Source organism: Erpetoichthys calabaricus, chromosome 16, assembly GCF_900747795.2.
Source record: "Erpetoichthys calabaricus chromosome 16, fErpCal1.3, whole genome shotgun sequence".
Lineage (NCBI taxonomy): Eukaryota > Metazoa > Chordata > Cladistia > Polypteriformes > Polypteridae > Erpetoichthys > Erpetoichthys calabaricus.
This window is the reverse complement of record NC_041409.2, coordinates 86,827,115-86,899,203: the sequence shown is the minus strand read 5'-3', so window position 1 is coordinate 86,899,203 and position 72,089 is coordinate 86,827,115. Positions and strand designations below refer to the sequence as shown.

The 72,089-nt window shown below is 41.9% G+C and overlaps 1 protein-coding gene across 1 annotated transcript; it reads right to left on the bottom strand.

The window, feature by feature from the left end:
• Positions 1-37,217: 37,217 nt before the first annotated feature.
• Positions 37,218-42,434, bottom strand: zfp36l1a (zinc finger protein 36, C3H type-like 1a). The gene is made up of 2 exons (XM_028822378.2): positions 42,090-42,434; positions 37,218-40,248 (listed from the first exon to the last, which is right to left on the bottom strand). The coding sequence occupies exons 1-2, from the start codon at positions 42,141-42,143 to the stop codon at positions 39,238-39,240; spliced, it is 1,065 nt and encodes a 354-aa protein (XP_028678211.1). The 5' UTR covers positions 42,144-42,434; the 3' UTR covers positions 37,218-39,237.
• Between the last annotated feature and the right edge of the window lie 29,655 nt (positions 42,435-72,089).

Genomic DNA, 72,089 nt, shown 5'->3' with positions numbered 1-72,089 from the left:
CATCACTTTTTCCAGGCCCGCCCTGATGACGTCATTTCCGGTTATGGCCCCCCAAGAACGTCACTTCCGGTTCCTGTTCCAGATGACATCACTTCCACCGACCAGCCACAAAAGAAACCCCACCACCTCTTCACAATCAGTTCTGTTGTGGACTCAATCTCTACACTTCTGTGCAACAGAAAACCTCATTTTGCAGCCTGAATCAAGTATACGGGTGGCTGCCCCAAACCTCTGTTATTGTCAAGCTCTATTTATTTCACAATTCTATAGAGGTAAAGTTAAAGGAACAGTGTCCGGTTATGAAAAATGCTTTATGAATTAAAAGCTGAAACACTGTAGGCACTGCAGCCACTAAACACAAACCCGAAGAGCACCGTCATGCAAGAAATAAAAAGGTGTAACTCACTCGCACACCTCATTGAAGGAACCACTCAGCTATCTGCCTGTCTTAGCGCTAATGCAGTCCAATCTATCCGTTCATTTTATAGACTGGCATACTCCACAACGGGGCTGGAGGGGTCCAACAACATGTGAAGCAGACCCCCCCTCACACAGCCCACTTACATAAAACAGGGCCCAATCAGAAGCACAGAATGACCTCACCTGTATGTGCCAACCCCACGCCTCACAGGCATTGACCAGACTGCAATCTGAACCTTTGTTCTTGGAGCTGTTAGGTGGCAGCAGCAGCCCGCATTATTAGCCAGGGTGCCACCAATCCACATGCCCTCGGTCCTCCCAGTCTATGTCTTGTTTTTGAAGGCCTCATTCAAACCCTGTTCTGATACCTGAGGTTGTCTCTTATGACAAATAGGATTCGTGCCATTGCTCCACATTGCATTAGCATCAAGTCACCTCATTTCTTAATCAAGCAGACCATAAATACATGAAATGAGGTGGCAGGATAAAATGATACCAAACATGGCAGCACGAGGTTTTTGGTTCAATCGTCTCTTCTGGCGCATCGTGTGATCCTCGGCAAGCCATTGGAATTATTCTAAAAAGGTAAAGTTACAGAAACTGTGATTGTCTGGGTGATTGCCTGGGCTGCTCAGTCCGCTGGGAGGGTTTTGCTTCCTCCTCTGGTTGGCTTTACAGGTGACTTGGACCCCTAACCTTAAGCCTAAGTCCTTTGAGTGACGACCTCCCCCCCCCCCCCACCCTTTATTCATTGTCCTCCTCCTCCTCGTCTTCCACAACCCCGCTCAATGGAGTCAACAGCAGTCAAGGCTGAAGCTGGTGTTGTCTGGGTGCTCTGAGCAGGTCGTCAAGGCCACCGAGGCAAGTCGAGGACGCGCTCTCTTGTTGCTGTTTTTCTCGTTGCTCTTTTTCTATTTTTTTCTCCACTTGCCTTTTCATGGGAGAAGTCAAAATAAGCAGCTCATCCTATGCAGCAGCTTTGGCCCTCGCATTAGGCAATCATAGAAAACTGTTGGAAACATACTCTACAATGGTGGTGGGCTTAGCACATTTAAAAGAATAAATAAAATAAATCGAGACACGCTGGAGTTCTATAATGGGAGCAGTGCACCACGTCATCCAGCCAGGTCTTCACAAAGAAAATGCTTTTGGATGATGGGTGGGTGAAAAATCCTGACATGTGGCGAGTAAGGCACTGAATTAGGGGTGGCACAGCAGGAGGCATCTTGGTGGCATGAGCATGGTCTCTCTCTGTCCAGAACTTCATCTTTCTTTTAACACTCCAAACACATGAAGGCTGTTGGTTTGGCTGTTCTTATAAGGATATCCAGTCCTGTGATGGACCACCACCTCATCTATGGAGTGCCTATAGAGAATCCTCTAAATTAAGCGTCCCGTATGAATACAACACTCACCCCAGAACTGAAAACGGGTGACCCCATTCAGGTTGTAAACCCCATCAATCTGCAGAGCCATGTCAAGATCGTCTAGAGCAGTGTTTCCCAAACTCGGTCCTGGGGACCCCCTGTGGCTGCAGGTTTTTGTTCCAAACGAGATTCCTAATCAGTGACAACACCTGATAGCACTGAGCTCATTTGATTAGCTGGGATTATTTTTCTTTTATTCTACATTCAGAAAAGCACAGCATCCTCCATCCATCCATCCATTATCCAACCCGCTGAATCCGAACACAGGGTCACGGGGGTCTGCTGGAGTCAATCCCAGCCAACACAGGGCACAAGGCAGGAACCAATCCCGGGCAGGGTGACAACCCACCGCAGGACACACACAAACACACACACACACCAAGCACACACTAGGGCCAATTTTAGAATCGCCAATCCACCTAACCTGCATGTCTTTGGACTGTGGGAGGAAACCCACACAGACACGGGGAGAACATGCAAACTCCACACAGGGAGGACACAGGAAGCAAACCTGGGTCTCCTTACTGCGAGGCAGCAGCACTACCACTGTGCCACAGTGCCGCCCTAATTTATATATATAAACCAATAATAATATTAAAGCTATTAACATCTAAAATATAGAGCCGTTCAAACACTACCCACCTCCCTAGTAAAGTGTCTTTCCATCCATCCATCCAGTTTCCAACCCGCTATATCCGAACACAGGGTCACGGGTGTCTGCTGGAGCCAATCCCAGCCAACACAGGGCACAAGGCAGGGAACCAATACCGGGCAGGGTGCCAACCCACCGCAGGACACACACAAACACACACCAAGCACACACTAGGGCCAATTTTAGAATCGCCAATCCACCTAACCTGCATGTCTTTGGACTGTGGGAGGAAACCGGAGCGCCCGGAGGAAACCCACGCAGACACGGGGAGAACATGCAAACTTCACGCAGGGAGGACCCGGGAAGCGAACCCAGGTCTCCAGGTCTCCTAACTGCGAGGCAGCAGCGCTACCCACTGCGCCACCGTGCTGCCCCACAGCATCCTGATTTTTACATTTATAAGATATTTAGAAATATGTCTGCGTTTGCTAGAGATTTAAATGCTTAACTCTCTTTTGTTGATTTCATTCTATTTTGCCCTTTCTCTGTGCAGTTTTTCCCCTTCGTTGTATCTTATTAATGACAGTTAAAAATGAGCAGAGCAGACACGCTGGCAAACAACACCGAATAATCAATGGCTGCAACTACTTTAGCGTCAGACCCACTAATTAGTAAATAATGGATTAATTAAACAATTAGAACACCTGGAAAAGTAGAATGAAAATCAAAATGAAAATACTGATAAAAAGAAAAAAATATATTATTCCCATATAACTGCTTGGTACATTTTAATATATATATATATATATATATATATATATATATATATATATATATTGTAGCTGTGTTTTTCCAAAGTTACCAAAGTTCAGCAGCTCTAACTCAAAAAATGGGATTCAACAAAAGCCTGAAGCGTAGAAATGATTCCACAGACAAAATATCTTAGTTTTTAAAAGTTTAGTTAAAATTAAAAGTAAGACAGTTCACACAAAAAAGAAAATTAAAATAATGAAAAAAAGGAAAATTCTTATTAAGGAAAGTTCTGTTCAAAGCTTAAATCTTGTTACATCTCAAATCGTTACTGTTTGCTTAACATTTCTAAACCATTTCAAAACGGTCAGAAAACTGTCTGCTTATCCCATCTCTGAGTAGAAAATGGGTCTTTTAAGTCCCTATGTATTGGGACCCGTTCTAAACACAACTGAAGTCTATTATCACACTGTTTCTCAGTTATAACAAGTAAGCCCGCGATTCTCTAGAATCCAAGAATGGCAATCAGTTTCTGTTCCGTCCGATATTTGGATGGATGACATATCATGGAGGGTGGGTGTGTCTGGGGAAATGTCATTTAATTAAATAAGCATATCTGTACTAAGGCGGTTTCGTTTTGTGGAGACGTGATTCCGTTGCCTTTGCTGACACCGGCTGCTGGCAGAGTGGAGCACAGCAAGTTTAGGTGTGGACGGCTGTAGAACCTGGTGTGCACGTTTTACCTCATGTTTAGTTCGCAGGTCGTGAAGTGGGCGCCACCTACCGACTCTGGGAAGCCGCTGCGTTTGACTCTGGGGCAGCACGGCGCATTTGTACTACAGCGGATTCTTGGTGTGGGCGCCTTCGTTCATTGTTGTTGCGTTCGTTCATTGTGTCTATCCATACGGGCTCGTTTTGTATTTCCGTTAGTTGAGCTCTTTCATTGTGGAGCCGTGACGTGTTTGCTTCTGGTGTGTCTGAAGTGGGCGCCACCTACTGACTGTGGGAAGCCGCTGCGTTTGAGCGCAGTGCGCATGCGTTTCGGTGCGTCCGTGCATAAATTAAACTGTTTAGGTTTAGTAATATAGATAAGAAGGTTCTATCTCTTACTAACTTATATGGGGGAAAGACTATACCATTGTCTAAGACTATGGAAGAATTTTATATTCTATTCAAATTAAACAAACATTAACATGAGTTTAACTCAAAACTTTAACTTTCTAAGAATGGTTCTTACATATATATACAGTCATATGAAAAAGTCTGTGAACCCCTCTCAGCCTACATAATAATTGACTCTCCTTTCAACAGTAAAGATAACAGTGGTATGTCTTTCATTTCCTAGGAACATCTGAGTACTGCGGTGTTTTCTGAACAAAGACTTTTAGTGACGCAGTATTTAGTTGTATGAAATTAAATCAAATGTGAAAAACTGGCTGTGCACAAATGTGGGTCCCCTTGTCATTGTGCTGATTTGAATGCCTGTCACTGCTCAATGCTGATTACTTGGAACACCAAATTGGTTGATGAGCTCGTTAAGCCTTGAACTTCATAGACAGGTGTGTCCAATCATGAGATATAAAGGTATTTAAGGTGGTCAATTGTAAGTTGTGCTTCCCTTTGACTCTCCTCTGAAGAGTGACAGCATGGGATCCTCAAAGCAACTCTCCAAAGATCTGAAAACAAAGATTGTTGAGTCTCACGGTTTAGGGGAAGGCTACACAAAGCCATCTCAGAGGTTTAAACTGTCAGTCTCAACTGAACGAATGGAATCAGGAAATGGAAGGCCACAGGCACAGTTACTGTTAAACCCAGCAGGTCTGGCAGGCCAAGAAAAATACAGGAGCAGCTTATGGACAGGATTGTGAGAATGGTGACAGACAACCCACAGATCACCTCCAAAGACCTGCAAGAACATCTTGCTGCAGATGGTGTATCTGTACATTGTTCTACAATTCAGCGCAATTTGCACAAAGAACATCTGTATGGCAGGGTGATGAGAAAGAAGCCCTTTCTGCACTCACGCCACAAACAAAGTCACTTGTTGTATGCCAATGCTCATTTAGACAAGCCAGATTCATTTTGGAACAAAGTGCTTTGGACTGATGAGACAAAAATTGAGTTGTTTGGTCAGAACAAAAAGAGCTTTGCATGGCGGAAGAAGAACATTCCAAGAAAATCACCTGCTACCTACTGTCAAATTTGGTGGAGGTTCCATCATGCTGTTGGGCTGTGTGGCTAGTTCAGGGACTGGGGCCCTTGTTAAAGTCGAGGGTCAGATGAATTCAACCCAATATCAAGAAATTCTTCAGGATAATGTTCAAGAGTCAGTCACAAAGTTGAAGTTACGCAGGGGTTGGATATTCCAAGACAAGAAGCAAAAACACAGTTGGAAATCTACAAAGGCATTCATACAGAGGGAGAAGTACAATGTTCTGGAATGGCCGTCACAGTCCCCTGACTTGAATATTATCGAAAATCTATGGGATGATTTGAAGCAGGCTGTCCATCAAATTGAACTGAACTGGAGAGATTTTGTATGAAGAATGGTCAGAAATACCTCCATCCAGAATCAGACCCTCATCAGAGGCTATAGGAGGACAGTGTCTAGAGGCTCAACTAAGTATTGATGTCATATCTCTGTTGGGGTGCCCACATTTATGCACCTCTCTAATTTTGTTATGATGCATATTGCATATTTTCTGTTAATCCAATAAACTTAATGTAACTGCTGAAATCCTACTGTTACCATAAGGCATGTCAGATATTAAAAGGAAGTTGCTATTTTGAAAGCTCAGCCAATGATAAACAAAAATCCAAAGAATTAAGAGGGGTTCCCAAACATTTTCATATGTTTGTATATATATATTTTACCAAACTTAGTTTTCTAATTTCTATATTGTTCCCAAAACACAGAACTTGGGAAATAACAGTTCACTTAATTATCCCAGGAGTCCAATTAAAAACAGAAGCTGGTTGGAACAAAAACCTGTAGCCACAGTGTGCCCCCAGGACCAAGGTTGGGAAACACTGGTCTATAGTGCCCTACAATGGCAGACGTTCTGATGACTGGCATCTCATCCAGGACAGATTCCTGTCATATAATATACTGGGTGTACTACATGTGTAGACCACCTATATGTGGAGAACTGATCACTCTTTTCTGGGTGTACATGCACTTTGGAACAGGTCATTCACCTAAAGTTAAGCATGACCAGACCCAGCCAGTACTTGGATGGGAGACCAACCAGGAAAAAGCTTGGTTTGCTGCTAAAAGAGGTGTTGTCGAAGCCAGCAAGGGGCACTTACCCAGTGGTCTGTGTGTGAATCTCAATGCCCCAGTGCAGTGACAGGAACACAGTGCTGTAAAAATGGCGTCGATGAGAATGTAAAATTGAGGTCCTGATTCTCTGTGGTCATAAAAGATCCCAGGGTGTCCTTCGTAAACAGCAGGGTGTTTCCCGATATCCTGGCTAAATTGCCCTCCATGGCCTAGTCATTCAAAAATCATACCCTGTCTCTAATTGGCTCTCTGTCTCTCAGCACTTTACCACCTAACAGCTAACGTTTGGTGAGCATACTGGTGTAAAAATGGCTGTTATCGCATCATCCATGTGGATGCTGCACATCAGTGGTGCTTGAAGTAGCTCCCCATTCACTATGAAAAGCACTTTGAGTAGTGAGAAAATTGCTTAATAAATGTAAAGAATTATTATTGTTGTTATTATTATTATTATTATTACCTAGTCACATACTACCAACCCGTCCAGAGTTGGTTTCTGTCTACTTGTTACATAATGCACAGAGTGCGCTGCACATGCAGTACCCATCAAAAGTATTCACCCCCATTAGGGTTTTCTTTTTATTTTATTGTTCTACAACATTGAATCACAGTGTTATTGATTTAATAACTTTTTTGACATTGGGTCAACACCTTCTTCAACACAAATCTTCTCCCAACGCACAAGTTTCTTGTCTACTCCATTAGGTTTTTCCCATGTTTAGTACCCTCATGTTACTCTCACAGGCCTTCCAGAGCCTGCTGCAGACCAATACCTTCACACCACGATGTGTCACCACCGCGCTTGTAGGGTAACATGGCATTCCGTCTAATGGCCAAAAAAGCTCCATCTTGACTTCATCAGACCTCAGAACCTTCTAACAGATGACTTCACAGGTGTCTATGTGTCTTCCGCTGAGGTGACCTGTGCATTTTTTCACTTTATCCTCCTTTCATAAAGTTGACACTGGAGAAACACCCAGGCGCAGTTGATGCCTGCACGGTCTTTTGCCAGACTCATTCACTGCAGCTTGTAACTCTTTTGTAGTTCTCAGAGGTCTCTTGGTGGTCTCCCTCACTTCATACAGTTTTTCCGTGGACATGCTGCTTTACACAGATTTACATCTATGCCATATTCTTTCCATTTCTTCATAATCTTGACAGACAGACAGACAGACAGACAGACAGACAGACAGACAGACAGACAGACAGATAGATAGATAGATAGATAGATAGATAGATAGATAGATAGATAGATAGATAGATAGATAGATAGACTAGTAAGGCACTATATGATAGATAGATAGATAGATAGATAGATAGATAGATAGATAGATAGATAGATAGATAGATAGATAGATAGATAGATAGATAGACTAGTAAGGCACTATATGATAGATAGATAGATAGATAGATAAATAGATAGATAGATAGATAGATAGATAGATAGATAGATAGATAGATAGATAGATAGATAGATAGATAGACTAGTAAGGCACTATATGATAGATAGATAGATAGATAGATAGATAGATAGATAGATAGATAGATAGATAGATAGATAGATAGATAGATAGATAGATAGATAGATAGATAGATAGATAGATAGATAGATAGATAGATAGATAGATAGATAGATAGATAGATAGATAGATAGATAGATAGATAGATAGATAGATAGATAGATAGATAGATAGATAGGTCAAGTCAAGTCAAGTTCGGGAGCATGCACTGGTACAGCACGTTGCCGCACCCACCACACTAAGAAACTGCTCGGGATCCCGGTTGGCAACCCCCCAGTCAGACACACGGTCCACTCCCACCCTCCGGAATTGACCCTCTATCTGCCACAGCCAGGTGTTACGTGGGCGACTCCTTGGCCTGGTTCAGCCACTCGTGTCCTCAACAATAAGGATCCTATGAGATGGATCGCCCTCTGGAAACGCGCCACAAGGCCGTAGTGCCGTAACTGACGCTCCCCCACAATGCAGGTCATGTGCCTCATTCGGGACTCCATGAGCAACACAAAGTCAAACCGGCGGTACCCAAGGATTCTCTGAAGAGACACAAGGAGTCCAGTCTTCATCTCAGGTCACTGGATAGCGTCCATGACTCACAAACATAAAGCAAGATAGGAAGCACCAGGACTCTAAAGACTTGGACCTTTTGCAGAGATATCAGGAGCGCCACACACCCCTTTCCAGTGACCTCATATATGATAGATAGATAGATAGATAGATAGATAGATAGATAGATAGATAGATAGATAGATAGATAGATAGATAGATAGATAGATAGATAGATAGATAGATAGATAGATAGCAGGGGGCACTCCAACTCCCTTCTGAACACAAGTTGCCACAAACAAAGTTTTTTTTAAATTTCTTTTTGTGGGAAACTCTTTCTTGGCAAGTGTTTCCCACACCAAAAGCATAACTACAAAAGCACAAGCACTATTCTTTGTCTTTATCTTCTTTCTCTCTGCCTCTTCTGCTCCTCCCATCCAGCTTCATCTTCCTCCACCTGACTCTGGCTCCCTTGTTGTGGCAGGCAGGCCCTTTTATTTAATTTCCGGGAGTACTTCCAGTGGTATGAAACTGCAGCTCTGAAGCACCTCCGGGGTGAAGTTGGAGCCTTACAGATTAGGGACTCCTAAATCCCACAGCTCTCCCTGGCAGACCCCATGAGACCTGACAGGGCTGTCCTTTGGGACTACAACTCCCAGCATACCTTGTGGGATCCCAGCCTGAGTTGGCTGCCATCTAGCATACTGGGGGACACAAAGCCCTGTGTAAACTGTCTCCCACAGTCCTTCCAGGTTACGAGCATCCTGGGATGTCGGCCATCTCTCACAATAGACAAATAGAACTTTATTTGTTCCCGGGGGAAATTTGTCTTTTTATAGAAGTTCTTTAAATAAATAAATGCAGAAATTGATAGATAACTACATCTATATACACACTCACTATGATCTGAACACACTCTAAAGTGACTATAAAGGAAGAAAATGCCTGACTTGGCAGTCCCAGTCCCAGTGGGGCATTGCTGTTGGTATAAAGGAGCCCCTTAGCGTTTCTTGACACACTTCTGTCAAACGATTCATTGGCTGAAAGTCCTCAGAGTTTGTGTGTCACAGAGAGGATGTGCAGTGTTGTTCATAATGGCACTCAGTTTTGTCTTCATTATCTCCTCCTTTCCTTCCTCAGGGGGTTCATATCCGAGCCTGCCCTTTTACTTAGCTTATTGATTCGGTGGGCTTCTCTTGAAGTGACGTTACCAGCCCAGCCCACCACACTGGCCATCACGGAGTTGTAGAAGATGTGAAGGATGTCACCGCTCACATTAAAGTAACACCATCTCCTAAGGAAGAAGAGCCTGCTCTGCCTTTTCTTCTGTAGTTCCTCTGTGTTATGAGACCAGTCCAACCTGTCATTGATGAGGACCCTCCAAGTACATGTAGGAGTGGACCGCCTCTACATTTATTTTCTGAATGAACAGTGACCGGACATAGAGGCTCTTTGGTGTTTTGAACGTCAGTAACCATGACTGGACATTCATTCACTTGGATTTTTTCCTACCTCCATCCCAGAGGGCTAACCAGACATGACAGGGATAGCTGGTTCATTTGAACCAGTGGGTAAGCCACCTGAGAATTTAGTGAAGGACAAATCCATTCTCTGTTGATACATTTGGTTTTGGTGGGGTCACTAAATACTTCAATTCCTCCGTGTACTTTATATTTCCCTGTGATCACCCCCCCCCCCCCCCCCCCCCAATATATGTTTTATAATCAAAGCCACATGCAGTAATTGCAGACTTTGGGTCTCTTTGGTTGCCCTGTTTCAGGTCAGAGTGGCACACAGAGACGTCTCTTCCGCTCGTTATTGCCATTACGCTGCCTTTTCCCCTTGACTTGGCACTGGTATCACCTGATAGGTGAGTCAGCGCCAGTCCGCCTCATCTTCCCAGCTCAGCTAAATGTCAGGATAATCGAGTAACAGAGATTAAGTGCTGTGTCGGCTGTTGCTACAGTCAGACTTGCCTTCCTTTTTCCATTTTTTTTAATTTCCAGTCATTTGTCTTACATGCATGAGTGTGTTTACTGACCGCGCACCACCCGTCCCCCTCACAAGATGACTTATCTGTGAAACTTGGGGCCAAATGACACAATCCTGACACCCTGGTCGGCTGGTAAAGTTTAAGGTCAGCGTCCCACACACCCCTGGGACTCTCCATCGGCTTATTTTAAAATTGTGTGTTGTCTTTTTTTCACAAAAGCAGGCTCTTTATTCTGACATGGGCCCTCCAGCCGTCCCGTCCTGTCCTGAGGAAACTGCTCTGATAAGCCTTCAGCTGCTGGGACTGATAAGGCGGCGGGCAGAGTGAGCACATTTCTATATTTACACTCCCCTTTTTCAAACAAACATGGACATGAATACAAAGTCTACTCTGGCGTTGCTCAATGCCACCATGCTTGGTTATGGATCTACCGGTCCGCCAGACAAATAAGTTAGTTCAGGGAGGTTTTGCTAAATGCTCTGCTGAATCACAAGGTGACAAAAGCAAATAATTTATATAAGCCCAGAACTGATAGCCACAGCCAACGTGAATAAGTTCAAGTCCTGGCTGAGTGCGTCTGCTTCCATCTCGAAATGCCGGCCAGGTGTAAGAAACTGATTCAGGAGCGGAGAATACGTGACTGGCAGCTGACAGTTGGAGCAATAAGCAGTCCGTACACAAACTGCGACAAGGTGGGAAAGAGAAAGACAAAAGGCATGGATGAATGGGACTCTCTTTACTCATTAATAACAGTTGTGAAGGAAACCCGGGCGTCAGCAAGCCCAAACCCCGACACGAACACACGAGCACAGTCCCGGGTTCAAATAAACGTTGATTTATTAACCAACTCCTCTCAAATATATCACAGGTTTGTATCTCTCCACAATAATCTTCTCACCACCGCACTGCCCTCCTCCAGTCAAGTGTTGCCTCTCTACTACCCAGCTCCGACTCGCCTGGGTAAGGGAGTGCGGTCCGTTTTATTACAGACCCGGGAGTACTTCTGGTGCCAGGGTGATCGCCCGATTTAAGTACTTCTGGGTCATACAGAAGTCGCATCACAGTAAGAATCTTGTCTCCCTGCAGTGCCCTCTTGCGGTACCCTGTGACCTCAGAAAGGCTGCCCTGCCAGACTACATTCCCTGCTGACTTCCCACTGGGCGCCGATAACTAGGCTGCCATCTAGAGTGCTGGGGGAGTAAAAAAACCCAGCAATATCTTTTCTTTTTAATGGGCTGTCCATCCACCCTTTCTGGTCCTTCCTTTCAGGTCTGCTCCCTCTCCTGGCCAGGATGTCCGTCCAGCCCATGTGGCATATACAGCGTACAACAGCATGTCATCAGGGACTCTCACACTTAATGGCTCCTGATCTCCAGCATTGCTAACACACTGATTACTTTCTCAGACATTTAGAACCTTATTACTGCTTTTCCAAGCACAGGCTTTCTCTTTATGGTCTGAAGAGCAGCTGGTGTGTTTCCACTTTTCCAGGCTCTGAAACCCTTTATGTCCATGCTGGCCAGTATCCTATGACTCTTACAGCCTCAGTGCCCCAGATTTCCAAATCGTGATTGTGGTCCAACTCTTCCAGACTCTGAACTCTCTCCACATCCCTAAATTGATCTGTATATTCTAGCCTCTTAGTTTCTGATCTTCATGGTGGACCTCTATACTGTAAATCATTCACTTTCCTAATCTCAAAGGTGGGTTGTGCATTTCGGTTCTTCCAGTCTCTGAGCTGCTCACCACCAAGTCAGCCAGTTTCCCCCATCCCTTCCACACTCTAATATTCTAATCTTGAATTTGGCCTGTAAATTATAACTCTACTAGACTCCAACAACCTCATCTTCAAGTTGGACTAAGTACTCCATCTCTAACAGACTCCAATATCCTAATCTTGAATTGGGCGTGTTACATTACAACTCTTTCAGATTCCAAGGACCTCATCTCAAAATTGGGCCAAATCCTCCATTTCTTTCAGACTTTGATATCCTAATCTTGAATTTGGCCTGTATGTTTCAACTCTTCCACACTCTGAGGTCCTCGTTTTCAAGTTAGAATGAATACTATAACACTTTCAGACAGTGATATCCTAATCTTGAATTTGGCCTGTATATTCCAACTCTTCCAGACCTTCAGGCCCTCATCTCCAAGTTGGACCGAATCCTCTAACTCTTTCAGACCCTTGATTTCTTAATCTTGAATTTGTCCTGTACAATTCAGCTTTTTCACACTTCAAGCTCCTCATCCCCAAGTTGGACTTAGTCCTCCACCTTTTTTAGACTCTGATATCCTAATCTTAAATTTGGCCGGAAAATTTCAGCTCTTCCGGACTCTGAGGTCCTCATCAACAATTTAAACTGAATCCTCCAACTTTTTAAAACTCTTGATATCTTAAGTATGAATTTGGCCTGTACATTCCAGCTTTTTCACAGACCAAGGTTCTCATCAACAAGTTGAACTGAATCCTCCAACTTTTTTAGACTCTTGATATCTTAAGCTTGAATTTGGCAGGTACGTCCCAGCTTTTTCACCCTCCAAGGTCCTCATCTCCAAGTTAGACTGAATCCTCCAGCATTTTCAGACTCTGATATCCTAATCTTGTATTTGGCCTGAACATTGCAGCTCTTCCAGACTCTGAGTTCCTCATCACTACGTTGGCCTGAATCCTTCAACATTTTCAGACACTGATATCCTAATCTTGTATTTGCCCTGAACATTGTAGCTCTTCCAGATTCTGAAGTCCTCATCACCAAGGTGAACTTAATCGTTCAACTATTTCAGGCTGTGATATCCTAATCTTGAATTTGGCCTGAATATTCCATTTCTTCAAGACTCTGAGGTCTTCATCAATAAGTTGAACTGAATACTCCATCTCTTTCAGGGTCTGATATCCTAATTTCTAAACTGGCCATTTCATTTCCACTGCTCCAGGCTCCAAGTTGGACTGAGTGCTCCATCCCTTATGGGCCCTGGTATCACAATCTTGACTTTGGCCTGTTCATTTCAGCTCTGCCAGGCTCTGAACTCAACATAGTTACCACTTGGCCTGTGTCCTTCAACTCTTTCAGACAGTGATACTCCAATTGTTCAATTTGCAATGACATACCAGCCCTTCCAGGCTCTGAGCTCCTCCTCTACACGTTTGTGAGTGCCTCTCTGCTCTTGTCTGCTCTGATATCCTTATCTTGAAGTTGGCCATTGCATTCCAGCTTTTCTGGACTCTGAGTGCCTCACCTTCACATTGGCCTGTGTGCTCCAGTCCTTTCAGCCTCTGAGATCCCAATCTTGAATTTGGCCATTGTGTTTCAGTTCTCTCAAACTTGGAGATCATTATCTTCAGGTTGGACAAAGTGCATGAGATTAAGAACTCCTGGTTGGCCAGTATGCCCTACCTCTTCCATGTGCTGATCTCCTGATCTCCTAGCAAATCCTCACACATCACTAGGCTAAGAGCTCCTTATCTATAGGTTGATGAGTTACTTGATAGCAAATTTTGTTCACAATCTACGGCCTGAACAAAGTCTGAGCTCTTGTTTATTCACACACTGCTCCTCAACTATAAATTGATCAGTATGACTCTTATGTAGCTCCTTGTTACCTGGACAGGGATTGCTCTCATCTTGAGTGACCATAAATTATGACCTACTGCTTTCATACTATGTCAGATTCTGCTTGGGCTCTCCAACATGATAAGCACACTCCTCCTCTCCTAGACTTTGGTCCCCCAGACAAGCTAATCTATTGTGACCTAAATGACTGCCTGTGGAAGTAAATGGAACAGTGTGACTAGGAAATGAGCTAAGCGCCTGGAAAAGAAAAAAGCTGGCAGGATGTAGAAACTGAGTTAAACTAATGGATGAGCGAAACGATTCACATGGAGCTGAATTATCAGTGAAAAAAAAATCACAAGACAAATGGAGTTTTTGTGACCAGTGAAATCTGTGATATTGACACTGGAAGAAAAGGTTTTTATTTCCTGCACTAATTATACGTGTGCCTGCCTGTCATTTAGTGTTTAAATGAAGTTCTTTAGTGAAAAAAAAAGTCACATATGTCATTTTCTGTCACATGTAAAGTTGAAGTCACAAGTTTCCACACACTCAGGTGAATTCTTCAACACTCGCCTTATGAGTCCCCCATAAATTCTATACTAACACACTATACATTTGACGTATCATTTAAGACATCGACTTTGTGTAGGGTTAACCTAACTGTTTCCACCAGCGTTCACAGATCTCAGAGTATTTCACTTTTTCTTGACTGTATCTCAATTCCAGTGGGTCACAAGTTGACATACACTTGGTCACATTGCCTTTAAATGGTTTAACTTGAGCCTAACGTTTAGGATCGCCTTTCACAAGCTTCTTCCAATAAGTTGCTGGCATGTTGGCCCATTTCTCCTTCAGACAGAACCAATGTAACTGGGACAGGTTCGTAGGCCTCTTTGCTCACATGTGCTTTTTCAGTTCTGCCCCTATATTTTCAATCAGACTGAGGTCAGTGATGGCCACTTCAATACCATGACCTTGTTGTCCTTAAGCCATTTTGCCAAAACTTTGGGGGTCTGCTTGGGGTCCTTGTCCATTTGGAAGACCCATTTGTGACTGAGCTTCACCTTCCTTGCTGAGCTCTTGAGATGTTGCTGTAGTATGTCACCATCATTTTACTTCCTCATGATGCCATCTATTTTGTGAAGTGCACCAGTCTCTCTCACAGCAAATCCCCCCCATAACATGATGCTCCCACCCCCCATACTTGATGTTTGAGATGGTCTTCTTTGGCTGGCAATTCTAACCCTTATTCCTCTAAACATAGAGATGGTCATTATGGCCAAACAGTTCGATTTTGGATTCATCAGACCAGAGGACATTTCTCCAGAAGGTAAGATTTTTGTCCCCATGTGCCATTGGCTTTTTTTCTGGTGATTTTGCAGCAGTGGCTTCTCTACAGTGGATACCCAGCAGATACTTGTCTACCTGTGTCCTCCAGCATCTTCACAGGGTCCTTTACTGTTGTTCTGGCATTGATTTGCACTTTTCATGCCAAAGTACATTCATCTTTTTGAGACAGAATGTGTCTCCTTACTGAGCAGTATGACGGCTGGGCGACCCCATGGTGTTTATATTTGAATATTATTGTTTGTTAGGCGTTTGGAAACTGTTCCCATGGATGAACCAAATTTGTGGATGTCCACATTTTGTTTTCTGATGTCTTGGCCAAGTTCTTTTGTATGTCAAGCAAAGCGGCAAAGAGTTTGATGGTAGGCCTTAACATCCATCCACATGTTGACTCCAATTCCAAAACTCTGGATGTGCCACCATCTTATATAGGTGGTACCATGTTAAACACAGCACATCATGTGGCCTCAAAATCAATAAGGCTGTAAACAGTATGGCTGTGACTATGAAAGGTAAGTGGAAAATGGTAACACAGATGAAAAACAATGGTCCTAAGATGGTGTTGAAATTATATCATCATAACACTATAAATTATGGACAACCACCAAAGAAAATAAAAATGGTTCAACCATGAAATGGACACCAAATCCCACTCTTAGAAATTAAGGTGCCAGAGTGGGTCTTCAGAGCAATGCCATAGGGGAATCATTTTTGGTTGCCAAAAGACCAATCTGCATGAAGGTTCCAGAAAGAACCTTTCTTTATTTAGATTTATAACAGGCTGCATAGTCTGTTATGTCCTGTTATGTAGCCTACCATACATTAAAGATTTCAGATTTTTTTCTGCATATAGGAAGTTTTTCAAAGCACAAAGAACCAAATTCATATGCAAAGAACTCATCCCAAAATGAAATGGTGCTTAATCAAGCAATACTGTAAAATACACACTTAATTGAATTTGTTTTCAAGGGATTCTGTTTTACCATTAGGGAATATCAGCATACAAATTAATAAAAATGATTTACAGATATACAGTAAATTAACTTGACAAACACATCCACCTTTCTTTACTTATTTGCTTTGTGACATGATCGGCTATAAAAATGTTATACAACTGACTGTTTGGCTAATTGATTAATATGTAGTTAGCTTGATAAACACCAGTTCTTTCTTTCTTTCTTTCTTTCTTTCTTTCTTTCTTTCTTTCTTTCTTTCTTTCTTTCTTTCTTTCTTTCTTTCTTTCTTTCTTTCTTTCTTTCTTCTGTAAAGTTCTCTGTTATAGTACTTTATGAGAAAGTCACCAGACTGGCAAAATAAACAAACAAACAAACAAACAAACACATACATACATACATACATACATACATACATACATACATACATACATACATACATACATACATACATACATACATACATACATATTAAAAAACAGTGCATTCTGGGAAGGCTTCTTTGCATATGATAACTGGTTCTCTGGATTTTTATATAAGGATAAAGCAGACATATTTGATGTTCCCCTCTGAGACATTGATTTGAAAGAGAATCCAAACTACGGGTGTGCCACCATCTTATATAGGTGGTACCAAACGAAACACAGCACATCATGTGGCCTCCATATCATGTAACTGGCTACAGGGTCATAAACAGTATGGCTGTGACTTTGAAAGGTAAGAGAAAAAATGGTAACACCGATGAAAAACAACAGTCCTAAGATGGTGTTGAAATAATATCATCATAACAATATAAATTATGAACAACCACCAAAGAAAATAAAAACAGTTCAAGCATGAAATGGATATCAAACCCCTGACTCATCACATACACTCTTAAAAATAAAGATGCCAGAGTGGTTCTTGAGAGCGATGCCATAGTAGAACCATTTTTGGTTTCCAAAAGACTCATCCACATGAAGGTTCTAGAAAGAACGTTTCCTTATTTAGATCTGTCCACACAGTAAATAACCATGAAGAGGTGGTAAACACTTTCAAGTCCTCGTTTGAAGGGCTCCAACTGCATAAAGTTACACAGGCTAAGTCCAGGTTTTCTTACTCTGTAGGTAGCCTGCCATACAGTAAAGAAGTTAAGAAATTTTTCAAAGCACACAGAACCAGCTTCACATGCAGAGAACCCCTTTCGCAATGAAACAGTGTTTTGTCAAGCAAAGGTTCTATGCAGAACCACACAACCCAGTAAAGAACCCTAAAGTGCCATTAAAGAACCATTACTTTTAAGAGTGTACTCTGAGTGTCACATACCTGTGTCATGGTCTCCAGTGTACATAGGCTCCTTAAGTTCTCATAATATCTCACTTTCTGATCTTCAGTTTGATCAGTGTGTTCTTCCTCTTCTAAACCTTCTGTCTTATATTTTCATCCCAAACCCATCTGAATGATGCTCTGAATTGTGAGCTTGTTCTTCTGCTAAGTGATAGCCATGCATCTTCTGTCTTCTAACATGAAAGAAAATCTTTGTCAGCAGTTTCTTCTTTGATGTTAACCTCATTTCCCAGTAGTCTTATACTCTATATTCAGACATTCAAATCCCAGCTTTGTCTAAGTCAGCCTGCTCTTTTTGTTCCAACAATGTTCTTACGTTTTAATGTTTTGATAGGCAGGAGGTGACCGAGGCACCTCAAAAGGAAAGAGTCTGAGAAGCAGCCTTTGGGGGAAGACACTCGAGAAAGTGAGTGCTGGTCAAGTGACGTTCAGACACACAAGGATAGAGAAGAAAAGTGCTGAAGGTACCCATAAGACAATTCCTTCCTTTACTGGTCCTCCAGCTTGCAGGGAAAATTTGGGGGTTGCTGGCAGGATTGGCACCTCAGCCACTGTTTAAAAACTCACTATTCCAATCCATTCGAATTAGTGTGGGGCTGAAGTGTCTTCTGTTGCACGGCTGCACTTAGGTCCTAATTTGGGATCCTGAAGTGGTTCATCGTGTGGTGGGTGCCACAATACGCTATATCAGTGCAGGCTCCCAACCAAACTGCCTTTGAAGGGTAATGTGGCGAGTAAGAACATAAGGAATTTGACTAACGGGAGGAGACCATTCAGTCCATCAAGCCCATTTGTTTAGCTAACAACTAAGCTGTCCTCATACCTTATCCAGGTCCTTCTCAAAGGTTCTCAAGGTTGCTGTGTCAACTTCATGTCTCGGTAGTTTATTTCAGATTTCCACAACTCTTTGCGTAAAGAAGCGCTTCCTGGCTTTCTCTCGTCCTAGTTAGGGTCTTTGGACTTTGATTCTTTAATTCGTTTTTGGATCCATTTATGCATTGAAATTGTTAATGCTTTTTAACATCTCCCATTTTGCATGGTATTTTGTTTAATGTCTCTAATTTACGTAATTCCTTATGTCAACTGGAAATCACTGTAAATATATAATTTGCAAGTCTCCTCACTCACTCACTCACGTCCGTCCGGAGCCGAATGCGCAGTCGCCTTCTGCGCACGTCGCCTTCTGCGCACGTCGCCTTCTGCGCAGCTGCCCGAAAAACCTTACGAGACTGACATCGTGGCAGGCGGTGGATTTACGGCCGCGAAAATTCAAAGAGAAAGGCGACTTCGACCAACATCGTGGCAGGGTCCGTCCTAAGCCGAATGCGCAGTCGCCTTCTGCGCATGTCTGAAGCCGAATGCGCAGTCACCTTCTGCGCATGTCCGAAGCTGAATGCGCAGTCGCCTTCTGCGCAGCTGCCCGAAAAACCTTACGAGACCGACATCGCGGCAGGCGGCGGATTTACGGCCGCAAAAATTCAAAGAGAAAGGAGACTTCGACCATCATTGCGGCAGACGGCGGATTTACGGCCACGAAAATGCAAAGAGAAAGGCGACTTCGACCATCATCGTGGCAGACGGCGGATTTACGGCCACGAAAATGCAAAGAGAAAGGCGACTTCGACCATCATCGTGGCAGACGGCGGATTTACGGCCACGAAAATGCGAAGAGAAAGGCGACTTCGACCATCATCGTGGCAGACAGCGGATTTACGGCCACGAAAATGCGAAGAGAAAGGCGACTTCGACCATCATCGTGGCAGACGGCGGATTTACGGCCACGAAAATGCGAAGAGAAAGGCGACTTCGACCATCATCGTGGCAGACGGCGGATTTACGGGCACGAAAATGCAAAGAGAAAGGCAACTTCGACCATCATCGCGGCAGGCGGCGGATTTATGGCCACAAAAATTTAAAGAGAAAGGTGACTTTGATTAAAGCTCTAGAGGCCTGAAAGGCGATTTCGACTACAGCCCCAGGCCTAATTACGCATTCATTCAATACACCTATATCAGGTTTGTGGTGCTTATACTTATTACTATTTCACTCGTGCCCGTTTCATCTTATGTTGTCGAAACAGGCTCTTTGTCTAGTTATATCATAATTGTGCTTTTACTTTACTTCTCAGATGTCCGAGGTTGCGGATAAAATCATTTTAAAATTGTTTAGGAGTGATTGAAATGTGTTCAGGGCAAAGACTTTTGTGTGTTTTGTCTGATCTAGATGTTCTTGGTTCTCCTTTTGACATAATTATTTAGCAGTCTTCTAGATTTAACTCTTAATACACCATTTTAAATACAATTTTGTCCAGTCCCCTTCCTGATCCATTTTCTCTGTTCCATTCTGCCAAGTTCAAATCTGGGAAGAACAGACAAACAGTCCCAGATAGGAAAGTAAAGGGGCATTCCACCCTAATGCCCAACTATATGAGATTGTCTTCTGGCCTACCCCAACATGCAGACAGATGGGGGGTTGATGAAATATCTGGGATGGACCCCACTCCTGTACAGTAAAAGGTACACCATCCAAGAGATCAATGCAAAGGATCAGTTTTCTGATGATGAGCTCTGGCCTATCCCAAGAGGCAGACAGATAGAAAGAGAGAAACAAAGAGAAGCCAAGAAGGAAATGTCGGGAATGTCAGCTCCTCCTGGCCACAAGAGGGCACACAGTTTAAGATAGGAAGGTAAACCACCATGCTGCTCCTATAAAGTTGATGTCTCATTATGCGAGTCCTAGTCATTTTGGACTGAGTTGCTAATATAGACTCCAGACCACATTTGTTCAAACAGCTGTGTGACATGTCTGATTTAACAACTAAGTAAAGACCTTCATAGTGCAGTTACAATCCCCCCCCTTTGTGACAGCCAATAACGTGCTGCCTGACAGAACTGGTGTTGTACGAAGGGTTAACAGGTGTGGTAAATTCAAACACAAACTTAGCCCTTTTGTTCGTTTTCACATTCTGTTGCAGCACGTAAAACATGAGACATCGGACAGACGAGCTTCTCTTCTGTTAGTGTGGTCCAAAATCTCCTTATTCCGCATCACTGCATTATATGAACTGAGCTCCCAGATGGCCATTCATTGACCGTTCAGCTCTCAAGCACACAAGCGCGCACTTACAACTGAAGTCAAAATCAAACCCTTCTGACTTTTGGAGGAGCGAGTCGCTGGGCAAGTCACAACTTGCTTTACAGGAGGGTGCCACCGGCCACCCCCGACTCTCTAAGATTATTCAAATGAAGGCAATGACTGCAAATTGCTGGAAAAGTCACGGGATGTGACACGGACTTAACTAAGCAACTTGCAGGACAGGTCTTTAAATACAATGACTGCCAATTGTTGGAAAAGTTGTGGAATGTGACGTGGACTTAATCAAGCAGTTCACAAGGCTGGTCTTTAATCCAAAGATGGCAAATTGCTTGAAAAGTCATGGAATGTGACATGGACTTAACTAAGCATCTTGCAGGGTTTGTCTTTTAATACAATGACTGCCAATTGCTGGAAAAGTCACGGAATGTGACGTCGACTTAACCAAGGAGCTTACAGGACTGGTGTTTTAATGCAATGACTTCAAATTGTTGGAAAAGTCTCTGAATGTGACATGGACTTAAACAAGCAGCTTTCAGGCCTGGTGTTTTAATGCAACGACTTCATATTGTGATAAAAGTCGAGGAATGTGACATGGACTTAACCAAGGAGCTTACAGGACTGGTGTTTTAATGCAATGACTTCAAATTGCTGGAAAAGTCTCCGAATGTGACGTCGACTTAACCAAGCAGTTTACAGGCCTGGTGTTTTAATGCAATAACTTCAAATTGTTGGAAAAGTCTCTGAATGTGACATGAACTTAACCAAGGAGCTTACAGGACTGGTGTTTTAATGCAATGACTTCAAATTGCTGGAAAAGTCTCTGAATGTGACATGAACTTAACCAAGGAGCTTACGGGACTGGTGTTTTAATGCAATTACTTCAAATTGCTGGAAAAGTCTCCGAATGTGACGTCGACTTAACCAAGCAGTTTACAGGCCTGGTGTTTTAATGCAATGACTTGAAATTGTTGGAAAAGTCTCTTAATGTGACATGAACTTAACCAAGAAGCTTACAGGACTGGTGTTTTAATGCAACGACTTCATATTGCGATAAAAGTCGAGGAATGTGACGTGGACTTAATCAAACAGCTTACAGGCCTGGTGTTTTAATGCAATGACTTCAAATTGCTGGAAAAGTCTCTGAATGTAACATGAACTTAACCAAGGAGCTTACGGGACTGGTGTTTTAATGCAATTACTTCAAATTGCTGGAAAAGTCTCCGAATGTGACGTCGACTTAACCAAGGAGCTTACAGGACTGGTGTTTTAATGCAACGACTTCAAATTGCTGGAAAAGTCTCTGAATGTGACATGAACTTAACCAAGGAGCTTACGGGACTGGTGTTTTAATGCAATTACTTCAAATTGCTGGAAAAGTCTCCGAATGTGACATGAACTTAACCAAGGAGCTTACGGGACTGGTGTTTTAATGCAATTACTTCAAATTGCTGGAAAAGTCTCCGAATGTGACGTCGACTTAACCAAGCAGTTTACAGGCCTGGTGTTTTAATGCAATGACTTGAAATTGTTGGAAAAGTCTCTTAATGTGACATGAACTTAACCAAGAAGCTTACAGGACTGGTGTTTTAATGCAACGACTTCATATTGCGATAAAAGTCGAGGAATGTGACGTGGACTTAATCAAACAGCTTACAGGACTGGTGTTTTAATGCAACGACTTCAAATTGCTGGAAAAGTCTCTGAATGTGACATGAACTTAACCAAGGAGCTTACGGGACTGGTGTTTTAATGCAATTACTTCAAATTGCTGGAAAAGTCTCCGAATGTGACGTCGACTTAACCAAGCAGTTTACAGGCCTGGTGTTTTAATGCAATAACTTCAAATTGTTGGAAAAGTCTCTGAATGTGACATGAACTTAACCAAGGAGCTTACGGGACTGGTGTTTTAATGCAATTACTTCAAATTGTTGGAAAAGTCTCTTAATGTGACATGAACTTAACCAAGGAGCTTACAGGACTGGTGTTTTAATGCAATGACTTCATATTGCGATAAAAGTCGAGGAATGTGACGTGGACTTAATCAAACAGCTTACAGGCCTGGTGTTTTAATGCAATGACTTCAAATTGCTGGAAAAGTCTCTGAATGTGACATGGACTTAACCAAGCAGCTTGCAGGACTGGTCATTTAATGGCAACCCCATAACAGACATTCATAGCATACATTGTGTATCCAAATCTGCTTTAAGTTCAGTTGAACTCACTAAATTCACATTACCAGGTGGCGCTGACTTCCGGGTGTGACATGCAGGGTGTCGATTTGTTAAAATAAATCTCTGTTTTTCCCTGGTTATCAAAGGACTTGTATTATATTATATGGTAACTCTACATAGAGCAAGTCTGGATGTTCATGTGAGGCCACCCTGAGACTCTCCGGCGTCCCAAACAGAATTGGTTTTTAACTTAATCCCAGTTCTATCGAGGTCTTTGATGGCCACCAGTGTCTGTGAATTAGCGATTTGCTAATAAAGTGGTTAAGATCTTGGACTTCAAACCCCGAGGTCATCGATTCAAATTCTGCCACTGACACCATGTGGCCCTAATTGTGTCACTTCACCTGCCTGTGCTCCAGTCGGAAAGACAAAAGAAATGAAGCATTGATCGGTTGTCGTATCTCAGATGTCGTAAGTTGCCTTAGATAAGGGAGTCATCCAAGTAATAATCATTTGGTTTGTAAAGAATTCTTCTTTTTTGTCATATTTACAGTAAGTGATCTAGCCAGCAAATGAAAGAATACAAGACTCCATTTCTGTGCACCCCCTCAGTGACCTACCTGCTCACATTTGTAGCCCTTCAGTCTAAAACAAGCAATCGGCTCCTGGCTCTTCATCACAATCGACCTGCAGCCCCTCTCTTTCTTTACCAAACTTTATTTAACTGTTCTGTCTCCTGAATTACAGGGCATCCCGTATGGTGGTCTCCATTGTGGTTGGCTCTCTCACTTGTGGTTTACACAGACGGGGAAGTCCTTAGGCCTTCTGCTGACAAACCCCCTAACTTTTTTGGCCACAAACCACACCCCACCTTCTCGACCTCTGTTGATAGCAAAAAAAAAAAAAAAATGAAATAAAAAGTCCCTTTCTTTTTATAGAAACTTCCTCTTTATTTGCAAAATCTGTTTCATTACACCCCCCCTCCCCCCACCACCCATAATCAGACACGTGCTTCTGCACGCCTGGTAATTTTGGGTCCATTCACACCCAACCAGAGCAAGTGCGGACTCTCTGCTTCTTAGATGTACAATCTCTCTGCTGACCTTATTTTTTTTTTGTGTGTGTCTTTAATTATTATTTCCCTTAAGGCCTTGCGTGCAGGAAGTGGTCTCACCGTTTCACGTTGAAGGCATGGTGTGGGACGTCTGCACGGGTGAGGTGCCATCACGCTCTGCTGCTGCAAGAAGAGCTGTTTACAAACAAGAGAGCGAGATAAGGAAGCCTCCTCCCCCTCCTCATGTCTTGATAAGGCCAGAGGCCGAGGGCTGACTTGGTCATGGAAACAGCAAGTAGCTTGTGATGATGGGGGCCAAGGGGGGATGGGGGGGGGTTCATTGGACAAATGGAAACTGGAAGTGTTTCACAACGTCTCGCAATGGTGCTGAGAACAGTTGAAAGGAGAAGTGCAACTGGAGCCTCAATAACACGACACTTACCTTCACTTTTATGATGGAAGCCTGGCACCGGGAAATGGCATCTAATAATACAGAGGGGGACTTAGGGATACAACTCTGGGCTCAGGCAAGGTAGGAGTGAAGCTCCTTTATCATCAAGGCTTAGGCATCTTACCGGCTATAAGTGAGTGTCACGTTGCAGCACTCTGATTATTGAATGAACAGTCATACGGTAACACTGGTGAGCCCTGACGAGAGGAGGGCCGCCTGAGGAGCAAAGTTCAGTGAAGGACCTCACACTTCTTAGTGGGCAGAAAAGCATCTGCTCATAAAAGCACCGGACGCATATACACAGGGTGGTCACTTACATCCGTACAACTAACAGACTGCAACAAATCCACGTGATCAATTCCTCAAAGTGTTTTCTCCATTAGAAGGTTCAGGTCAACCACAAACACACACACACACACACACACACACACAAAGGGCCTCGGAAAAGGATCAGTTCATGTGAATCACAATTCATTAGGCTGTGGAGCACAAGGAAAACTTCACACAGAAGTATGGAAGAAGTGTGGAATCACACTCTGCAGCTCTGAGGTCAAAACTCACTTGATCTATCTATCTATCTATCTATCTATCTATCTATCTATCTATCTATCTATCTATCTATCTATCTATCTATCTATCTATCTATCTATCTATCTATTATATAGTGCCTTTCCTATCTATCTATCTATCTATCTATCTATCTATCTATCTATCTATCTATCTATCTATCTATCTATCTATCTATTATATAGTGCCTTTCCTATCTATCTATCTATCTATCTATCTATCTATCTATCTATCTATCTATCTATCTATCTATCTATCTATCTATCGATCTATCTATCTATTATATAGTGCCTTTCACATCTATCTATCTATCTATCTATCTATCTATCTATCTATCTATCTATTATATAGTGCCTTTCCTATCTATCTATCTATCTATCTATCTATCTATCTATCTATCTATCTATCTATCTATCTATCTATCTATCTATCTATCTATCTATCTATTATATAGTGCCTTTCCTATCTATCTATCTATCTATCTATCTATCTATCTATCTATCTATCTATCTATCTATCTATCTATTATATAGTGCCTTTCACATCTATCTATCTATCTATCTATCTATCTATCTATCTATCTATCTATCTATCTATCTATCTATCTATCTATCTATCTATCTATTATATAGTGCCTTTCCTATCTATCTATCTATCTATCTATCTATCTATCTATCTATCTATCTATCTATCTATCTATCTATCTATCTATCTATCTATCTATCTATTATATAGTGCCTTTCCTATCTATCTATCTATCTATCTATCTATCTATCTATCTATCTATCTATCTATCTATCTATCTATCTATCTATCTATCTATCTATCTATTATATAGTGCCTTTCCTATCTATCTATCTATCTATCTATCTATCTATCTATCTATCTATCTATCTATCTATCTATCTATCTATCTATCTATCTATCTATTATATAATGCCATTCCTATCTATCTATCTATCTATCTATCTATCTATCTATCTATCTATCTATCTATCTATCTATCTATCTATCTATCTATCTATCTATCTATTATATAGTGCCTTTCCTATCTATCTATCTATCTATCTATCTATCTATCTATCTATCTATCTATCTATCTATCTATCTATCTATCTATCTATCTATCTATCTATCTATCTATCTGGAAGACACATTGGAAGGGGATATGTGTTCACTACTAAAGCCATTACATAAGATGTGAACATGAGTTGAAACTTACAGGCACAAGGCAACAGATGCTGGTTTCTTTTCTTTTCTTTTCTTTTCTTTTCTTTTCCATCAAGGTGTTCTTTTCCCAGGTGGTAAGGAACAGCTTCTTAGCGTCAGCACTGCTGCTGCGGTGCCCTCAGGCTGTCACCGACTCGCCCAGACCCGCTTCCATAATGCGTCAAGGAATCTGCAGCCTTGTCACTGGCTGCTTGCAACGACATGAAGCCTTCAGGGGTGAACTGGGGCTGCGTGTGCCGAGTGTGACGTAGTCATCTGCGGGTTTGTCTCTCATTCAGGTAACAATGGGTAGGTGATTAAAACCAGAACTACACTTTGAAAAGTCTCCGATAGATCACATTTAGTCCACTCCGAGGTCTGGTGGACCCCGGCGGAGGATTAGTGGGTTACGATATGTGCTTATTGGCGTCTGTCAAATGGTGAGTATGGTGGGAGACAGGCGGGCAGTTAGGTTCAAAGCCAGCACTTTGGGCATGGGTGGGCCCTGTAACGGACTGGCAGCCCATGCCGGGTTGTCTCTGACCTTGCACCCAGCATCATAAGAACAGGCTTCGGCTCCCAGATCCCTGAGAAGGGCACGTTTTGAGAATGTCAGGCTGTGTTATTGTGATAAGGGCAAGCAGTGTGGTGTAAGTGGAAAACTGTTGCATTTTGAGACATGGCGGCTGCCTTTTCAATCCCATCGCATTCTCCCTGTGTGACCAAATTATAGAAATATGGGAAAATATTTGAGTGCAGTGGGCTCCAGTACGTATCCCAGTCAACGTCAATTCGTTTAAGGGTCTGATAGAAGGATGTGGTAAATAAAGCTCTGCACTATAAATTACGGGTTTCTTCCACTGTTGACTCCTTGCATGACCCTGACTGAATCTTTTCATTTTCACAGTCTTGTGTTATACAAACAAATAAAGACGGACATCTGTGATAGAAAAAGGATTTGCCCCTTTAGTTACGAGACCCTCATTAATTACAGTACCTAACGTTCCATCATTCGGGATTTTAAAATGTGCCATTGATCGGCTTAGCCTTAGTGGAGCGGTGCCCTACAGTATATAGGAGGGTCCACACTCAGCGTCCTCCTGGCCTGCCTCGGGACTCTGTCACCTCCACTAACTTCCTCGTGCCTTATTCTTAAGCCACTCACTTGAACAGAGGAGCAAACGGAGGCAAAGCAAACAAAACGCTAACACTGACGGGCAGCACGCCTCCCCCTTGCCTTTCAATTTGGTTTCACAGTTAATGGTAACTAAATCATTTACACCCACTTGTCAACAGATTGGCACCAATGCTGAACTGGGCGTATGCCTGCAAAGTAAATATTTCATGCTGCGGACGGCGAGGAGGTGAGACGAAAGACGGCTATTGTGCAAGGAGAGCTCTAGAACGACGAGAACAATCCATGTTTTTCTTCTCGCCATTCCCGTTGTTCCTAACAGTTATGCAGCAGACTGATAAGAAGCTCGACTTTGACCCTGAGCTCCACCATAAGTGTGCCAGACGCACCTGGCAAAATGGGCCATAGTAATCGACCGCAGGGAGAAGGGCGGGTGATGCGCCCGCATGTGTACAAGCAATGGCAGCTGAGAAAGTGTTGGGCCGAGCGTCCATTTTGAATTGGATCTTAGCTACTCCACGCCTTATGGAAATCCCCACACAATTTATTTATTTATTTTTTACGACAAGCCTGACCCAAATAGGCAAATTTAGGGCTGAAGAGAACAGAGTTTTTAAAAGTCGCTCCTCGGCTACAATCTTCAAGGTCTGAGGACAGAGGCCTGTGCGGAAAAGTGTTAGTTAGGGGCTGAACGAGAGGGAGACAAGGCCAACTGTGAGGAAAGCAAGCAGTGGGCACTCTGAGGACTGGTAAAAGACCCTAGGGGTGAGCACGTGTGTTATGAATACATCTGGTATCTAACGGCCTTAATCTAGCTTGGGGTTCCAGGGGCTAGCCCCTACCCAAGCCACTTCAAACAAAAGGTAGGAAACAAATCCTGGATGGGTGGTCGCTGCATTACAGGAGCAACTCACACGGGAGCACAGAGTCAGGTAGTCAGTCCTGAAGGAGACCCGCTGTACCGAGCAGCAGGCATCTGACAGTCACCAAGGCTGCGGCCTACTTCTGTGTGACTCGTTTTTTGGGCCAGTGACCGCCCCTTTTCTTTACTGATATTTTTGATTTAGGATTAGGCGGGATGATTCTGCTGGCTCCCCAACATTTCTTTCATGACCCCGAGTGTCCTTCCGCCCGTCCACAAGGAAAGACTTATTTGACGTGACCTGTGGACAAGAAACGTAAAGCTGGCCATGACAGAAATAATCTGTTCTTAAATGAATATCTGTAGTTCCCAGGGTCTCGAATCTGTGATTTTGTTTATGGTCCTAGAAAAGCAGACGCTTAAAAGAGAACGGATAATCATTGGGAATCAGAAGTATTCTTGGGATAAAAACGATTTGATCCTCTGTTATGCAGCAGTGAAGAGAACCAATTTACAAAGTAAGGTTTCAAACACTAATTTCACTATTCTTGGCTTACAGAATCTCGCATCAGACACTTTCTTCAGGGGTCGACAGATTTAAAATTGGTTCTCTTTCTATACAGCAAGGACAAAAAAATAATAAAAACTAGAAGTAGCAAAACATAGTGGTTATATTTTATAGATTAATTAATTAACCCGTCCTACGGTGGGTTGGCACCCTGCCCGGGATTGGTTCCTGCCTTGTGCCCTGTGTTGTCTGGGATTGGCTCCAGCAGACCCCCTTGACCCTGTGTTCGGATTCAGCGGGTTGGAAAATGGATGGATGGATTAATTAACCCTCTCTGGATCTAAGTGCATAAGTGGGTCTTATAATGGCTTCACACTTACACCCCACGCTGTCAAGAAAGGCTTCAAACTTTGCTTTTTGGTACATAGATAGATAGATAGATAGATAGATAGATAGATAGATAGATAGATAGATGTGAAAGGCACTATATAATAGATAGATAGATAGATAGATAGATAGATAGATAGATAGATAGATAGATAGATAGATAGATAGATAGATAGATAGAAAGGCACTATATAACAGATAGATAGATAGATAGATAGATAGATAGATAGATAGATAGATAGATAGATAGATAGATAGATAGATGTGAAAGGCACTATATAATAGATAGATAGATAGATAGATAGATAGATAGATAGATAGATAGATAGATAGATAGATAGATAGATAGAAAGGCACTATATAACAGATAGATAGATAGATAGATAGATAGATAGATAGATAGATAGATAGATAGATAGATAGTGAAAGGCACTATATAATAGATAGATAGATAGATAGATAGATAGATAGATAGATAGATAGATAGATAGATAGATAGATAGAAAGGCACTATATAACAGATAGATAGATAGATAGATAGATAGATAGATAGATAGATAGATAGATAGATAGATAGAAAGGCACTATATAACTGATAGATAGATAGATAGATAGATAGATAGATAGATAGATAGATGTGAAAGGCACTATATAATAGATAGATAGATAGATAGATAGATAGATAGATAGTGAAAGGCACTATATAAAGTAATAAAGCTGAAATAAACCTTGGCAGGATGTCGGCCCTCATAATATATTACAAGGCCTAATAATCCAAGGCACTATATAGAAAGGCACTATATAACAGATAGATAGATAGATAGATAGATAGATAGATAGATAGATAGATAGATAGATAGAAAGGCACTATATAACAGATAGATAGATAGATAGATAGATAGATAGATAGATAGATAGATAGTGAAAGGCACTATATAATAGATAGATAGATAGATAGATAGATAGATAGATAGATAGATAGATAGATAGATAGATAGAAAGGCACTATATAACAGATAGATAGATAGATAGATAGATAGATGTGAAAGGCACTATATAATAGATAGATAGATAGATAGATAGATAGATAGATAGATAGATAGATAGATAGATAGATAGATAGATAGATAGATAGAAAGGCACTATATAACAGATAGATAGATAGATAGATAGATAGATAGATAGATAGATAGATAGATAGATAGATAGATAGATAGATAGATAGATGTGAAAGGCACTATATAATAGATAGATAGATAGATAGAAAGGCACTATATAACAGATAGATAGATAGATAGATAGATAGATAGATAGATAGATAAGAAAGGCACTATATAACAGAGAACCTGAAGGACAGAAAGCCTTGAAGTGCTAAGGCTGACCCCTCAAATAGACGATCAGATTCTTTACTGCGCTCTGCAGAGTTTCTGAGCCCATCCGTTTGCTCCGCTGATGCCAGTGACTGATAAAGCCAGCGGCCGGGCTTTTTCCACTGGGGTTAGGCATTTGGTTCTCGACAGGGTCACCAAGGAGAACACGACTCCGTCTATTTCACACTTGCCACAATGAAACCCTGCAGGCGACTGAGCTTTCCAGTGTGCTTATCACACGCACAAAGGGAATCTGGGCAGAAGAAAGCCTGGTTATTGAGGCCAGCGAGTTATTAAAGAAGAAAGGCCCTCTTTTAATTGTATGTAATCTCAGATGTCGCCTTGTTGTTGTTTTATTTTTTTTTGTTCAGGTGGTGGGGGAGATGGGTGGGTGTTATAAGCACGCAACACACATTTCTAACCCCGTAAACTGAAGGCATTTTGTAGCATACAAACTTAACAAAAATGGCAAATGTTCAAGTTATCTGTAATATTACAAGGAACTACTCAGCCAAACTTAAACCAAACGTTCCTAAAATGACAACTCTGACAAGACTAACCCTTCTATACAATTATCCATAACTTTTACCTAACTGGTATGTTTGAGTTTCCTCGACAAATCAGCAGCACAAGGTCTTATACATGAAGACTATCAGTGTGTGCCGGTGGTTATTCCCACATCCTTTCTGATGTATGTTAGTAATTATGTTGAAAACGTAAAACGTTTACCACAAAATGTTATGACTCTCTGGGAGTTGCGCTGTGTCACCTTAGAATGCTTCACCTGTCAAAGTGTCAGCCTCCGTGAGGCTAGTGGTGAGGTGGCAGACCAGCAAAGCTGCCAGTTTAATGTCCAACAGATTCCATGTACAGTTCACGCCTGTAGTTAGTTTTGTCTTGCCAGTCGAAAACTTTTTAAAAATATTTTATCGTTCTGTAGCCACTTCATGTCTGCGGACATGTGGCAATGTGGCATGCGTTGGTGAAACACGTAATGTCGTCTCGAGGCAGTGCAGTGCCCACAGCAAAATGTCTGAACATCGAGACGTTTCTAGTGGAATGACTCACAAACAACGAAGAAAAGAGCAACTGTTAGGGTGCCTTTCTGGTTTTGGATTTGACTTTTAGCTTTTTGCTGAAACTGACCCTACTTATTCATCACCGGTTCTCCACCAAATTCCTCTCACTAGACATCACATCACCTCTGCTGCGCTCGGAACGATCCTGCGGACTGTCACAGTGCCCACCATTGAGTCTCTGACTGAAACCTCTGCAGGTCCCTTCACCTGACGATGCTTCAGCTGCAGAATGGAAAACTCGCCACTGCATGTGGTGAAGGACAAGGTTATGAATCAATCACTACCATCGACTCTGTCAGTCACCTTAGCAACCCATTACACCTGAGTACTTATGCCACCATCTTTGGAAATACAGAAAAAAATCAGGATGACGTGAACAAGTTTGAAACGCAACATTATGGTCCAATCCTCTGCACTAATTCCCTGTTTGAACTTGAGAGGGTCATGTCCCCCGAGAATGCTTCAACCACAGAAGTATTAAGAAAAACGAGGACCCTCTAGTGACGAAACCATACATCTACAAGCTTACCAGTTCAGGTATCCCAAATGACTTCTTCAGGGTCTTTGCTGCGAGACCATAAATGTATACAGGATTGCATGGCTTACTGTTACCATATAAGACTTGGTCCTCACTGATTGCCGCTAAATAAACATGGTGTGTTACAATAAAAGACAAGGTGCTTGCTAATGGATGCGGGATGGGGTGGGGTAGGACATAGGCGGTGTTGGATTTCTTGAGTGTTACCACATAAGGCTAGATGCCCACTGAGGGACCGGGAATGGGATGGGTTCAGATGTCGGAGTGTTACCGTATAAGGTCTGCTGCTCACTGAGGAACATAGGATGGAGCAAGCACAGAGATAGGCTGGGGAGGACATCTTGAGTGTTACCATACAAGATGAAGGAGGGTTACGTTATAAGATTATGTGCTTGTTAACTGATGTGGGGTGGGGTTGGCCTGGATGTCCAAGTGTTAACATATAAGGGACGTGGAATTCAGCAGAGGTCAGATGTAAGCTGGGTTGGATATTAGAGTGATACCTTATAAGGCTAAGTACTCATTGAAAGATGTGGGATGGGGTGGACTCAGATGTCGGAGTATTTCCGTGTAACGTTTGGTGCTCACTGAGGAACACGGAATGGAGCAAGCGCAGAGATAGGCTACATACAAACCTAGGGACTCATTGATGGACAGAGAATGGTCCAGAGTCAGATGGAGGAGAGCCATGGATGTCCAAGAGTTACCATATAAGGGACGTGGAATTCAGCGGGGGTCAGATGTAAGCTGGCTTGGATACTTGAGTGGTACCATATAAGGCTTGGAGCTCATAGGGAGTCAGATGAAGGAGGGTTACGTTATAAGATTACATGCTCGCTGACTGATGTGGGGTTGGATGTCTAAGTGTTACCTTTTAAGGCTAGGTACTCGCTGATGGATGTGGGATGGGGTGGAGTCAGATGTAGGCTGGGCTGGATATCAGGGGTTACCATATAAGACTAGGTGTTCACTGACGGATACGGGATGAGACAAGGTTGGATGTCTGAGTACTGCCATGTACGATTAGGTGCTTGCTGAGGGATATGGGATGGAGTGGGATCAGATGTAGGCTGCTGTGAATATCCGAATGCTAACATATAAAACTTATTGCTCCCTAAAAGATATGGGAACGGGGTGTGGTCAGATGTCTTAGTGTTACAATGTATGGTTAGATGCTTGTTGACTGGCACAGGATGGGGCAGGTTTGGATGTCTGGGGGGGGGGGGGGGGGGGTTGGAGGTAGGGTTGGGGGACACCATATAAGGCTGATTGACATGGGATAGGGTGTGGCCAAACGTTCTCTGGGCTGGATGTCTACAGTAAGTATTACCATATAAGGCTATTTGCCCACTGAAGAACGTGGAATGGCGTTGGCAGATGTATTTTGGGTTGGATGTCCAAGCGTTACCACATAGGACTAGGTGCTCACTGACAGACAGACAGAATTGGGCGGGGTCAGATGTCCGAGCTTTACTATGTAAAGTTAGCTGATGGACATCCGATGGGGAGGGATTTTGGATGTCTGAGTGTTACCATAAAAGGCTAGGTACTCGCTGACAGATGTGGGATGGGGTTAAGTGGGATGGAATGGGGGCAGATATGGGACTGTTAATGACATAACTAGACCTATCCTTGCATTCCGGTACAGCAGGGGGCGCTACCTAGCATGTATAAGGATGAATAAATAAACAGAATCATTACCCAATTGGTGGGCGGCATGGTGGCGCAGTGGTAGCGCTGCTGCCTCGCAGTAAGGAGACCTGGGTTTGCTTTCCAGGTCCTGTGTGGAGTTTGCGTGTTCTCCCTGTATCTGCTCTGGTTTTCTCCCACAGTCCAAAGACATGCAGGTTAGATGCATTGGTGATTCTAAATTGTCCTTGGTAGGTGTGTGTGCCCTGCAGTGGGCTGGCGCCCTGCCCGGGATTTGTTCCTGCCTTGTGCCCTGTGTTATTTGGGATTGGCTCCAGTAGACCCCCCATGACCCTCTGTTAGGATATAGCGAGTTGGATAATGGATGGATGGATTACCCAATTGAAAAAGTAAAGAAAATCACTATTAGTGGTTAAACAGATGGAGACCATACACATCTAGTATCATGCCTGCCTTGTATGGTGCCGCTCGGACATCAAACCCAAACTACATTTTGACCCGCTTCATCCTGCGGTCAGCCGCATGGACGACTTGCTGGCCCCAGGTGTAATCCTGATCAAGACATTTCGTGATGGTAGGCCAACAGAAACTTACCCCCACCCCAACAAGTTCCTCAATGTGACCTTCTTGTGTGACCCTGGGGAGGTCACCTAACTTGCCACCACATAGATGTAAAGCACAAGATTGCCAGTTCAATTCCTAAGGTCTGCTCATTCGACCCCTAAGCAAGTTAAACCACCCAGGGAAGTTTCCACTGAAGAAATACGGACACGTCAACACCCCCTATTGAATAAAAAACACTGAACACATTGTGGTTTGATTCATAACACTGACTTCATGCATTGACCCCCCCACCCCGAGTCATTTAATCAGCAAAAGATGACATACAAAACAGTGGTTAACAATGTTAACTAAACACATGCAAATGAATCTCTGAATAACACTTGCAATCTGTTCGCACTCAAATCTTGAACAGCCATTTCTTGCCTCCCACCAGTTCAGCAGGACTATGTTGAGGATTTTAAAATCCTGATGTTTTATAGAATTCTGTAGTGTGCTGGGTAGGAAACACTTGCACTCTTTACCACTTCCAAGGCTTTTCTTGAACGTTAAAAAAAATGGCACCTTATATTTATGGAGAGTCAAAAAAAAAAAAAAGAGCCTAAAAGTGCTGACCAAGCTCAAACCTCCCTACCAGGCCTGAACAGAGGCCTACATCACACATTTTCAAAGTTTTATTTGGATTGATTCCGCCTGTCTAGACATCTGTTTCTCATCATATTCACACCATCCATTACATGAAAATTGCTGTGTCCAGTGTACGGTCTTGGACAGCTGCAATGCAATCCCGCCGCCACGTGACCGACAAAAACCAAGTGCCACCACGTTAAGACGGCCGGTCAGGTCAATCCTGTGCCACAGGCTCAATGACTTGCATTGGACAGACCTCTGTGGAAGACGTGCAAGTGAGGGAGGGGTCAGCTGTCCTCCAGGCATACCTCTAAGACTGATCTGTTTTTAAGTCAAGCTGGCGAGTGGCTCAGATTACACGACGAGTCCCGACAGCTCATAACTGTGGATGACCCTGCGGGTGCCTGTTTGCATGTTCCTCATTCCTGAGCGAGCTCTCATTCTGCTTCATCCTGTTACTTCTAGTACTGTACATCTTTCCATTTCCTGTTTGGTTTCTTGTGTTTTAAAGCTTCTCCTCACACGACTGTGGTCTGGTTTTGTGTATTTGTTGTCATCTTGGGTTATTAGTGTGCCAATACATAGTTTTGACTTTTTAAATGACAAGCTTTGTACAGTGATTTTTGTCATTCATAGCAGGGTTGCATTGTAAATCCCCGACTTGTAAACACAAACCTACTCATTTTTCCAGTTGTGGTCTGAAGTAATGCATGTTCAGATCACTCATAATTAGATTTAGTTTTTAAATTGCACCCAAAAAAAAATTGGCTGTATAGGACAGGATCTTGCCTTAGTCAAACTGGAAGCCAGTCCCCAGCAGCCATCAGGCAACCTATGAGCCACCTATGTACTTTAATGAATGAGCAGTCAGTTCACCTTTCAAACTAATTTAATATTAACTCGCCTGGCATTTGCAAACACATCCAGTATTATGTAAGGACCATGCAGGAGAGGTTTCTGCCTTAAAATTCAGCCTTGCCCATATAAAACTTAACCTGCCCACTATCCTACAAATGGGGGGGGATGGGTGCTTGGAAAAATACATGGATTTGTAATGTGACACGGGGCTGAGCACCTCAAAATTCTGTGCCATCTCATCCAGCCAATGATCACACGGGTTTATCAGCCATTATCCAATATATGCTCTGAAAACAGATTGATTACCCCCCCCCCCCTTTCTTTCCTGGCAACACAAATCTCATTTCTCAGAAGAGAGGAGTAGCAGCCATTCAGGCCGTTTGATTAACCTGCAGTTCACTACCCTGAACAGTTACACAAGTCCCCCCCCCCGAGAGTCACCTTTTGGCATGGCACCATTTCTGACGCATTTCGGTTGTTTTGCAGCACTTGTTCCCACTCTGCACCCCAGCCATCCCTCAAAACAACAAGGAATAAAGACACACAAGCAAAAGCAACTGTTGCTTTATTTCATTTTCTTAAAAATAAGGGGTTTATTGGTTTAAACTGCAATCAGTCGTTACAAAAAAAAAACTTATATAAACTCACAGAAAAAAAAAATTGTAGTGAACAGCAAAAGCTGAAAAGAAAAAAAAAAAAAAAAAATACATTCAACAGTTTACTTTCTTTGTGTCAGTCCTGTTCACCTTTTCTAAAACGTTCACAACAAAGGAAAAAAAAAATTCAGAGCTTTGCGATTTCCTTTTTTTTTTTTTTGTTTCAAATACAAAAATAGATATGAAGGTAACAAGCATGTTTGCTACCTGGAATGTTTATAAGAGGCACTTGATATTACAAAACAGGGATCCAAAAATACAATTAAAAAAAGGGGTGGGGGGCTTTTTGCCTCCAAGGAGGTATCTTTGGGGGGGGGGGGGGGGGGGGAAAGAAGAGAAAAACATTGAAACACCACCACCACCTCCCATTGGCTCAGCTTATATCACAGCTAGCAGGACGATTGTTCATATTAAACGGCTACTCAACTGATACACCAGTGGGGGGGTCAACAGTTGGATCCACTTGAGAACTGAAGGTTTAAAAATTTTAATATGCAGTTGCTGCATAACCAGACTCTTATGCAAAACACTTTCTTGGGGGGGGGGGGGGGGGTGTGTGTGTACAACACACTAATGAAGACATGGAGCTTTCGCTGACAAGGACTACTTTAATGACCCAACCATTAAAACAAAAAAATGGCTCAATTTTCCTTCAGTTTAAAAAAAAAAAAAAGATCCAATTTTGGAAATTCCAGTTCTCACTCCGCTTTTTTTTTTTTTTGTTTAATAATATATAAATAGGGCACATGTGGAGGCAGGCACTGAGATTTTGGACCCCTGATAAGGCATATTATTTAACAGTAACAGAAAGATCTGATTTTTCTATTTACACTGCGAAGACAGTGCAGAGTCTGTACATTCTAAGAGCTCATCTGATCAAATGTCACTTCAATCTAGGCATTTAATGAATAGAAAAAAAAAAATAAAATACAGCTTAGGGGTTATCAAGGCAGTAACAATTATCCTGAATTTGCAGTCCAACACAAAAGGGAAAAAAATCTAAAATAAATAATCAAAACGCAATGTATGCATTTTTTTTTTTAAATTAAGTTTCATTTTTTAAAATAAAATAACCAAAGTGTAGTTACAAAAAAAAGAACAAAAAAAAAGTCATTGTAGTATAATATATTAAACTGTGAAAAAAAAAGGAAGTCTTCACAATCTTTAGATTAATACGGAAGATCATAATTTAACATAAAAGAAAATATATTCTATTGTTTCATTATCCCGATAAATACGAACAAAATTAACAAAAAAACAAAACAAAATGCATATGATCAGCAATAAATACGTTTTTTGATAAGTTAAATAAGCTTTTTTTTTCTTTATAAGTTGTGCAGTGACAAGCAAATCTTTACTTTTCAAACATTTCTTTGCAAGGTTTTCATGGTTTCCTCTGCCAAACATTTTTTTTTTTTTTTTTTGTGTTTTAAAATAAGGGCACACATACACTCTACATGGTAACCTAAGTTAGAATAACATTGCTTTAAAAAGTCTCTCTAACTGCAGGGACAGAACGTTCCCCCATTAGGAATGAATAGCTTTAACCCAACTTTAAAATAATTACCCAAAAGTAATAAAAATACAAAGTGTCACAAAAATGTTACATGACGGATTGCCAGCTTCACCAGTCCCATCAAATGAAACAACCAGCAAAGACCAAAGAGATGTCACAAGTCTATGGGGATGTTACAAAGACGATGGAGGCAAGGAGTTAGCCTGTAGCACCAAAACGCATCTTGATTCACTGTCCTGGTTGACTCCCAACCAATCCTGTGGCTTCATCTCAAGTCCTTCCTGCAGACTTTTATGTCACCCGACAGGCAAAGATTTTTTTTTCTTCGTCCCCATTTCACGTTTCATAAGATAGGGTGGGCCGTGGTCAAAACTGTGTCCATAGCCCATTTTAAATAGCATTTGTTCGTTGACGGATTAAGTTTTCCAGGGTCCTTTTTCCTTTTTTTTTCTTGCGCAATGAAGCCCTCATCTGATCCATGAGATTTGATTCTTAAAAGTGGTAATGGCAGCGCACAGCCAGTAGAGGGCATATTATTGCTTACACTACAATTAAGCACCACCTGCACTGCTACACATGTCAGGGGGAGAAAAAACAAAAAAAACAAAGGCAGATGGTGCCCACTGCAAGTCACAGTCAGGAATGGAAAAAACAATCGGATAGGCACTTTATGTAAAATATTGGCAAACTGGATCAGGCACATAGTTTTTTGGCACTGTGGTATTAAGGGGCATTTAACGTAAGGGGTGGGGGGGCGTTTAGCACGGAAAAACGTTTTGAGCTTTTCAGACTCAATACTAAAAAACTGATTCCCAAATCCCAGATTCTGTAAGCTGGATGCAGCTTTGGCTTGCTAAAAAAAAAAAAAAAAAAAAAAAAAAAAAAAAGCATAGAGAAGAGCAGAATTAAACAACTCTCAAACCCACTGTTCTCTACTTGGTGTGGATGATTCCAGGGCAGTGTCTACACACTCAGTCAGTCAGTCTGCTACTGAACAGCTATCCAGGGAAGTGAAACTGGACAAGGGAAACCAGACCATGGTTTTTTTTTTTTTGTTCAAAAGGATGAGGAGAGGAAACAAATGAAAAAAAAAAAAAAAAAAAAAAAAAGACACCCCCTCACATCTTAATATTTGTAGAGAATCTCTTCATCCTGTTATATAAAAAAAAAAAAAAATTTGGGGGTACAGGAAAGGTGTTATATGGGAGTTTAGCATCCTTTTTTTTTTTGTCTAGTCATCAGAGATTGAGAGTCTGCTGAAGATTGGAAGACGTCTGGTGGTGTCCAGGACAGGAGACTCTGATCCACTCAAGCTCCCTGAGCTACTGAGATAGCCCTCCTGGTCAGAAAGTGAATCTGGAGGGCTGGGGGGAGGCTCAAAGAGCTGTGGTGACTCCGACATTGGTCGGAAGTAGAAGGCAGTTGGGGATGTTGGAGCCGGGGCTGATGAATCAACGGGGCCTCCCAGCTGGGGCACAAACAGATTAGCTAGCTCCTGGCTCGAGTAGGTGAATGGATTGCTGGCCCAATCTTGGAGGTCATCGGCACTGAAAATGGGAGGTGGGGTGACCGAAGTAGGGCTGTCCTGCAGTCCGTTGGAGCTTGGGAAACCAGCGAAACTGAAACTGTGCTGGAGCCGGGGTCTCTCGAGCTTAGAAGAGGACAGAGGGTACTGGGGAGGTGGTCCCCTTCGTTCCTCTGCATTGTGTATAAAGTGGCACCGTGGCCCATATGGACAAAAGCCAATGGTGTGAAAAGTGCGGCAAAGTTCTGTCTTGTACTTGGGATGACGATTTAGGCTGCGAAGCTCATGACTACCATGGGCGAATTGGCACTTATCCCCATACTTGCAGGCCCCGTTCTCCTCAAATGGCCGGCACAGTTCTGTCTTGTAGCGACTGGAGTTGACTTGCCCGCCCGCACTGCCATTGCCACCAGGCTTCTGAAGTAATCTCTCACCAGTCTCCGAAAAGGAACGGTCTCGGAAGCGATTCTCCTTATTGTTCCCGCTGCCATTGGAGCAGCTCTCCATCTTCAGGCTGTTCAGAAACTGATTCTGGTTGAACTTGGGACTGGTCAGAGTAACCGAGTGCCTCCGCTGATACACCCCAACCGACGGGGTGCCCACTGCTTTCCTGTCCAGCAGGGGACCATTTGGGGCATTGGCAGCAGTGCAGGGAGCAGCTGCAGGAAGTGGGGGGCTGAGGATATTGTTGTTGTTGTAGTTTAGCATCTTGTTATTCTAATGGGAAGAGGGAAAAAAAGACAAGAGAAGGAAAGGGAAGGTTAAGGTCAGTTTTATAAATTAGAAAAAGATCAACTGCAGTGTGCTTTTCATTTAAGCATCAAATCTAACAGTATTAGAGGCTAGTAAATGCTAGGAATCACAATGTCAGCTAGCTCGGTTCATGTAGAGGAATGTTTGAGAGCAGAATGGACGAATACCCTGCAGAAAAGTTAGCCAACATGCGCAATTATGCACAATGGTCCGCCACGTAAAGAACCTGCACACAACCGTTCGCTGATCAAAACACCAGATTCCTACAAAAAACTCGCCTCCCGCGTATCCGATCTCCGTTTACACAACACTTAAACACAAAAATAACCCCTCAGGTTTCGCTAGGAGCAGAAAAAAAAAACTTATGGTGTGAGAATCTGCACCACCCGAGGTATTAAGAACTTGACCGAGTCAGTTTCTTGAGGGAGTAGACGACCCAACTCTCAAGAGAAACAAGAAAACAAGTCTGGCCGGGAGTGTAACGTGAAACCAAAAAGGGTTGGAAACTGAAGCACGCAAACGACGACGCGATTTTTTTTTTTTTTAAATGAGAAAGGAGAATGCGACGTCGCAAGAAAAGCCAGCTCGGCCCGTGCGCCTCTCGACTCTCACAACACGCCTCCTTCGTGCCATTTCGGAGATCTTAACGTGGAGACGAATGTGAAAGGACGAGTCACACGGCACATGATTAGGTTATTGGGAAAGGGGAAAAAAAAAAAGAAATAGGGCCAACTAACAAGCCACACCATCCGGTAAACACACAACAAAGTGCGGATACGAAACGAAGAGGGGGGGGTGGAGAGAGCGAAGACCCATTACGCTTCCGTCTATGTATTGAGAAAAAAAAAAAAAAAAAAAAAGTAGGTGACTCGACCGCAATCGTGTTAAGAAAACGTAAAGGGAAAAAAGTTCTGCACGTGGAATAGTAAAAAGAGTGTAAAGCCGCAAACAGAAGAGCGCTTTAATGGCAGCGATTGGGGGAGGGGAGGCAGTGGCGTACATGGCGCGAGACGCATTCCTTCACACCATTGGCGCGGCCAGGCGGCACACAACACGCGAGGTGAAGATCGTGGGAGACCGCGGCTCTCGAACGGGCCCGTACGGTTTCACCAAAACGGGCCGCCAGGGCAAATCCCAAAGCTTCATTCAAGTCAGTAAGTGGAACGGGTAGGCGGCCGGTCGCGCGCGTGCGTGCAGTTCCACGCGGAGGGGCTCGAAGTCCGCGCGGTCACGCTGAACTACACCCCCCCCACCCCTACAAGCCAACTCCGGCAGCAGTAGTCGAAGCAACGCCATCCTTTGTTAATCCGGATAGCTAAAATTACTTCCAAGTTAACTTTCGGGTAGAATTAAAAAAATAAAAGTTTTGTTGTTAAGTTTTACCGCGGCAGTCTACCTTCGCGCTTATTCACGGGAGTTTAGCGACGCGCTTCTTCAGACTCCCTGCACATGCCTGCCACGCACGGCGTTCCCTTTCGAGACAAAACAGCCTGTCAAACATGATGCAAGTTTAAAATACAGTAAGTAACGAATACTCTGTAAATGTGGGGCACAAAAAGGATCGCTTTACAGCGGTCAATACTCTGTGAAACAACGGGCAGCTGCGATCTGGGTTAAGTACAAACGAGCGATAGCGTGGAACTTTGCGCCACATAAATAAATCCTTTTTTTTTTTAACAAAACAAGCGCATAACAAAAAACTTTTCCATCTATCATAGAGAGAACAGGACGAAGTACAAAACGATAACCGAAACGCTTAATAGTAATAAAAAAAAATACATGTTGCAAAAGAAAAGAAAGTTTACCTTGTTCAGTACTTCAGTTAAATCAAAGAAGGGCGACACCAAAGCCGTAGACATCTTCGGTGCGGTGAAGGTAAAACACACAAAAAAAAAAAAATTTGAAAAGTAAAAAAAAAAAAAAAAAAAATAAGAAAATCACAGTTCTAATTGTGTAAAGTTGTGAGTTTTTCCCCAAATTCGACACTTCTTTGCTCCCTTCCGCAGAGCCCCCTCAGATCTGCAAAAGTTCTCTGTGCTTTTACCTTTATAATCCAGCTGCAGCGCTCAAGTGGTTGAGGGGCGGAGAAAACGGCGCATATTGATTGACACACTGAGCAGGCGCTTCGCTTTCTCTTTTCCCCGCCCACCGCCTCTACCCCTCCCTCTCTCTCCCTCTCTCTCTCTCTCTTCCTCCCTGCCTGCTTTTTTATTTAGCGCAGAGGAAACGGGGGCAGGCGCTCGCAGTCTGTAAAGTTCAGTGCAACTTTAGCCATCAGCTTGTTTGCTCTTGAAACTTTCCGTTTTACCCCACTAACAGATGCGATTCTGAGAGCCCACTCGAAGAGAAGGAAGAGAACGGGGTTTTGACGTGCGGTAAAGCGACTCCTTTTTTTTTTTTATCTGAGTGAACCTTCCGCCCGCTAGTGGAGAACAGCGCCAGCCGACAACGTTTAATGTAACACAATATTAATTCTGCCTGAAACTTCACGAACCACTAAAAATATGTCAGGGAACGCCCATGCCAATGTTTATTGTATCTCCTTTATGTGACACGTCTCTTCCTGTTTAGTGATCATACTTGGCTACATGCTAAGAAACGCATTTTCTGACGATCTTTTTTTTTTTTTTTAATAATAGTAATAAAAAAGAAAACTCTGCCACACAATGCGATCGCGGCCTTTCAGGCGAGGCGTGCTGTAACTTTTTTTCCAGTTCAAAGTTTAAAAAGTCGCGCTTTCCAAAAAGTATGAAACACTAGAATTTAGAACTGTGTATTTATATGTGTGTCTATTTTAATTTTTAACTGCTCCCCCCCATCCCCGCCCCGACTCATCCATAAAAGTTTTGCGTACTTTCTCAAGACTGGAATTTGCAATTCCAAGCCTCAGATTTAAGGTTACGACTGCGTGTGGTCATTGATTTTCTTTTTTAAACTTCTTAAACGTTACGCACTCTTTTCCCTGGGTAGATTTGCACATGGAAAAAGGCTTTGGCAATGTCAGTTTGTGGGGTACGTATTCCAAGTGTGTGTGTTTTTTATATATAAATATTTTTTTTACGAAAAGTGATCTGCACATGCAACAGTTGGATTCTTTTTTTTCTCCACTTATTTGTCCATGCGTAGCAAGAATGATTTTTTAACTTGAAAGCTTTGGATTTATTTATGGGCGATTCTGTATTCGGATAATTTGCCTACCCAGCCTTTGCTCCTAAGGGTTTTGCATACTTTCTCAATAGGGAAGTATGCACATAAAACACTCCAATACGGTCTTGTGCGTGCCTCAGTGTGTGTATGTATGATTCAAATCTGATGTCATTTGCTCGGTGTTCTTTTTAACTATATATGTGCACGTATGGTTAGTGTTCGCGGATATTTAAATACGATAATCTTACACATGCTTTACTTGCAAAACCAAATATCCTCAGCATTGATAGTTTGCGTGTAATTATTTTTTCGCCGTGCTTCGTTCACTTATCTTCCTAAACACTTTGCATTTAAACTGTTACTGTGTTTTCTTAAACTAACATTCTCATAGCAGTTTAATCCAATTGAATCACGTCTTGCAGGCGGAGTTAGCCCAGGCAGCACGGGGCCCAAGGCAGGAAACAACGATGGACAGACAGGGTGCCAAGTCCATCGATGGGTTAATACGCTCTGCTGATTTAGGCTTTGGGTATGTTGGGGGAAAAGTGGTGTAAACTTCATACACACACACACATACTACGAAGACGTGCAAATTCTACACGGGGCAACAACCGCGGGCTGGATGAGCACATGAGGCGACATCACTACTCACTGCGCCCATGGTGTCGCAGGTTTAAATCTTGATTTTTTATTTTTTGCATACCTTGGGGTTTGTGCCTGCCTTGCACTCGATGCGCAAAAATAGCCCCCTGCCCCTCTGAGACCCTCTTCAGGATAAAGCAGATTTAGGGGATGTATGGATGTTTTATGCGCTGGATATATAATTGCATCCTTTCCCCGTAAACTTTCTAAGGATACTCAAACAAATGCAATGCATGTACTGTACACATGGGTGCACATAGTTGTGTTCGCTTTAATCCCCGCCCAGCAGGCACACTGTGTAAACTTTAGCATGAGTACAACTATACATCTCGGATTGTACTGATTATATGTGTGCACTTTTGAATGCTTCGCCCACCCTCACAACCAACACACATGCACATACACTTTATTTGTAAACACTGCACTGAATTATAATGCGTGCACAATTAATTCCATTATATAAATAACTGCGCGTGTCTCACCCTCCCTAACGCAGAGATAAACACACTTTATGTATTAATTTCTTCAGCTTCCAAAATATGCATGCACGCGGATGTTTCAATCTATGCACTTAAAAAGGTACAACTTCTGGATTTAAATGTAAAAGGCATATCTTATGGGAAATGATTTAAAATCGGGCATTCTGTGCATTAGCTTTCAAGGTGTAAAGCTGAATGTGCGTGTTATTGTGCCACTAATCCCCCCCCCCCCCCGCCCCCCTTTATCGTCAAAGTGTGCATATAAAAGCTTCGGAATTAATCTTTGAATGGGCTCGCTAGGGTACGCATTTGCCCCAAGACTCTCTTCTTCTTTTCCTAGTTGTGTTCATCGCGTACTCCATTCCAGATTTAAGAACTTAACGGGACCTTTTTCTTCTAGTTTGCCACCACCGTTAACATTCTCAAATCAGTTCGTTCCCCACTATCATAAATTTCTAAAACAAGCAACATCATAACTAATAATAAACTTGTTTTTTTTTTTTTAATAAATAATTAGTTAACATTCCTTCAACACTCTTCTGAAGCCAAAACCAAGAATATGAGCCTTTGTGTGTTTTTGTTTGTGCATTAGCGGTTTCTTAAATCAAACCTTTTTTAATTTAAAATTTGCAAATTCACGCAGACGAATTTGTGGCCTTTTTTTCCGTTTGCATATCTACACAAAGCGTACCTGAACACGGCATTTGTTAAAACTCTAAAACAACTTTTTTTTTGTTGTTTTTGAGGAGCGCGTGTGTGCGCCTGTAAAAGAATGAACGATGGTGGGGGGTTTGGTGGGGGGTTTGGGGGGGGGGGGGGGGGGAATTGGTTGTCATGCGCGTGAATGAATGTTGGGGAGGGGGTGTGGGGTGAATGAAGGATGGGAGATTAGTATGTGCGCGCGCACGTGTTGTGTGTATGTGTGTGTGTGTGCGCGCGCACCTGAATGGAGAGTGTAAGAAAGTTCACGGGCTTTTAGAAGTGTGTGGTTTCTTTAAAAAAAAAAAATCGTCATGTGAGAATTTTTTTTTGGAGCCTTTTAAAATGCCCTCGAGGGATGCCGCCAGGGGTCTGCTTATCAACACACGTATACACAAGCAGAGGGCACATACAGTATTTAATGCAGTTGGACATTGAATTAGAGAGCCATACGTTTAAGCGAATAGCCACACACAACGCGTCTTTATTTTATATAGCGCCACTACGGCATGTTCCAGAATGTCATCCATATATAATCCTATGCGAGCAGATGGTTTTGGCGCAGCGCGGTGTTGTGTTACATGCCGCGGTTTTGGCGGGAGTGTCGACTCCGCCCCCCCCCCCCCCCCCATTACTGTACACAGTGTGTGTTGTAATGCCTGGGGTGGCCTGCCAGCTCTTGTGTTTACAGCTCTGTGGCGCAGCCTGTTCAGATACGCCTCGCTCGGCCACTGTTTCAACTCGCAGCTCTTGCGCCACACTTGCACTCATAATCATATCACAAATGCGTGTGTGTGTGTGTGTGCACTCCTCAGCCCCCTCTTCACAGTGCTCAACACCAGTGGATGGGCATCTGTTTTTAAATTTTTATTAACAGATCATGAAAATGACATGGATGCAGGGGTGTGTTTGACAGCTGCTCTACTTCTAAAAACTGCAACTTGACTGGGCTCTTGGAGGCATTTCTGACATAAATTCTAGTAACTGAAGAAAAAAAAAAAGCTGATTGGATATGTGAACTGCACACTCTTTTTTTTAATATTATGTATCATGGCCTTCTAGGAATGGCATTTTACACTGTGGCACCAGACGCAGCATGTTGGGAGGTAGCCAATTCAGGTATGGTGCAGACCCACAAACACGCATATACCTCTTAAAAGTACTTCTTCATCTAGAAAGTGTGTCAAACCCCGGAACTGATTCTCAGAATAAAATCAACTCAACTTGCACTTCTGTGATTTTTTTTTTTCTTTTTAATCGTACACGTTTCTTTTAAGTAAAAAACCCTTGTGAGATGAAAAGATTTACTGAGAACGAGTGAAAGTATGAGGGCACAGAAATATCATCTTTTCAAATCAGGCAGGTCTAACCAGGTGTGGGAAATTATTGGCAGCTGATCCTGTTTGACCTATTTGCTAGCTCAATTATGACTGAGAATACAATAGGGTTTTGTACAGCTAAACAAGCCTCCGCCTACAAGGAACTGCATGTTGGTGAAGAAATATGACAGCTGCATATTAATATTGTTCACTGATATATGTGGCATGGCTCACATATGCACAAGATCAAGGACTGAGACTTGTGTTTGCCACATAAATCAAAGAAGAAGAAAAAATGAAACCGTGAAAGCAAATCTCACAGATTTGGAGGCTGTGCATACTAGAAGACGTGTCCATGGGGCAGAGAAAGAAAGAAAGAAAGATTTTTGAATTGAACTTTATTAATTAAAAACAAGTCATTTACATTATCATAAGAAAAAGAAACAAAACTCAAACACAAGAAAGAAAGAAAGATTTTTGAATTGAACTTTTTTAATTAAGAAGTCATTTACATTATCATAAGAAAAAGAAACAAAACTCAAACACAAGAAAGAAAGAAAGAAAAAGATTTTTGAATTGAACTTGTTAATCAACAATCAACAAGTCATTTACATTATCATAAGAAAAAGAAACAAAACTCAAACACAAGAAAGAAAGAAAGAATGAAAGAAAGAAAGAAATAAAAACAGATGAACTCTAATACCCTTTATGAGTCACCTTTATGACACACGCTAAATATCATTCACAGTAACTGAAACAAAGAAAGACTCTTAAATATAACATGGCTAATTTTGAGATTCCAATCAGCTAATGTTGCTCATCTTTAGGATGCCTACATGCACTCCCTGAGAACATGAAAATTCCACACAGGCAGTGTCATCGCCAGAAACCGGAAACTTTGAGGACACAATCCCTTCACCACTGTGCCTATGGTGGTGACATGTAACAGTCACTAGCATAGCATAATCTTACATTTACCTAATTCAGTTTAGGTGTGTAATGATGAAGAGCATTGGAGGAAACACAAGAACCAATCCAGAATGTGGTGCCAGTCCCCTGCAAAACCCGCACTCCACACGCACAATTCAGCATGGGGAATGAAGACTCCAGCTGCAAGATCCTTGAGGCTGCAGTACCATCATGCTGTCCCTATTACAAATATTACCATACAATAAAAGGAAAGGCCATTGGTTCATTTTCACTATTCCACTACTTCTAAGGCTCACAATGGCTACATGCTGAACAGGACAGACCAGGCCACGCTATCATGAGAACGTAACAAAAATTGACAGATGAGAAAAACACGTTCAGTCCATTGAGCCCATTTGTTTAGCTAATAGCTAAGCTGTCCCAGTATCTCATCCAGATGCTTCTTAAAGGCTGTTAAGGTTTCTGCTTCAACTCTAAATCTTGGTAGTTTATTCCAGATTCCCAAAACTCTGCGTAAAGAAGTGCTTTCCGGCTTCAGTCCTAAATACACTTCCCCCTTAATTTCCACTGATGTCCTTGAGTATGTCATTCATAATTAAGTTGAAGAGAATTCTGCTGGACACGGTGGCGCAGTGGGTAGCGCTGCTGCCTCGCAGTTAGGAGACCTGGATTCGCTTCCCGGGTCCTCCCTGTATGGAGTTTGCATGTTCTCCCCGTGGGTTTCCTCCGGGTGCTCCGGTTTCCTCCCACAGTCCAAAGACATGCAGGTTAGGTGGATTGGAGATTCCAAATTGTCCCTAGTGTGTGCTTGATGTGTGTGTGCGCTCCCTGCAGTGGGATGGCACCCTGCCCGGGGTTTATTTCCTGCTTTGCGCCCTGTGTTGGCTGGGATTGGAGCCAGCAGACCCCCGTGACCCTGTAGTTAGGATATAGCGGGTTGGATAATGGATGGATGGATGGATGGAATTCTGCTGGATCTTCTTTATCAAAGCCTTTGAGGATTTTGAAGAGTTGGAAGAGGTCCCCGCTCAGTCTCATCTGCTTGAGACTAAACAGATTTAACTCTCGGAGTCTGTCACGGTAGGACATGTTCTTTAGTTACTGGCTTCGCCTGGTTGCTCTCCTCTGCCCAGCTTCAAGTGCTGCTCTGTCTTTCTTGTAAATTGGAGACCAGAACTGCACACAGCACTCCAGATGTGGTTTCACTGGTGCATTATATAGTCTGAGCACAATGCCCCTTGATTTATATTCAACAGCTTTTATGATATATATTTCTTATATATGAAGTATAGGGACAGTATCGTAATCCTTCAAAGATTCAATGTCGAGATTTTGATGAATTTTGATGTTTTAGACCTCCCTGACTTTCTCGTATATGAAATATTGGAAAAGTATTGGAATCCTCCAAAATTCCATTTCAAGATTTTGATGAATCTCAACTTTTTAGACCTCCCCGAGTCAGAAAATACCATTTTTGGAATTATGTCTGCGTGTGTGTAAACGTGATAACTTGAGTACGCTTTCACTTAGGTCAACCAAATTTTGCATACAAGTATGAGGTACAAAACGTAGATTTCTATCAACTTTTAGGCTATTTCCATTAACCAGAAGTGGTGCTTTACCTTTTATTCATGTAGCTGCAGAGTCCGATTCATTAAACTTTACTTTTATAATAATTGTTCAATATATTATTAATTTGATTTGATGTTGATGGTTCTTTAATGTACATAATATAAAAATATAATCATTATCTTGCGGTTTACTCCATCCCTATATCCGAGTATATGAGAAAGTCTAGGGGAGACCACTCCCGATTTTTGTAATTGCAACTGCACATGGCTTGGGTGATGAAAACGCTGTGTCAATATAAACCCTGAAATCCTCTTCCGAGGTTGTTTCCTGTAGGTCAGTGTCTCCCATCTTTTCTTTATAATTGACGTTCCTTTTGCCCACGTGTAGCACTTTGCATTTTTCTACAGTAAACTGCATTTTCCAAGTGTTTTTCCCAGTTTCTGTGCAACCCCTTCTAATAATTTGTGGCAGACTCCTAAGACTAGTTTTACTCATGAATCTTAAACATTTTAAAACATTGAATATCATTTGAAAATGTTCAACAGATAGAAGGAACCAATACAAACAGAAAAACTCCGAATAGTGAATGCAAATATAAAACTGACCCAATTTGTGTGACACCTTATCAATCACTACGCATGCCATTTTATTTTCTGGATTAGCATTTTTCCAGTTAAGTGTCATGGTGGGGGTCCTGTTCCCACATAAGTGGGTGTAAAGCAGGAATCATCCCTGGACAGACTGCTAGTCCATTGAAGTGCACACTCATACTGTGAGACAAAGTCCCTACATGGAGCCCAAACAGCCGAAATTCCAGGTGATATGTGAAACTTAGTTCCAGAACTGTTGGCAGCTGTATCCTTCAGATCACTATAAATGTTTAAAAAAATTAACATAACGGAAACAAAAATAAACACAACCTACCCCTCACACGATATGTTTTGAATATGAACACAAATATAAAGTTCATGGCACTAGCGATGCAAAATATATATATAAAAAAAAATCATTTAATCATTAATGATTGTATAAACTGCTTTATTTGTCTGCTATTTCCGCCCAATTGTTTGCCGACTAAGAGTTATCTTATTAAACGCATACTCCAGCTGGCTTCTCGCCAAATATTTTCACCTCCCTTTGCATCTTCCCTTCTCTTATAAGTGGCGGTTTCACTAGGCCTAGAATAAAGCTGGCTAGCTTGCTCCTAATCACTTTTCTTTGAACAAAGACAGAATTACTGCAAGAACAATACAACACAGTAGACCTGAATTATAGCAGCAGAGCATTTCACAAATAAAAGTAAATGAAATCAAGAAGAGATGCCATCAGTCTCTCTGCTGACTACCATAGCATTTTGATTATATTGAAAACAACACAAGTTAATGCCATGTAGCACCTTACACTGTACATCACCGGCCCCCATATCCAGGGGTGCTTCATACAGACTAGTAAAAAAATGGCCAGAAGTTCTTAATCCCCTCTGTCTCTCTCTTTCTCTCATCCCCCGTATCCCAACATGTTTCTACGCAGGGTAGTTGTGAGTTGGTGCTGCACCACGACACAAGCTCTACCATAGAACCAAATAAAAGAGGATCTTATAAATGGTTACCTTTGAATCCTCAGTCACTTGAACTTTCCACCACCATGCTAGGGGACGATACAGGAAGGTGAAAGACCAGGGAGTGGAATTGCCAGAATAAACCTGTTGGAAGAAACAAGTGGGAATTGTGTGTGCCATGCTAACAACTTATTATTGAATGTTTTCTTCATTTAGTGCCTTTCATAGCAAGCACAGAAGGTATCTATCTATCTATCTATCTATCTATACAAGAAAGAAATAATGAAGTGTACATGCTCTGCATAGTACAGAAGCCAAGAGAGGACGTGCAATTTCATTATTTTTTTAAATTGTTTCCTCAAGGTAACGGACTAATTTTATCGAGATCTCGAGAAAACAAACTTTGTTTTTCTAGAGATAATGGAATAATTTTATCGGGATCATGAGAAAACAAAAAAGATCTTGTTTTCTCAAAATTATGAAATAATTTTATCTAACGTTTAATGTTTAGCTTATTGAAGCCACGTCCTGTTTGAAATGGCAGAAGAGCAGAACTGTATTGATTAGCGCATCACATTTTTGTTCAATCAAGGGCTGACGCCAGCTGAAATATGTTTATGCCTTAGTTTAGAAAATAACAACGTTAGTGTCCGTCATTTACGAAGACGGTTAGCAAGGCTTCAGCTATATAGGCGTCACAATCTAAGCAAGCCTGATGCCAGGAGCAAAGGTTAAGTTTCGTTTTCTCGAGATCGCGATAAAATTATTCCGTTATCTCAAGAAATCGAATTTTCGTTTTCTCGACATCTCGATAAAATTATCGCATTATCTCAAGAAAATTTGTTTTCTCAAGTTCTTGATAAAATTAGTCTGTTATCTAGAGGAGATAATTTAAAAAAATAACGATATTGCATGTCTTCTCTCGGCTTCCGTAGCATAGTTTGCATCATGCAAACAACTTATTAATAAATATTTTACATTATGCTTTTTACAGCAGGGATAATAAAGAAAGAAAGCAAGCAAGCAAGCAAGCAAGCAAGCAAGAAAGAAAGAAAGAAAGAAAGAAAGAAAGAAAGAAAGAACAGATTCATGTCAGGCCAACTACATATTAATCAATTAGCCAATCAGCCAGTCATACAGTATTTGTCTAGCCAATCACATCACAAAGCAAATGAGTAAAGAAAGGTGCATGTGTTTGTCATGCTAATTTCCTTGTTATTAATTTGTATGCTCATCTTCCCTACAATGGGAAATCCCTTTAAAACAAAGTAAGTGTTTATTTTACAGTGAAAATCTATTATAAATAATTGCTTGAATTTTTTAAACAGATAAGCCCATGTGCTGTTGCTATATATTGAAACAATATTCTAATAGTTTCAATGCATTTCCTAGTTTGTTGTATTACCATGAATTCACAATGAAGCTGTAGGAAAACCTTCAACACTGGTAAAATAACGAATTTTACTTACTGGTAAGTATATATATATACAGTATCTGTCAGGCTAACTACATATTCACTAGAACTTTAAAACATTATAACAATCCAGATTAGAACAGGCCATTCTGCCCAACAAAGCTCACCAGTCCTATCCACATCAAGTCGAGTTTTGAAGGTCCCTAAAGTTCTCCTGTCTACCATGCTACTTGGTCTCTTATTCCAGGTGTCTGTGGCTCTCTGTGTAAAGAAAAACTTCCTAATATTTATGTGAAATTTCTCCTTAACAAGTTTCCAGCTGTGTCCCCGTGTTCTTGATGACCTCATTTTAAAGTCACCATCTCGATCCACTGGACTAATTCCCTTCATAATTTTAAATGCTTCAATCAGGTCTCCTCTTAATCTCCATTTGCTTAAACTGAATAGACTCAGCTCTTATAGTCTTTCCTCTTAATTCATCCCCTCAGGATGCACAATTCTTTATTTGTCACATACACAGTTATACAAGTACAACATGTAGTGAAAAGTGCCATGTAGCCCTGGAATCGGCCTAGTCGCTCTTCCTCTGGACTTCTTCTAGCACTGCTATGTGTTTTTTTGACACCAAAACTGTACCCAGGACTCCAGATGAGGCCTAACCAGTGCATTATGAAGTATAACTTCACATTATGAACATTATGAAACATTATGAAGCATAACCTCCTTGGACTTGTACTTCACACATCAGTACGCTATATAACCTGACATTCTTCTTAATGGCTGCTGTTCTCCATGGTAATTACATATACTATCTTTCACCATCATGAGGTGATGTACAGTATATATACTGTAAGTAGTAACAGAATACATGTATGTCGTGCTAATTAGTGTGTATGTTAATCAGGCCTTGTACTATCTTAAAAATAATGGTTCTTTAATGGCATTTTATAGTTCTTTAGTGGGTTGTGAGATTCCTTGTGTAACCATTGTTGATAAAGCAATATTTCAGTTTGGGAAGGTTCCTCTCTATATGAAGTTGGTTCTTTGTGCTTTTATGTAGAAAAAAAAACCCCTATAAGAGTCTATATATAAAAATCTATAAGTAAAATCTCTATAAAAATCTGAAATCTATACTGAATGGTAGGCTACCTACAGAGGACAAAATCCAGGACTTAGCCTGTGTGATTGTATGCAGCAAAAGTCCTTTTAAAATCATGACCCACTGGTACCTCACAAATCTGTTACCATCTAGCCCTGGTTATTTACTGTATGGAGCCCATTACAAGTAGAAATAAATTTAAATGTTCTTTCTGGAACCTTCATGTGGATAGGATACTTTGGGAACCCTGTGGCATTGCTCTGAAGAACCACTGTGGCTCCTTTATTTTTAAGAGTGTATATAGTGTCTTTCACAAGAATGTTTATCATAAGTTGATGTACAAAGTAATAAGAAAGAACAGTACACCTATACCCAGTGCCAGTGCTAGGTTATTTTGCACCCTGGGCAAAGCTTATTAGTACTTTAACCGACTGTTTGGTAGCTAACCTGTGTACCTAACCCCAATTTATGATCTGTGCCCTAGGCAAATGCCTAATTCGCCTTAATTAATGGGACTGGCACTGCCTATACCATATGCCATACTAACCATCTATATTTATTAAATTTTATTGTATATAATGCTTTCCATTACAAGTTATTAAAAAATCACATACAAGTAGTTAGAGCCATGCATACAGTATGTATGCCATGCTGGTTAAATATTGATCATTATTGTATATGGTGCCTTACTCAAAAAGCCCCCATTACTAGGAAATGTACAATGTATGCAGGAAATAGTAATTGGGCAAGGTGGAAAATGCTAGTGCAATCTTATCTACCCTTTTACAGAAGGGATGTGAATGATATAACAAAAGGAAGAAGCCCCAGAAATATAGTACATATTCTAGGGATATCATTTGGTAGCAATGAGGTGTGTTAACCTATGCATGGCCTCCTGCTTTACGTTATCAGGCCTCTGCAGGGTGGTCTAATCCTTGTAATATACTGTACAATGGAGTCAAGGACTGCAGTAACTCCTGGGGAGGCCAGGGGGAAACTGTGGTAAAATGACTCCCAAGAGTCCTATAGGCCAGTCCTATATCAGGACATTGACCAAGCAAGAACTTTAAATGGTCCATCTTGCAAGTCATCAGTAGGTTGAATCTGGAGTTGGGAAAAAAGAGTTGGCCAAGGGTTCGACTGGGAGGAGTGAAATAATGTAGAAAGAAAGAAGGAAAGAGTCAGAGCTAAGAAGGGAGTGTGCTTAAGAGGAACACCATCTGATAGACAAGGGATCGAGACACCATTAGAAAAGACAAAGAGGGCCTGTAGGATTGTTTTCCTTTTTTGTTTAATACTTGGAATTCTCTCTTCTTTTTCCCCCTTTTTGTACCCAGCTATGTCACATGGGTTAGCGACGGTGGTACTGACCAGAAAGCAGTAGACAGAGCTGGTGGTGGCAGACTTAAAGATGCTAAGATTTGCATTGGGTGTGATGAGGATGGACAGGATTAGAAATGAGGACATTAGAGGGTCAGTTCAAGTTGGGAGACAAAGTCAGAGAGGCGAGATTGTGTTGGTTTGGACATGTGCAGAGGAGAGATGCTGAGTATATTGGGAGAAGGATGTTAAGGATAGAGCTGCCAGGGAAGAGGAAAAGAAGAAGGCCTGAGCGAAGGTTTATGGATGTGGTGAGAGAGGACATGCAGGTGATGGGTGTAACAGAAGAAGATGCAGAGGAGAGAAAGATATAGAAGACGATGATCAGCTGTGGCAACCCCTAACAGGAGCAGCCAAAAGAAGAACAAGTACTAATTATTTGATAAATAAAACATACAGGGTGAGTCAAAATCATGTTAATACTAATGGTACTGCTATGTATATACTTATATACAATTTTTGTGGACAATTTATGTGCCACATTACATGTGTTGTACATTATGGCGAACAGGTTGAGACATTCCTGTAAATCATCTTGCGCATATGAAGTATGCTTTGTGAATAAATTGTTTCCGCCATTCAAATGTTACCATAATTTTGACTCACCCTGTATTTCCTTTAAACACTTTTGGTCTTGCTAGATTCATTCTGGACTCAGAGACTGGCACAAGAATGCCCCCTATTGGCCACATAGCATATACTCATGAGATACTACATATTAATCAATCTTTTAGGTATATAGCGCCCTTTACTACTAGTATGGTGCTGGGGTGTCACCAGCTGCACTCGGGTCCCAATCCAGGTGGTTTGTTGTATGGTGGGTACGGCAACGTGCCATCAGCACTTGCTCCCAACCAACCAACAAACTACACAATTTATCACAGGGAGTTGTACAAAGTAAACAAGAAAGAAGAGTACCTTTATCATGCCGATTACATAATACTTCATCTTTTTTATAGTGCCTTTCACAAAGTGTACAAGAATAACAGTGCAGGTTTATGTCACGCAGTCTATATAATTAAATCTTTATTTTTTTTGTGATTTTCAGAGCAAGTCCTGTTATAAGGTGTTGGACAGTGTATGTGTGTGCTGGACTAATTCCCTGTTAATCAGTTGTAGTTTTTTATGGTGCCCTTCACAACAAAAAAACGTACATATTAACACAAGACGTACCCTAACCCTAACTGAGAGCAGACAGTGACTCGGGAAGGGGCGCCAGTTCATTGCAAGTCCCATTCACGCACACACACACACACCCAAAGTCACGGGGTCCACATCAGAACTGCACATCTTTGGGCAGAGGGCGCACAACCAATGCAGAGATGAAAAGAATTTGCAAACGCATTATAAGAGAAAGTGGAACTGAAACCCCATCACGCTGGATCTGTGAGGCAGTAGCATTAACTATTGAACTGCTGAGCTCCATGTTAAACATCTCATCTCATGCTCACATCCGCTTTTCCTGCTGAGGACTGTGGCCCTGTTAATCATATACAGTATATTTCACTATCCCATGGTGATGTACAAAGTAAAAAGAAAGAACACTGTATGTATATTTCATGCTAACTACCTATTAATCAGTCTTTATCATATATGACGCCTTTCACCACAAAACAGTAGTATAGAAGAAAGAAACAAAGTGTCACCATATAATAGTTCAAGTTATCTCTCTCTCCGAGGCTGTGGGAGAAATGAAGTAAGCCCATGTTTACTGTCAGTCACTTTGTTAAGGTAATAATCCTCTGACACAATAAAAAAGAAATTGTACCCTTATTGACACTCTGGCTTGTTTGTGTAGTCAAGTGTCAGAAAATACTGAAGAACAAAAGAGACTTCCTCTTATTGCCTTTCCAGTTTGTTTGTATGGCCCCCGTATTTAAAAAAAAAAAAAAAAGCCGCAGCTTATTCTGTTTGTCGAGAAAGATGTTGGTAGTTTCGCTTGTTCAGATACTTAAAGAGAGAGAGGAAGAGGAAAACAACTGTGCTTGTAGGTGGTCTGCTCTAAAAAGATGCCCCTCATTGACATTTCATATTACAAATTTGACTCTGTGATAGAATAAAAAACAACAACAAAAAAAGCTGGTTTCCCAATTTAGGTCTATAGGCTTTTAGACTCATCACTGTCACATGTAGAGTGTCCCACTAGCACAGACTAAAAAAAGTGTGTGTGTGTGTGTGTGTGTGAGAGACAGAGAGGGATTACCGCAACCACCACACAACAAACCACCAGGATTGGGACCCGAGTGCAGCGGGCGGCACCTCAGCACCACACTTGGAACAGTGTGAGTTTTTAAAAAATTTTTTTACGGTGGCCGGAGTGCCAATCCGGTCACCAACCCCCAAGTTTTCCCTGTAAGCTGGTGGACCAGCTTGCAGAACTGGACCCCCAGGACGAAGCAATTGCAGGATAACTCTTTGAGAGCTAAATATTTTTTCCAATAAACGGAGTTTTCAGAAAAGTACGCAAAGCAACGGTTTCACACAGAAATCAACATAAAATATCTGCTGCTGCGTGCCGTGGCCACCAGTTGACCAAGTATGCACGTCAGGCTGGGTGCCAGGCTGTCTTCGCGCACTTGTGGTATTAGCGTTTGCAGTGCATCACAATCTGATTTGTACCTTTTGTCATCGTAAGTGACGGTCCTCTCAGGTGAATGATGCTCTAGATGCGTCAGCTACACGAATCCGTTCAGCACCACTGATCCGCTGATGCCGGTACCTCACATTCATTTACAATCACTTGTATCAAAATTGGAGTCCAGCAAGTCAGAGTCCAATTCAGTGATAAAACGTCATCCACGGAGTGTCTCGCTTTACGCATTCGCCTCGTTCTCTCGCCAGATGTCAATGCCATTTGTGTGGTTTACTCCTCACTACTCATGCGGGCACAGGGAATCTCGGTCAAAACAATGAAGCTCACTTTCCTTCTAGTGACTAAACTTCCAACTGAAACATAACGGCGGGTTTTGTCGCCGTTTACAGTTGATGATCACCGTCAACCCCTACCTTTGACAAAAGTCGACATCTGCCCTGAAAGAGTTAAGGGCCTTGCTCAAGAGCCCAGTGGAGAGGAGTCACTTCTGGCGTTTACGGGATTCGAACCGGCAACCGCAGATCCCTAGCCTCCGTGTTGGGAGCACATGCTGATACAGCTCATTTCCGCACCCAACACACAACAAACCAACTCAGGATCTAGATTAGACCCGAGTGCAGCCATGCAACGGGTGACACCTCAGCACCACACTGGAACAGTGTGAGGTTTATTATGGTGGCTGGAGTGCCAATTCTGCCACCAACCCCCAAGTTTTTTTTACAAAGTTAGCATTATGGACATTTCGAGAAGAAATCAGGCTATTCTAAAAGAGCTTGACAAAATAAAGAATGAGCTAAAGATGACTGACAGTCTAAACCGGTACACTAATACATATTCATTTTTTTGGTATGACCAGGAGGAAGACAAAATGCACAGTACTGTTATAATTAAACGCCAATAAAGGGTCAGTGTGTAGCACAGCTGCCTCAGAGTTACAGCAGGCTGGGTTTAAAGCCTGCACTCGTCACCATCTCTGTAGTGTTTGATGGTCTCCCTGTGTCTGCATCAGGTTAGTGCATGCAGTTTACATGGATAGGCAATTGTAATTTGGCACAGTGAGGGGGTGAATGAATTTGCCTAGCAATGAACTGGCACCCTACCCGGCGTTGGTTCCAGCTTTGTGTGCAATCCTACTGTGATGGGGTCTGTCTCCCTGTGATCCTGCATTGGAATGAGACAGTATGCAGGAATTTAATTAAAATATTTAGAGACAAAATAGCAGCATAGCAAGAGGTGTTGCTAACTTAACTTCCTTGTTTCATGGTTCAAATGCCTCAAGGTCATGGTGGGTAGGGGGCTGTTGGTCATGGAGGATCTTTTGTTTCCTCCTACAATCCAAAGACATAATGTTTAAATGGAATGGTACTGCCAAACCTTCCCTGGATATGTGTCTGTTTATCTTGTTAAGGACTGAAGTCTTTTTCAGACTTGGTTCCTGCCATGCATACTATCTTACCAAAATAAGTTTCCGACGAAAAATGCTGCCATGTTGACTAGTGGTAATGACAAACTAGCCCCAAGTTGAACAAAAACAAGGAGTGCCATGTGAGGCCATTTCTACCCTCGGCCATCAGGCTCGAAAATGAGTTATCCCTTGGCCAAGGTGGTCTTTTTCCCTGTGTGTTTAATGACACTGAACTGGTCTAAAAGACATCTTAACAGACAATGACACTGTATGCAGTATACTGTGGAAATGACTGACATATGTACTGTAAAATTAGAACTTGTAAGTGTGTGAAATTTTAATCACTTTACCCTTAATAAATAAATACCAATGCTTTGTTAATTTACTTCTATAATCCTTCCCTGCTGCCATAACTGTACAATTTCCTTTGGATTAATAAAGTGTCTCTGTTTTTTCATATCTATCTATCTATCTATCTATCTATCTATCTATCTATCTATCTATCTATCTATCTATCTATCTATCTATCTATCTATCTATCTATCTATCTATCTATCTATCTATCTATCTATAATAGAGTTCCTTTCTTATCTATCTATCTATTATAGAGTGCCTTTACTTATCTATCTATGATACAGTGCCTTCTTCTACCTCAGTGGTTCTCAAACTATGGGGCGGGCCCCACTAGGGGGGTGCAAAGTAAAAAAAGGGGGGGGGCGTGAAGATGTGAAAAAAGAAAACAAGAATCGATATTATGAAAAACACATCTATTGAAACCAAAACAAATTAACTTAAATAAATACATTCTGATACTAGAAAAATAAATATAGAGTTAGATAAATGTCGGTAAAAGTTAAGTAGGTATAATAAAATATGCATCTATGATATATCATTAATTAAAAAAGAACAAATTGGTATTAGTGGGCTCCTTTCAAAAAACGTTAGGGTGGCACAATTAAAACTGTTATGAAAACTCGGGTCGTAAATACTTAAAGGTTGAGAAACGCTGTTCTACCTATCAGTCTATCGATGTGAATATGTCCTGTGAAAGACTGAACTCTTGTCCAAGGTTGGCTCTTCCCTAATCTATCAGGATGGGCTGCCTGTGAGACACACTGTAAGATTTTCCTAATAACTAGACTTTAATTTGGGGAGTGTAGACATTCAAATTCTGACATTGAGTCAAGTTTTAAAGGCCCCCAAGTTCTACAGTCTGCCACACTACGTGATAACTTGTTCCATGTGTCTATGGGTTTTCTGTAAGTAAACCATTCTAACATTTGGGTGAAATACGCCCTTAACTAGTTCCCATTTATTTCTACATGTTTTTTTGAAGTACAGTACTCATTTTAAAATAACAACACATCCGAGTCCCATCCACTATTGGTTCCTACCTTCTCCTTTCTCCTGCTAAACTAAATCTTTGCTAAATGAGTAAAGACATGCATAAGTAATTTTCAGGTTTGGTTCCTACTTTGCTCCTTCTCTTGCCAGGGTACTTAGCCCCAAAAAATATTATGTGAAATGGGAGAGGACAGATTAGATTCATAGATTGCATGTATCATTAGGTGCATTTAGCATAAACCAATGACATACTGCCTAATAAACAAACAACCAATTTGTGATAAACTGGTCTCGAGGTGAACACAGGTTGATGAGCGTGTCCTGTCAATGACTGGGGTCTTGTCCCGGGCTGATTCTGCTCCATTCTATCAGGACAGGTTGATATGAGTCACTCTTTTTGGTTTTCCTATTAACAGGTCCATAATTGAGGGTTTGTAGACATTAGAACAATTCTAACATTGGGTCAAGTTTTGAAGGTCCCCAAATTCTACAGTCTACCATGCTATTTTGCAACATACTCCTTGTGTCTGTGGCTCTGTATAAGAAACACCTTCTAACATTTGTGTGAAATATGCCCTTAACTATTTTCCATTTATGTGTCCAGGTTTTTGTTGAAGAACTGATTTTAAAATTACAGCACATCTGTGTCCAAAGACAGACTGGAGTCCCATGGAGGGATGGTTCTTACCTTGTCCCTTATCCTGCATGGTAAATGAGTGAGGACATGCATGAGTCCTTTCCATGTTTGGTTCAGGCCTTGCTCCTTGACTTGCCACGGTATGTTGTCCTAAAAAATATAATGTTATACAGTTGAGGACAGAAGGCATGTACCATTGGGTGTGTTTAGCATAAACTGATAACTTTGTACCTAATAAACAAGAAACTTCACTTTAACCCATGAAAAGTGGGTCCTGAGGTGAACAAATATTACTGACTGGAGTCTTGTCCAGGATGGCTCTGCCTATTTCTATTGTGACAGGCTGCCTATGAGACACGCTGTCAGTTTTTCCTATTAACTGCTCCATAATTGAAAGGGTGTAGACATTCAAACAATTCTGACATTTCATCAAGTTTTTAAAGTATCAAAGTACTAGTCAACCACATTACTTGGTAACTTATCCTATGTGTCTATGGTTTTCTGTAAGAACAACCTTGTAAAAAATGTGTGAAATATTCTCTTAACTGGTTTCCATTTATGTCTCCAGGTTTTTCTTGAAGATCTAGTCGACAGCCATACCACATGCACTTCAGAACAGTTCACCCACCTTAAGCTAAGCATGTTTCGGCCTGGCCAGTACTGGGGTAGGAGACCATCTAGAACAGGGGTCGCCAACTCCAGTTCTGGAAGACCACCATGGCTGCAGGTTTTCTTTCTAACCATTTTCTTAATGAGTGACCTGTTTTTGCTGTTAATTAACTTCTTTTGAATTCATTGTAATTGACTTGCTCCTGAAGACTCAGACCCCTTAATTGTTCCTTTTTCCTTAATTAGAAGCCAAACAATAATGAGATACAAAATGAGCCAAAACAACTGGTGTCCACCATACAATATCTGAAAATAAAGAAAGATGGAAGGTCTCAGGAATGTTGATCTGCTCAGGTCCTCAAAACATTTTACCAGCGCTCTTAGAAAGAGAAAATCAACAAATTCGGAAATTTTAGACAACGAAACGTTAGACAACGAAAGCAGTAACAAGCCATGGAATTAAAGAACGGGTTTAATGAACAACAAGACTCAGCGCCTCATTAAGCAGCTGGTTGGAGTGAAATTGGTGTGAGTTTGAGGCCCTGACTTAGTTGGTCTTCTGTTGGCTCACTCACTTCACATTTCATTTCTGTTTGGGTGCCATTTAAGGAAAGAAATGAAGCAATTCAGGGGAACGATGAAAAATTCAGGGGAACAAATCTTAAAAAAGCAATTCAATTAAAATTGAAAGTTAATTAGCAGCACAGACAGAGCAATCTTTAAAAAAAGGATTATACTGATAGTCTGCAGCCATGGTGGTCCTCCAGGAATGAAGTTGACGACCCCTGATCTAGAAAAAACATGGGTTACTGCTGGAAGATGTGTTGGTGAGGCCATCAAGGTGCGCTTACCCCATGGTCTGTGTGTGGGTCTCAAGTGTCCCAGTGTAGTGACAGGGACACTGTTCTGTACAAATTGGTACCTCACCTCAGATGAGGCATAAATCCGATATCTTTATTCTCTGTTTCATAAAAGAACCCTGGGTATTTTTCGAAAAAGAGTTATGCGTTTCCTGATGTCCTGGCTAAATTGCCCACCACAGACTGGTCATTGTGACCCCCCAATCATTCCCTATCTCTAATTGGCTTTCTCTTTCTCACTCCTTCTCTAGCTAATGTGTGACGAGTGAACTGGCACAAGAATGGCTTTGTCACATCATGAAGGTGGTCGCTACATGTTACTGGTGATTGAAGTGGGTCCCCAGTATCTGGTTGAAGAGCTTTTGAGTAGGTTAGAAAAGCGCTATTCAATTAATTAGTTAATACAGGAGAAAGTAGGGTGAAATGACACCACTTTATTGGCTAACTAAATCTATGGCTAACACAGTACAGTGCTCTACTGCTGTGGATACACCAGACACCACAATGTACTGGATTCACATGGAACCTATGGGGTAGTCCAGATTTAATTATGCAATTTTCATTATGCTGTAACTCAGTTACAGCATAGACATCAAATATAATGATGGAGAACTGGTGGAGGAAATTTCTTCAGTTAGGTAAGCCATCAGCAAAGTCAAATATGAGAGGAAACCCCACTGGTTGGAGCCCAGAGATGAAGTGTCTTTCCTAGATGACTCCATGTCGCACTGTGGGTCAGCAGGAGGTGGGCCATCTCCCAGTTAGTTCAGGACCAGAGCTTTACCAATTCCGGCCAAAAGTAGAGATAGATAGATAGATACTTTATGAATCCCAAGGGGAAATTCACATACTCCAGCAGGAGCATACTTATACAAAAATACAATATTAAATTAAAGAGTAATAAAAATGTAGATAAAAACAGACAATAACTTTGTATAATGTTAACGTTTACCCCCCCGGGTGGAATTGAAGCGTCACATAGTGTGGTGGAGGAACGATCTCCTCAGTCTGTCAGTGGAGCAGGACGGTGACAGCAGTCTGTCGCTGAAGCTGCTCCTCTTTTTGGAGATGATCCTGTTGAGTAGATGCAGTGGATTCTCCATGATTGACAGGAGTCTGCTCAGCACCCGTCGCTCTGCCACGGATGTCAAACTGTCCAGCTCCGTGCCTACAATAGAGCCTGCCTTCCTCACCAGTTTGTCCAGGTGTGAGGCGCCCCTCTTCTTTATGGTGCTTCCCCAGCACACCACCGTGTAGAAGAGGGCGCTCACCACAACCGTCTGATAGAACATCTGCAGCATCTTATTGCAGATGTTGAAGGACGCCAGCCTTCTAAGGAAGTATAGTCGGCTCTATCCTTTCTTGCACAGAGCATCAGTATTGGCAGTCCAGTCCAGTTTATCATCCAGCTGCACTCTCAGGTATTTATAGGTCTGTACCCTCTGCACACAGTCACCTCTGATGATCATGGGGTCCAGGAGGGGCCTGGGCCTCCTAAAATCCACCACCAGCTCCTTGGTTTTGCTGGTGTTCAGGTGTAGGTGGTTTGAGTCGCACCATTTAACAAAGTCCTTAATGAGGTTCCTATACTCCTCCTTCTTCCCACTCCTGATGCAGCCCACGATGGCAGTGTCGTCAGCGATACATATTAAGTTTATTACATAGAAAATCACCTGAAAAATCACGGACCATCGAGAAGTGTGCGAACTAACAACATGAAGAATCATCTTCACACCGAACTGGAATCGTCCCCTCATAAACCAAAGTCATCCAGACGACCTGGATCTGCATAATTAGATCTGGACCACCCTGTATTTAGTTAGCCAATAAAAGGTGTCATTTCACCCTACGTTCTCCTGTATCAATCTATGGCTAACACGGTACAACTGCTATTAAACATGGCTCTACTGCTATTAAATTAATTAATTTTTTATTTTATGTCTCAGTTCCATGATAGACTGGAGTCCCATCCAGTCTGATAAAGTTCTTGTTCTTATCCTGCTAAACTAATTCTTTGGTAAATGAGTCAAGACATGCAGGAGTCCCTTCCAGGTTTGGCCTTTGCTTTGCCACAGTATCCTGCCCTTACCCTTGCAATAGAAAAAGTGGATACATTACACTATTGGCACGTAGACTTATCTTGCTCAAGTGGAAGAATCCTAACTCTCCTATTCTAAGTCAGTGGGTAACTGATGTTATATGCTATTTGAAATTGGAAAAAATCAAATTCTCACTTAGAGGATCTGTGCACAACTTTTTCAAAACCTGACAGGGTCTAATCAGTAACATTTTAGAATAAGCTTTTAAAGCACTGAGGAAGCAGGTTCTCTCTTTCTGTGACTCCATTTACCTCTATTCATTTATTATTGTATCCATTCATTTGTCTTTACTAGTATAACATTTTACACTGCTGGCCTAGCTCTCTTTCTCAGGGGTGTGGGTTGATTTGTTTCAAACCCATCCATCCATCCATTATCCAACCCGCTATATCCTAACTACAGGGTCACGGGGGGTCTACTGGAGCCAATCCCAGCCAACACAGGGCGCAAGGCAGGGAACAAACTCCGGTGCAGGGCCCCAGCCCACCGCAGGGCACACACACCAAGCGCACACACTAGGGACAATTCAGGATCGCCAATGCACCTAACCTGCATGTCTTTGAACTGTGGGAGGAAACCCACATAGACACGGGGAGAACATACAAACTCTATTCAGGGAAGAGAACCCAGGTCTCCTTACTGCGAGGCAGCAGCGCTACCCACTGCGCCACTGTGATGCCTTTTTCTTTTTGTAAAACTTGAGTTATGTGTATGGAATGTTACTTGATTTTAAAAAAATTCAATAAAATTAAAATATAAAGTGGATAAAAAAAAAATAAATGATAGCCAGGTGAGGATAGATTAGATCCACAGGAGGTACTTACCGCTGGGTGTGCTCAGCATAAACTGATAACACGCTGCCTAATAAATAAACAAGTACACTTTAACTTAACAAATCCCTGCTTTATCTACATTCAGGCAATAAAGTGAACTGACACAGGGACTGCATTGCCACATATGCTTACTGAGTTATCAACACTACGGCCAAAATCATTTAGAACTGGGAAGGGAAACTCTGGAATAAGTTATAATAGTCTAAAAAGGGCTGTTAATTAAAATCCAAAAATTAAAAAAAAAAAGAAATCGGGGTAAAATGATGCCCTTATCCTTCTCTGGTCCTTAAATTGAGTTTCCCCTTTGCTGAGGAGAGAGAATGACAGAAAGCCACCCTGCAGATCTCACAGCTTTAGCATGGCCATCTGATCGTTTCTCCTGGCATTCCTGTCTCATGGGCCGACTCTTATTGACATTCCAGCTTGTTTGTGTGGGAGAATGAAGGAAGGGGGAAGAAGCTCTTTAATTAGCCACATAAAACGTCTCGGCCTTTATTCAGCTGTAAGACGGGAATCTAACGCTGCACTGCGCTCGGGACCGTTACGCTTCTTCCACTGCCACACAAAATGGGACTTCTTTCAAAGGGGCACTTGTGTAAATGGTGGTAATCCCAAATAAGAATTGAAAAGGAGGGGGCGTGAGGCAGGGTCACAGGAAGAGTCAACATATGGGCCTGCATATCTCCATATGAACCACCGCCTGTGGACAACTGAGGATTGTTCATGGAAATGTGAGCACTGCTCTCCCTGAAAGAAGAGGGCTGACCTCGACTTTCATTCTTTTGTGTAAAACGCGGTTTAAAAAAAAAAAAAAAAAATCACAGGCCTTTTTCCATCACACATAAATAAGCCAAAAACTCTGACAGAATCTTGCGAGGCGTAAGAGAGCCTGGAAGGATTGCGAATCTCATGACAGAAGTGAGGCGTTATTGTGCAAATCTCGGAGCGGAGAAAAGTAAACAATCTCTTTAGATAAAATTCCGGAATCCAAAAAAAAAAAAGAACCGGCGTTGCACACCTCCCTTAAAAGGACGCCCACTCAATTCGACAAACGAAGAAAAAAAGTTTTCTAAAGGTAAACCCAATACGAAAAGAACATTTCACTACGTCTTAAAAAAAATCAATTACTTATGTAATATGTTCAGACGTTTGATAAAACATACATTTACTTTGAATACTTGATTTATTCCTTTCAGGATCAGGATTGTACAAGTCTGTGTTTTTGTCTTTTTTGTTTTTTTTTTCTTCCTTGAGTGTTCTTTCGAGAGTTTCACGTGAACGCGCTTTCCGGTGGGAGCGGTGCCGCAGCTCAACGTCGTGCGCGTGCGCACGCATATATACATACATACATGCAGTCACGCATGCCGTCGACGGCGCAGCAGCAGCCTGGTTTCTTTTTCCCGTCACTAAACAGATCAAGATGGTCTGAGTCAATGAAAAGCTGCAGTCAGTCTACCGAGTTGTTTACAGCACGTAGATCCTCAAGGGTTCCCAGTGCAGAGATCCACTGTGTAATTAAATCGCTTTTAATTACCTGGTTAAAACGTCATTTCTGGGACTTTCCGCGGGGTTAAAGGGTTCAGCTGGAACTTAGGAGTTAACCGTGTGTTTGCCGGCTGCCTGCCTACGTTTTCTCGTGTTGGCCATGTTGCTAAAATGGAGACAACATTAAAATCAATATATTTGCACATATATCTATATGAGCAAGTAAAGCCGTCTGACAAACAATAATATGGGCCTAGGAACTGTCTGCGTAAAGTCAAACGTTCTCTCCGTGTATTCGTGGGCTTTTCTTAAGGTAGCTGCTTTTTCTATGCATATTAAAAAAATGCATATTTTATAAAGTGTGAGCATGTATGAAATGGGAAGGACACACATTCCATCCAGGTGGTTCCCAGCTAATGGCCAGTGCTATTGGTAAAAACACCATCTTCCCTTAACCCTGCTTGGATCATGATTCAAATCCGTCCTTTTGCAGATGGATGCCATCATGGAGTTTTCTGTGGGATCTCTTGTTTCCTCCTACATTTGAAAGGCAACGTTTAAGTGGATCATGTTGGTGAGAAGATGGATGTGTAATATATGTTGAAGGGTCCTGACTGGGTAAGGGCCCTGGCGGTTTGCCATGACATATGTATGTGTGTGTATATATATATATATATACTTTATATATATATACTTTATATATATATATATATATATATACTTTATATATATATATATATACTTTATATATATATATATATACTTTATATATATATATATATATATATATGTATATAAATATATACTTTATATATATGTATATATATAAATATATACTTTATATATATGTATATATATATATATACTTCTTTATATATATATATATATATATATATATATATATATATATATATATATATATACATACTTTATATATATATATGTATATATATATATACTTTATATATATATATATATATATATATGTATATATATATATACTTTATATACACTTAAGTATATATATAGAGTTAGGTCCATAAATATTTGGACAGAGACAAGTTTTTTCTAATTTTCTTTTGAGCCCCTGAAATGAAGGGATTGTGTTCAAAAAATGCTTTAGTTGCCTCACATTTTTATGCAATCTTTTTGTTCACCCCACTGAATTAAAGCTGAAAGTCTGCACTTCAACTGCATCGGAGTTGTTTCATTTAAAATTCATTGTGGTAATGTACAGAACCAAAATGAGAAAAACGTTGTCTCTGTCCAAATATTTATGGACCTAACTGTATGGTTAAAATAGCTTACTGTCAAATAATGCAAAGAGTACGCTATATAGTAGTAAACTATTTCAACCATTCTATGATCTGCTTCTCGCAACTGAAAGAGGACACCGTGGCGGATGTTAGCCGACTTGCTGACCAACCACAAGCGTTACCTGGTAGGTAACCACCCATACAATCAGATTGTGATTCAGACTACGAATGCCATGAATATATATATATATATATATATATATACACACTGTATATACCAGTGTATATACACTTGAGGATTCCTAGTTTTCATCCTCTTTCTCTGTACGTTTATCATTCATTTGCTCAGAGGTTGATGCACTTGCTGCTTCCTGAGCAGATCTTCTTTTCTCCAACCTAGCGGCCTGCTTCTTCTCTTCTTACGCTGGCGTCTTTTCACATTAAAACTAATTAGGTCAGTGTGTTGCAATTACTTAGTACATTTTCTTTAATTTTTCACTTAAGCTGGCACTTAAGTCTTCAATCTGCTTCAAGAATGATTTAAGATATGAAGAGGTAGGGTAAGTGACGGCGAAAGGTGGTAGGGAATAAAAACGGTGCCTGCAGACATGAGCTGCCCACTGCCGAGAATTGATTCTACAATAAAATACAAAGGAATAACCTTGTAGGTCAATCATCACCCCAAAATCTGATAGAAGACGTTATGTAGCATATGTGTACCAAATTTCAGGTCAATCGGTCAGGTGGTTTGCGAGCTACAGGTGATTTAAAATCCTGGACAGACAAACGAACAGCGACGGTAGCGTATTATATAGAAAGATATGTGAACATATATGTATGTATGTGTGTATATGTGCATGTATGTATGTGTATATATATATATATATATGTATGTGTGTATATATTGTAATAAGGTGCTATATATGCGCCTGACCCGACACAGAGGCACTATGTATAAAATAAATAAACTTTTATTTTCTTCAGCTGGAAGGCATGTCTTCCCCGTGTCCCCCAGCCACAACACAGTCCCAAAGCACCAATATACCAAAGTGAAACACTCTTCCTCTGCACCACCACCCCTCCCAGGCAACCTTGTCCTCCTCCACCTGACTCTGGCAGTGGTCACTGGCTCCTTTTATCAGGCACCCGGACGTGCTCCAGGTGCTTGATTGGCAACACCTGGCTGCATTTCCGGGTGTGGCGAAACAACTGCCCAGCAGCCCCTGGTGGCGCCTGCGGAACCCAACAGGGCTGCACCAACCCCCATGATGCCCCACGGGAGTCCGAGGCACTGCTGCAAGCCAGGGAGGCTGTCATCTAGCGTCCAGGGGGAGGTATTGGGTCTCCAATTTTTGCTCCCCCGGAAGATATGCTGGGCGGCACTGGTGGCGCAGTGGGTAGCGCTGCTGCCTCGCAGCTGGGAGACCCGGGTTCGCTTCCCAGGTCCTCCCTGCGTGGAGTTTGCATGTTGTCTCCGTGTCTGCGTGGGTTTCCTCCGGGCACTCCGGTTTCCTCCCACAGTCCAAAGACATGCAGGTTAGGTGGATTGGCGATTCTAAATTGGCTCTAGTGTGTGCTTGGTGTGTGGGTGTGTTTGTGTGTGTCCTGCGGTGGGTTGGCACCCTGCCCGGGATTAGTTCCTGCCTTGTGCCCTGTGTTGGCTGGGATTGGCTCGCCAGCCTCTGTTCGAGTTAGTCTACCTGTCGCCACGTGTTGGAGTGCACCTTGCCTGTTTGTTCAGCACACATTATCATCTACAGATTGTTAAGGTGTAACGTTTGACGTTTTTGAGAGAGAGATCAGAGCTACGTGTGTTTTAGAGGGTATCTGCTGATTGCCAGAGATATCACGGCCATGTGCTTTTCTCTCCATGCGGGGAACACTCTAACGTCAGAGCTGAACATGATCAGATATAGTGCCAACGTCTATTGATTTTTAAAGTTTGTCCTGTTTCATTACTATGTGGGCACAGCCACAGGGTACAGCTAGTGTGTATAAATAATATAAGCAAATACTTATTTATATTCCTACATCCTTATATAGATACACACAAACTTAAAAATCAAACAATAGTAATATCCCATAGAGTACATGTTGACATCTAGAACAACAATACAATTCATAATGTGTATCTCCAAATGAAGGATGTGTCTTTAAAAGCAGCCTACTAGATTTAGGCCATTTATCTGACGCGTTCATCTAAGTAGCTTACTGGTCTTTCCATATTGTTTCCACTGGAATACTAATATCAGGATCAGCATCTCTGACTGGTATGAACTAAACTGGCATTCCTGTGCTCCATAATCCAATGATGTAGCGTCTAGACAAAAGTGCATCTTTACATGTGACATCAAAATCAATCAGTGCTTAATACCTACAGCAATGTTTGTATTTACAGTTTTTGCAAAGAACTTACAATAATTATATCATCGACAGTTTATACTGTAGCTGCTCATGAACTTCTTTCTTCCAGTATGGCATTGTTTCAAACACAGGCCTTCCCTGGAATCCATGGGTACAAGGCAGGAACCCACCATTAATGACATCAAGCGTACATTCACACGTAGAGCCAATTATTTAAATTATACAGGATATATTATCCATCCATCCATTATCCAACCCGCTATATCCCAACTACAGTGTCACGGAGGTCTGCTGGAGCCAATCCCAGCCAACACAAACCCCAGGCAGGGCACCAGTCCACCACAGGGCACGCACACACACACACACCAAGCACACACTAGGGACAATTTAGGAACGCCAATGCACCTAACCTGCATGTCTTTGGACTGTGGGAGGAAACTCACGCAGACACGGGGAGAACATGCAAACTTCACGCAGGGAGGACCCGGGAAGCGAACCCAGGTCTCCTTACTGCGAGGCAGCAGCACTACCACTGCACCACCGTGCCACCCTTAGTATATATATTATATAATAATTATATATATATTTAATTATATAACTAATTATTATTATGTTTCTAGCTCCAAGGATATGCCTACCCAGACCTTCACTGACCCACGACCAAACCGGTCATGCTAGGTGATGTTACAGGCAGCATAACATTCACCATGGCGTCTACAGACTCTTTCACGTCTGTCACATGTGCTCACTGTAAACCTGCTCTCATCTGCGAAGAGAACAGGGCGCCAATGGCAGAGCTGCCGATTGTGGTATTCTCTGGCGAATGCCAATTGAGCTGCACAGTGAATGGCACCCTGATGGAGTCTGTTTATGATAATTTGGTCAGAAACATTCACACCAGTAGCCAACTGGAGGTCACTTTGTTAGCTCTGGCAGTGCCCCTCCTGTTTCTCCTCTCACAAAGGAGTGGATACCAGTACTGCTGCTGGGTTGATGCCCTTTTACAGCCCTGTGAAGTGGTCCTAGTGTCATGGCTAGTCTCCTGATATCTCCTCCATGCTCTTGAGACTGTGCTGGGAGACACAGCAAACCTTCTTGTGATGGCACCTATGGATGTGCCATCCTGGAGGAGCTGGGCTACCCGTGCAACCTGAATGGGCTACAGGTGCCACCTCATGTAGTGCCAGTAGTGACAAGGACACCAGCAGAACACAAAACTAGAAAAGAATCAGTCAGGAATTATCAGGAGAGAGCATCTGTCTGTGGTCACCACTCCATTTTTAGGGGTGTCTTGTTGTTGCCTCTCCAGTGCCCCTGTTGTTACTTTCATTTGCACCAAAGCAGGTGAAGTTGATTCCTAATCGCTTGTGCTTCCTAACTGGACACATTGATATCTGAGGCTTCACAGACTTGGTGTGAGACTCTCATGATGAAGTGTTCCTGCATTTTTTTAGCAGGGTATATATAAACATATATCTGTATATACAGTGTATATATGTATATATATATATATATATATATATATAGTGGGACATGGCCAGCCATTCATCCCGGCCAATACCCCCAGGCCGCTAGATAGAGCCCTCCTTGCAACGTGGAGATGCCCTGAATTCCAGCAGGGCATCATGGACTATGGAGTTTTAATACACAGCCCTGCTGGATAACGTCGGGGTCGCCAGGGGACGCTGCAGGGAGACACACAGACATTTATTTTCCACACAGCCCAGAAGTAAATCCCAATCACATGGTTGGAAGAAATAAAGTGCTTCCGGGCTGATGAAGAAAAGAAGTTTTTACCTGACCCGGAAGTGATAGAAAGTCACATGGAATGAGGGACAGAAACACTTCCGGGTCATGGACTATAAAGGACTCTGGGAAATCCCAGATGGACGAGCTGTGTTGGGAGGCAGGGTGGCTAAGCGTCTGGGAGTGGAGGATTGTTTATTATTGATTATTGAATATTGTTTATTTGATTATTGTTTATTGGAGTAGTGTGGAGTAGTGGTGCTTTGTGCACTTATTTATAATAATAAAGTCAATTCTTGGACTTTTATCTGGTGTCTGATGTCTGGTCTGAGGGT

Bases quoted from the DNA above. Each gene is read 5' to 3' on its own strand.
- zfp36l1a (XM_028822378.2), bottom strand. From the start codon at position 42,143: ATGTCTACGGCTTTGGTGTCGCCCTTCTTTGATTTAACTGAAGTACTG. The intron at 40,249-42,089 runs GTAAACTTTCTT...TCTTCCCATTAG, and splicing joins TAACTGAAGTACTGAACAAG to AATAACAAGATGCTAAACTA.